Source organism: Buteo buteo, chromosome Z, assembly GCF_964188355.1.
Source record: "Buteo buteo chromosome Z, bButBut1.hap1.1, whole genome shotgun sequence".
NCBI classification, from domain to species: Eukaryota; Metazoa; Chordata; class Aves; order Accipitriformes; family Accipitridae; genus Buteo; species Buteo buteo.
Genome location: NC_134204.1, coordinates 47,129,812 through 47,196,755, shown reverse-complemented (window position 1 = coordinate 47,196,755; position 66,944 = coordinate 47,129,812). Strand labels below are relative to the sequence as shown.

At 40.8% G+C, this 66,944-nt stretch overlaps 3 protein-coding genes across 6 annotated transcripts; all 3 read left to right on the top strand.

The window, feature by feature from the left end:
- The first annotated feature begins 7,150 nt into the window (after positions 1–7,150).
- ZNF367 (zinc finger protein 367) lies at positions 7,151–14,475 on the top strand. The gene is made up of 5 exons (XM_075020530.1): positions 7,151–7,501; positions 8,109–8,259; positions 10,096–10,215; positions 11,192–11,330; positions 11,923–14,475. Exons 1-5 carry the CDS (start codon positions 7,151–7,153, stop codon positions 12,152–12,154), a joined length of 993 nt encoding a protein of 330 aa, XP_074876631.1. The 3' UTR covers positions 12,155–14,475.
- Positions 14,476–15,322: 847 nt separating this feature from the next.
- Positions 15,323–37,338, top strand: SLC35D2 (solute carrier family 35 member D2). 4 transcript variants are annotated; one of them, XM_075021327.1, is made up of 13 exons: positions 15,323–15,566; positions 17,974–18,007; positions 19,609–19,695; positions 22,516–22,583; positions 24,662–24,733; positions 25,535–25,618; positions 26,667–26,735; positions 27,760–27,862; positions 29,261–29,353; positions 31,766–31,833; positions 32,614–32,692; positions 34,476–34,558; positions 35,180–37,338. In XM_075021327.1, exons 1-13 carry the CDS (start codon positions 15,427–15,429, stop codon positions 35,280–35,282), a joined length of 1,083 nt encoding a protein of 360 aa, XP_074877428.1. In that variant the 5' UTR covers positions 15,323–15,426; the 3' UTR covers positions 35,283–37,338. The 4 variants fall into 4 exon arrangements, with proteins under 4 accessions (XP_074877428.1, XP_074877429.1, XP_074877430.1 ...); XM_075021328.1 differs by lacking the exon at positions 25,535–25,618 and having other exon boundaries at positions 15,324–15,566; XM_075021329.1 differs by lacking the exons at positions 25,535–25,618; positions 26,667–26,735 and having other exon boundaries at positions 15,324–15,566.
- Positions 37,339–37,464: 126 nt separating this feature from the next.
- On the top strand, positions 37,465–64,965 carry HSD17B3 (hydroxysteroid 17-beta dehydrogenase 3). Its single transcript, XM_075021332.1, has 11 exons — positions 37,465–40,215; positions 42,294–42,340; positions 48,463–48,538; positions 56,174–56,281; positions 57,028–57,095; positions 58,319–58,354; positions 60,508–60,542; positions 61,593–61,674; positions 63,314–63,379; positions 63,687–63,836; positions 64,526–64,965. The coding sequence occupies exons 1-11, from the start codon at positions 40,062–40,064 to the stop codon at positions 64,634–64,636; spliced, it is 933 nt and encodes a 310-aa protein (XP_074877433.1). The 5' UTR covers positions 37,465–40,061; the 3' UTR covers positions 64,637–64,965.
- Positions 64,966–66,944: the final 1,979 nt, after the last annotated feature.

Below are 66,944 nucleotides of genomic sequence, written 5' to 3'. Positions count from 1 at the left end.
TGTACCCTGGAAAGTCTGCCGCAACAACTTCCCAAACTGAAGAAATTATTAATTAGGTATATCCAGGAGTATGGGCCGCAGGGATTCCTGAAGGGCGAAAAATGCCATTCCTATAGTCATAGAGCTCAAGAAAGGAACCAGTCGGGTATGACAAAAGCAATATCCCTTGAAGTTAGAGGATTGAAAAGGGATAGAAGGATCAATTAATATTTTTTTACAGTATGAACTATTAGTAGAATGTGAATCAGAGTATAATACCCCCATATTACTGGTGAAAAAGCTGGATGGAACTTATCAGGTAGTACAAGATTTAAGAGAGGTAAATAAAATTGTTAAGGACCTACAACCTGTGGTAGCTAATCCTTATACTTTACTTGCTAAGCTATGAGATAATCAGGTATGGTTTACAGTATTAGATTTGAAAGATGCATTCTTCCATTTGCCTTTAGCAAAAGAAAGTCAAAGTTTATTTGCATTTGAATGGGAAAGCCCTACCTCTAGTAGGAAAACACAGCTTACTTGGACAGTGTTACCCCAAGGTTTTAAGAATAGTCCAACAATCTTTGGAAATCAACTAACACGAGAACTTGAAACATGGGATCTTCCTTCCAGAGACAGAATCCTTTTACAGTATGTAGACGACTTATTAACAGCAACTAAAACAAAACCTGACTGCATATGATAAACTATCAGCTTGTTAATTTTTTGGGGACTAAATGGGTATCGAGTCTCTCAACAGAAAGCTCAGATGATACAACAACAGATAACCTACCTTCGATACAAACTTTCTGGAAGACAAAGAGAATTAGGAACAGAATGAAAAGAAGCCATCTGCAGGATTCCCCTCCCTCAGATGGTAAAAGAACTCAGGACCTTTTGGGGAATGACAGGTTGGTGCCGGTTATGGATTTATAATTATGGAATAATAGTTAAATCTTTCCATGAACTTTTGAAAAACAATCCTACTTGATTGATTTGGTCTAAAGAAGCTCAAAATGCATTTAAGACACTTAAGAAAGAACTAATGAAGGCCCCGGCCTTGGGCCTACCTAATGTGACTAAACCTTTCTGGCTCTTTTCTCATGAGAGGCAAGGTATAGCTCTGGGAGTCCTAGCTCAATGGCTAGGACCTTATATAAAAGAGCAGTGGCCTATTTTTCCAAACAGCTTGACAAAGTAAGCAAAGGATGGCCAGGATGTCTATGAGCTGTAGTTGACTGTGGTCTTGAATATTCAAGAAGCCCGGAAATTTACCTTGGGCCAAAAGATCACGGTGCTGGTTTCACATACAGTATCAGCTGTACTGGAACAAAAAGGGAATCACTGGCTTTCCCCATCCCAATTTCTACAATACCAGGCCATTCTTATTGAATCAGATGATGTTAGTATTGAAGTAACTACTGTTATGAACCCAGCTTCTTTCCTCAGTGAGATGACTTCTGAACCGTTGACACATGATTGCTTAGAAATCACAGAGACTGTGTATTCCAGAAAACTGGATCTGAAAAAAGAACCTCTGGGGGATGCACAGGATTCCTCGTTCACGGATGGAAGCAGCTTCATCCGACAAGGTATTCAAAGAGCTGGATACGTGGTGACAATGATAAACAAGGTAATTGAATCTCAGTCACTACCTGCTGGAACATCAGCTCAAAAAACTGAAATCATTATCCTGACTAGAGGCCTGGAATTGGCAAAAGGAAAAGGGATAAATATATGGACAGATTCCAAATACGCCTGTGGAGTTGTCCACACTCACGAAGCAAGTCAGAAGGAATGAGGACTACTAACTGCACAAGGGAAGCAGATTAAGTATACCGAAGAAATTCTTCGCCTATTAGAAGCAGTCCAACTGCCAACCAAAGTTGCCATCATGCACTGTCAAGGACACCTGAAAGGTAACACAGACCAGGAAAAAGGTAATAGATCGGCTGACTATAAAGCTAAACAGGCAGTGGAGAGAATGCAAAAAGTTTTAGCCTTAATTCCAGACAATAGAAGTAAGAGCCTAGATGATCAAGAACATATTGAATATTCTAAGGCTGATAAAGAACTGATAGAAGAAATAGGAAGACAGATTCCCTCCAGAGGATGGGCCCACTCAAAAGATAGTAGAATTATAATTCCTGCTAAACAGATATTGGGACTTGTTAAAGAAGAACACAGTAAGACACACTAAGGAGCAGACTCCCTGTATAAATTTTAAAGTTAGTAGTTAATTCGGAAAAATTTGTATACTACAATCCGACAGGTGACCCACCAGTGTGAGGTATGTTTGAGAAATAACCCCAACACAAGTAACAGGGTGCAATTAGGGAACACTGAGAAAGGAAACATACCAGGAGACCACTGGCAAATTGATTTTTCTGAACTTCCAAGAAAAGGGGGATACAGATACTTATTGGTACTTACAGACACCTATTCTAGATAGCCAGAAGCATTTCCTTGCAGAACAAACAAAGCAAGAGAAGTAACTAAGGTATTATTAAACAAGAGAATACCCCGATTTGGAGTACCTATAGTCATCTCATCAAATAAGGGTACTCATTTTTGTACGAAAGTAGTGCAACACGTCAGCAAACTATTGGGAATTGATTGGCAGTTACATACACCCTACAGGCCACAAGCCAGTGGGCAGGTGGAAAAAATGAATTATATGATAAAACAACAGATAGCCAAAATATGTCAAGAAACAAACCTATAGTGGTATCAGACACTACCTGTTACACTGCTTAGGATACGTGTGAAGCCTAGAACCAGAGAAAATCTGAGCCCTTTTGAAATATTATATGGGAGACCATACCAGGCTAAATATCAAGGGAACGATTTAAGTCAATTGGGAAATTCTTATTTACAGAATTATGTTATCTCTTTGAGAAAGCAATTAGAGAAAATTAATAGGAATGTTTTGGGAACCAGAGCTAAGGGGTTGGATCATCTGATTCACCCATTTATCCCTGGAGATTGGATTTATGTTGAGAATTTTTCAGGTGATCCATTAGGAAAGAAGTGGAATGGACCCTACCAGGTGTTACTGACCACTTTTACTACAATCAAGCTTTGAGAACAACCGACTTGGATCCACTATTCAAGAATTAAGAAAGCAATTCCTGAATAGAAAGTAGAACAAAAAGCCCCACTAAAATTGAAGTTAACTAACGAGGTTTGATCCATGGTTAGTATTTGTTGTGTAAAGAGAAATGTAGGAATTCTACCTACTTGTGTATCTAAGTCAGGTGACAAAGAGAAGTCTAGGTTCCCGGGATGTAAATTTACACTTAAGATTGATTGGAGGAATTATAAGAACAACTAATCAATCAGATTGTTGGGTATGTATTCAGTTCCCTGAACACACTGATAAAGGTTTACCTTTAGTAGGAATACCCACCCCTTTCAATACTTCTTAGAATAACTAACGGTGAAGCCAAAGTTTACCAAGGAAAATGAGACAAATCTCCAGATTCGAGATGTGTCAGACCCAAACACCTCCAAAGTCAAGTGTGTAACTACAGATAAGACCAATAGAATCGGCAACGTTACAGTGGGACACTACCCTCGTTGTAATTGGAATACACAGATACAGAGGATTAGTCAATTCAGTAGATATTAGAATGTTCCAAAAGGGAGTGGTTGGTATTGGCTATGTGAAAAGAAGGCCCGGAAGACCTGACCTCCTAATTAGTCAGAAACATGTACCTTGGGGGTGATAGTTCCTAATATCACTGTAACCAGGAGCTTAAGAAATCAGAATGAGTGGGTGAGAACCTTTCTGAAGCGATTTAAGAGAACATGGAATACTATTGCTGACCATCCTACAGGATTTCACAGTTTTGTTCGGTGGTTCTTACCTTGGTTAGGGGTAAGTAAATTAGAGAAAACACTAGCGAACATTTCAGCAGTCATAGAACAAATAGAGCACTACACTGTGGATGCCATTCAGGCCTTACAACTTGAGATTACTAGTTTATCTAAAAAGGTTCTCCAAAATAGGATGGCATTGGATATACTTCTAGCAGCACAAGGAGAGGTTTGTACAGTCATAAATGTTAGTTGTTGTGTATATATAAATCAGGAGAGGAAAATTGCCACAGATCTGAATGACATTTAGAAACAAACCCAACAGATACATAAAGTAACTATGGATGATACATCTTGGAGATTTAGGGAAATTTAGAATAAATTGACTTCTTGACTTCCCAATTTAGGACGGTTAAAACAACTATTTGTCAGGTTAATTACTTTAACGATTCTAGAGATATTTGTTAGTATATTTCTCAAATGTTTTCTTTGGTGTTACCAGAGTTCAGCTGAAATGTATAGTGACTGAAAAAGAAATGAGATTAGACATCAAGTAGAAACAAGAAAATATTTTACTTGAACCCTTGAAAGGAATAGACTATAAATTACATAAAAATAAGTTCTAGTGAATTTATATGTATTGAGGACTGTAGCAGATAAACTACAAGTCCTCAAAAGAAAAGGAGGGATTGATGCAAAGATGTTTTTCTGAATACAACGGCCTTGCTATTTCTTTACCCAATTATTTGCTAACAGGTGGTAGATAAAAGTTCTGTATGTTGCAAAAGGTAGGAGAAATTGCTTTTGGACGGCCCTGCAGTTTCTGAAGAAGATTAGGACTTTAGCCCTCTCCGATAACTGAGCTTAGAAGTATCCATGTGGATTACGTCAAACTATAAGCATAGATAACAAATGGAAGCACTAACGAGCACTCTTTAGGATAAGGTGTATCAAACATGCAAAAGATTGCACTGCGCAGAATCATCCGAGAAGGGTCAAGCAGCGGACAAGTGAGGAAGACTCCTGAAGACCACCAGAGGACTCCTGAAGACCACCAGAGACCTCGAGTACACCTGCACGAAGGACATTTACATATGGTAACAAGTTCCTGGAAAACTAACGAATATGTAAAACTTTTCTCAGAAATCTGATGAATATGTATCTAGACCCTGCATATAAACTATGCAATTAGCCTGACCAGGTGCACACAATAGGAGAAATCCCTTGTGTTCCCAGCGCTGCAATAAAGGATACCTGCTTAATGGTCTTCTGACTATTGAGTCCTGATTTCGGCTTTTCGCAGCATCAGCAGTGATGGTTGCTAACGGTCTTACAAGGCAGCAGTCTATAGCATACAAACTGCAGTGAACAAAGCAGAATGGGGAAAAAAAACCTCACTGTTTTTACAGCTTCATGGCTTCTCTGTGCTCTTGGTATTTGTCTCAAAACGTAGCTCCTAACGTAAGAAGTGTGAGTTACTTATTTTGCAACCTACAACTAGTCGGTAAAATTCACCGTGATGGTAAGACAGCAAGGCAAAAGTAGGATGTTAATGTAGCGCTACTAGTTAGCTTCGGATAAACGGCCCGCACCTAGTGCCAAGGAATGTGCTCCGGTTTTAGAACAGTGAGATCCAGTGCTTAAAAACGCAGCAAACCAGCATAAAATAAATGAAGTACTGCTGGATCCGATAAAACTGAAGCCTTTTTAGTTTCAAGTAGCCAGATTTCCAAGGGATTTGGTAAACAAGGCACAGTGGTTACTTGAAGATTTTAAAAACTGAACATGTAACCTGTTTCGTGGCCTTACCAGCTGAAGCCAGATCAGTGTATGTCACGGCGTTGCCAAACCATTCCTCGCCACCCCCAAACCTTTCGCAGATCAGCCACACGCTCGCACAGACGAGCCGAGGCTCCCGCGGCCGTGGGAGCTTCGTGCCCACGCCGACCTGCGGGCTCCCGGCCTGCAGCAGCCTGTGCCGACGGGCTGCAGAACTAGACCGGACCTCGGGTTCAGAGGATGTCCAAAGGCTAGAAATCCACATTTTCAGACACCGTTCTAGCGACCGCAGTATAAATGCCTGAACGACGACATTAGGCTGGGGGGGGGGGGGGGGGGGAAGCCCAGCCCTCAAACAGTAATAGACTAAAATCTGAAGCTTGCACAGACTTTGAACGCCACGCGCCTGAAAATCCTCCCGGAATTCCCCACTCGCGGCCCGGGGCTGCCCCCGCAGCCATTTGGCACATCCCCTACCCGCTCCTTACGCTCCCGGGGCCGGTGCCTGTTGCTCTACAGCAAGGCGGCGGCGACGGCACCGGTGGGGCCGCCCGGACGGCCCCGCGAGCTTGCAGGATCCCCGCCAGGCCGGGCTGCCGGTGGCCAGCCGCCGGCTGACCGCAGGGGGCCGCTGCTGAAGAAGCGGTGGGTGGTGGTGGTGGTGGGGCGGGGGTGTCTCTCCGCACGCCAGCGCCCGGCGACCGCCAAAACGGCCGCGCCGCGAGGCGGCCCCTTTAAACCGCGCACACGACGCGCCAAGACTGCCGCGCCGATTGGCCCGTGCCGCCCGACCGCCGTCGGCGCGCGCCAAGCCCGCCCGGGCGCCCCAGCCTCTTCCCCCCACCCCCCTTCGCCCCGCCCCGCCCCGCCGCGGCGGGCCAATCAGCGTCTCCTCCGAGACAGGGAGCCGCGGCGGGGCGGGGTGGCCGCAGCGGCCCGCGAGCCCACTCAGTTTCGAATTCCGCCGGTGAGCCGAGCGGCTGTCCAATAGAGCGGCAGAAGCGAAGCCGCGTCCTGCTCGGGCCCCGCTCCCGGGGGCGGGGCCGTTAGCTTCCCCGCCTAGCGGTTGGTCGGCGGGAACGGCCGCTCCGTGACGCCCGCGCCCGTTTAGTTGATTGGTTACGCTCAGGCGCGAAATGTAACGCGGGAAAATCTGGGGCTTGGCCTGGGCTGTGGGCGCGGAGGGGTCGCGGCGGCGGCTGCGGCTCCGGCTCCTCCTCGGGCATCGCCGGGACCGGGGCTGCCAGCGGGGCCGGCGCCGCTTCGGAAAGGTGCGGGGAGGCTGCGGCTGCTTCACCCCGGTCGTTGCTATGGCCGGGGTCCGCCGCTGACTTTGCGGATCCGCTCGGGGCTGGCCGCGGAGGTGGGGGGGGGGAAGGCACCGAGACCCCGCCGGGAGCCGCCGTCCCCGGCGATGAGCGGCTGAGGCGGGCCCGGGCGGCGACAGGTGGCGGCGACCGCGGGACCTCCGTGCCGCTCCGCAACCCCCCCCGCCCCGGGACGCGGGCTCGGACAGCGGGGCTGAGCCGCCTCGCTCCCCGCTAACCGCGCCGCTGCCCGCCAGGGGTCGGCGATGGCGGAGCGGCTGCCGCCGGCTCCCCCGGTGATTTTTTGCCAGGGCTCCCCGAAGCGCGTCCTGGTTTCCGTTATCAAAACCACCCCGATCAAGCCCTCCTTGGGGGGGGGCGGTGAGGAGCCGGTGGCCGCCCCGCCCGTCCCCACCAGCCCCGGCTTCAGCGACTTCATGGTCTACCCCTGGCGCTGGGGCGAGAACGCCCACAACGTGACCCTCAGCCCCGGCGGCACCGCCGCCCCCTCAGCCCTCCCGCCGCCCCGCGGGGGAGCGGGCAGAGCCCCCGCCGGGGACGAAGAGAAGGCGGGGAGCCCGGGCGGCAGCGGCGGCGGCAGGCACCGGCACCTGAAGGTGAGTGCGGGGCTGGCGGGCGGGCGGGACGGGCGGCGGAGTTAAAGGGTGGCTCCGCGCAGCGCGCGCCTCCCCCCGCCGGCAGGGTGGTGTGTGGGTTTTTTTTTTTTTTTTTTTTTTTCCCTTTTCGGGGGGGTGACGTCACGTCCGCCGGCGGCGCGCGCCCCCCGGTGCCATCCGGCGGGAGCGGGAGGGCGGCGGCACCGGCAGCCGGGAGCCGCCCGCAGGCGGAGAGGCGCCGCGCCGGTGGGGCTGCTGCCCCGCCTCCCCCTCCGTTCAAAATTAAATTATAAAAAAAAAAAAGAAAGAGAAAAGGGTGTCTTCTCCGCCGCCGGTTCGCTGCCCGTTTCCCCGCGCGCGCGCCTGAGCGCCGGCGGCGGCCGGCGTCTCCCCAGCTGCACCTGCCGGGCGCAGGCTGGCGGCTGGCAGCGGGCGAGGTGAGGGCGTGGCGCGCGGCCCTTCGGTTAACGGCCGAGCCGCCGGGCACCGGCCGCCTGCGGTCACAGCCGCGGCTTCAGAGTCACTTCAGCGGGAGGGTTGGGGGTTCGGGCTGGACTGCAGGGGCGGGAGCGTGCGGGGTGTCAGTTCCGTGATTCTTCCGATGCAGGATGGGATAAGGCGCGGCCGGCCGAGGGCAGACACCGTCCGTGACCTGATCCATGAAGGAGAGCACTCTTCCAGCAGAATACGTTGCAATATCTGCAACAGGGTCTTTCCACGGGAGAAGTCGCTGCAGGCCCACAAACGAACTCACACCGGTGAGTAAAGGGAAGGTGTGAATAGCTGGCGTGAGCAGCTTGGGGAGCAGCAGCAAAGGAATTAAAAAAAAAAAACCCAACAAAAAAACCCCCACCAAACCCGCAATTAAAAAAAACACAAAAAAAACCCCAAACCTGCAGAAAAAACCAACAAATTCGACCTGTTAATATTTTGCTGTAACTGTTAAATTAATCAGGCTCTTCTTCCAGTGCTTGTTAGTGCAATCAAAGTCTTTGTAACTGTGTTCGTCATGGAGACGTGTAGCAGCAGTTTGGGCTGTAATAGAGTAGGCAAACGCTGTAGATATTTTATCTGCTGCCATCACAGGCTTACTTTGCTAGAGGAAGAACTTTTCTAGAGCGTGGTGCTCTGTACGTGGTAGCACTGTTTATTCTGGCTGCCTCTTCTCTGTGATTTGCTTCCTTTTTGCTGGTGTATTTTTCACACAGCAATTGAAGTTTAACTGTACGAGGAGACAGTAGCTTAAAAGGTGGATGATAACTTGGGCAGTGTAACACCCTACAAGTGTAGCTTAAATATTGGGAAAAGAGTTCAAATGCTTAACGTCACCATCCAGTTGTCTCTCCCACCACCTAGAATTTGTGTTCTGGGGTGAAGGTGGTTGCACTGATTTACTGAGCTGTATGTAGAAGGCAACTCGCAGTTAAGTTAAAATGTGGGATCAACTCACTCAATACCTAGCTGAGCTTGAACTGAACAGGAGATGATGCTGGTTTTTTAAACTAAGCAAATAGTGTTGGTGGGTTTTTTTTAGTCATGTTCCAACAGGACTCTGTATTTGCAATAAAGTGTGAACTAATGTAGCTTGCAATAAGGACACGACCACCGATACTCCCCTCCCCTCCCCCCCCAAACACCCAAACCAACCAAACGAAACCCCAGAAAAACCTTGGCTCCCACAGTCTCTTGTTCTGATTCAAGTCGCTAAGTCTAATCTAGATATTAATATTAAACAGCAGTTATTTCACTTGGTTGTATTGGGTGTTGAAGTTGTATGAACTGCTTAACTGAGCAGAGCTTTCCCTGGTGTTATTCCTCTGACTTAGTAAGTCATCATCACCCCCGTTTTGTCGTCCCTCCTGAGGAGCAGTGGCATGGCATGCCTTTGCAGAGTTGAACACAGTCAGATCCTCTTGAGGGAGGAGACACCTGCTGTCTCTGTTCTTCTCGTTGTGGTTTGCATGGGGGAAGTCTTCCTTGATGACTGGCCTCAGAAAACTTTATTGGCTTAAGTCTGGAATAAGTTTCTCTTGGGACCTCCATGTACCTGATACAACTTTTCTCAAATAGTCTTCCCTAATGAGATGTTTCTACAATTTTGTATGTTTTTATACTGTTGACCTCAGTTATTTTACCTTAGTTCAGGCTATGTTAAGCATAAAATTTATCTAGTTACAATGTGAATTTCATTACTTGTCCATTTACTCATTTCACTTCATATATTTCTTGCTCTGTAGGTGCATAGCTTCATGGGACAAAGCTTACGTAGTGCTGTGCAAGAGTCTTGAGTCAGAAAATATGAAAAGGAATAATACAATTTTGGTCATGTCATCCCCACCCCACCCCCTGCCCCCGGAAGTAATTGTGTTACCCAGTAGCATTGAGGCATTGAGCATGTGCTCCAAAGTAAAGATCTGTTTGGGGTAAAAGTGGATCTCTGCTATTTGGTACGCCAGGGCTTTTTAGGTAGGTGCAAGCATCCAAGTGAGTAAAAGGAGAGCTTGCTTGCTTAAGTCTCAAGCCAGGGACCACCACTGGATACTATGACTTTTTACATTCATCTTTCATAAATCTGTTCTGTTATTATTTTTAAGGTGAAAGGCCTTATTTGTGTGACTACCCAGATTGTGGGAAAGCCTTTGTTCAGAGTGGGCAGCTCAAAACTCACCAGCGTCTCCACACAGGGGAGAAACCTTTCGTCTGCTCCGAGAATGGTGAGCCATCAGAGAACAATTTGCAGCTTTCAGAACTAGGGTCAGTCTAGTACTAGAAATGTATGCACATTCATGCGACAAAGATCCATAAAAGCTTTGGGTTTTAATTTTGGAGGAGCTTCTAGGGAAGGGAGGAGCCACACAGAATCTGCATAATCATGCAAATATGTATCCAAGGATTGCATATGTTATTATGTGAGTAGGTTATCAGTAATTCTGTGTTGCAATTTAACCCCAGCCAGAAACTAAGCACCATGCAGCCGCTCACTCACTTCCCTCCCGACCCCACCCCAGTGGGATGCGGGAGGGAATCGGAAGAAAAAAAGTAAAACTCATGGGTTGAGATAAGAACAACTTAATAGAACAGAGAAGAAGAAACTAATAATGATAACACTAATACAATGACAATAGTAATAATAAAAGGATTGGAATATACAAGTGATGCCACCTGACGACCGATACCCAGTTAGTCCCTGAGCAGCGATCCCCCTACCCCTACTCGCCCCATGGCATCCCATGGTATGGAATACCCCTTTGGTCAGTTTGGGTCAGCTGCCCTGGCTGTGTCCCCTCCCATCTTCTTGTGTCCCTCCAGCCTTCTTGCTGGCTGGGCATCAGAAGCTGAAAAATCCTTGGCTTTAGACTAGACATTACTTAACACTGATGTTTTCAGTTGTTGCTATCAACATTCTTCTCACACCAAACTCAAAAACACAGCACTGTACCAGCTACTAGGAAGACAATTAACTCTATCCCAGCTGAAACCAGGACATTCTGTCAGTTGATAGTAGTGTATAAAATGATGGGCCTTGTTATGAACCTTGCAACTAGAACTTGCCGTTTTCAACCAAACCTAGGGTTTTGTGAGTAAGGAAGGTTGGATTCAGCAGCATCTTCATCCCACAGACATTATGCTTACTCGTTGGTTGTCTGCTTTCTGTAATGTGTTTTTCATTGTCACTTCATGTTTTTTAAGGCTGTTTAAGCAGATTCACGCATGCAAACCGTCATTGTCCCAAACATCCATATGCCCGACTGAAGAGGGAAGAGCTCACAGACAGGCTGACTAAGAAGCAGACAGCTGACAATAAAGCTGTGGCTGAGTGGCTAGCAAAGTAAGTTCTCTCATGGTGTCATCTTTCTCTAAATACTTGTAAGGCTGGTCTGAGAGAGCATTTTATTCTTAGAGCAAAAAAAAAACCCCAACAAACCAAAACCAGATGTTCCTCCAGTACAAATAAGCCCAGCCTTGCCTTTCCTTAAAGAAGTGTGAACTCCTGGTCAAGACAAAGTTCCTAGTGAGATGTGTTGTTATCTTTTTTTTTTTTTCTTTGCTTAAATGCTTCTCTTTACTTGATGAACACCTGCTCATATCTTGTTAGTTAGTGCTACGGTCTTGCTGAGTTTGCATCTGTATGAGTGGCAACAACTGCATAGGCAAAGGGAGAAGCCCCTGCTGGGAACACCATGTAGAGGAGAAATTTGTCACAGATGTTCACTTGGGCCCTTTACACTTAAAATACTGAATAAAGGGGGTTTCTGACGCCTTTAAATTCTGCCATATAAGGGCTGAAAGATAAAGCCAAATGCAGTGCTTAGTCGGATGCAAGTGAGTGAGTACTTGGGAGGTTTTTGCCAGCTTTGAATTGTTGGTGTGCGAGTCAGTTGTGTATATTTTAAAAGCGTTCCCCACATTTGATTTTGTAGATACTGGGAGACTAGAGAACAGCGTGCTCCTGCTTTGAAAACTAAAACAATCCAGAAAACAGATCAGGAACAGCAGGACCCGATGGAATATCTTCAATCTGATGAAGAGGAGGATGAAGAGAAAAACAGCGCTCATTCAGCTGCCTGCCGCCGCCTCCAGGAACAGCGTGAGCGCATGCATGGTGCGCTGGCTCTCATTGAGCTTGCAAACCTAGCTGTGGCACCCATGTGACAATAGATAGGAACAGAGTCTGCCTATACAAAGCGTACTTCCTGGTGGTACTTAACCAGTTAGATCCTGAGCATAAGCTAAGCACCTTATTTGCTTATCATAGGCTGCTATTCTGTAGAATTTATGAAGAATGTTGTTGCCCCATAACATGGGGTGAGAGAATTGCACTTTTTGTAAGGTAAAAGACAGATGTAAAGTTTCTAAGTATTTTGTAAATACAGGACTGCATAATGCAGGGTTGACAAATTTACATGTTGTGGGGAGCTAGATTTTGCAAGGTTAACTCATTTATTTTGAAGCAGTTTTCACAGGAAGCACTTTCTGAACAAAGTGTTCGCAATTAGCGGAATGGTACACATGGCCAAAGAAGGCTGGCAAAAAGAAAAGTATTTATCTGACAGTTTAAGCAAATTTATATTACATGATAGGGCTGAAGATATGGTGAAGCAGTAGTGAAACTGTTTTTCTAATGTCAGTATCACTGAGGCGGAAGGCAAAGCTTAGTTATCTCAACCTGTAGAGGGGAAGAAACTGCTTCATGCAGGAAACTAAGATCTGACTGCTCAAGGTATGAGGCTTGACTTTGCTGTTTTAAGTTTTCTGATTTGATTTCAGCAGAATTTCTTGGTAGCACTTGTTGTTCCGAACATGTGATGTTAGGAACTTTTGCACATTTTTGGGTTTATCTGAAAATGATTAGTCTTGCAAAGTCTAGACGAAGGTAAACAATTGGTAATATTTTTTTCAGATATTTTTGGACCCTGTAGTGATTTGGCACTTGATTTTCTTATTAAAGGGGATATTTACAGGGTGGTATGGATTTGTAGTAAACTATTCTAGATTTCCTATTAGCAAACACTAAGTTTTGAAGTATTGCTTTTATATGATTATTAGCAAGTAGAAGCCTCCGTACTTTCTGTGCATAAAGCCACCTTATTGCTTTACTTCAGGATAACATGCCAATTTTGTCTTCACTAACTGTAGCACAGCTATCAATTAAACACTGCATAAAAGTATTCACTATACAACTAGAAAATAGGCTTCCAAAGATAGCTACAAGCGTGTTAACAGTGTGATTTCATGTATTTCCCAAATAAATGAAGTTACAGAATGCTGCGTAGTACTCAGATGCTGATATAAAATGTTTAGCAGTATATCTTGTCACTTCGTGAATGTTGTATACTTTCAAATAGCATTGTCTCATGGTGATATTTTTCTGTATTTTGCTTTGAAGGCAACCAGAGAGTCCTAATATGCTAATGAAACTTTGTTTTCAGATAGAACTTTTTGGTGTGGTTGGTTTGGTTTTTTTTTGGGGGGGGGTTGTTGGTTTTTTGTTTGTTTGTTAAGCTACTGCTATAGGGGATATTAATGATTTGTATTTACTGACCTGCTTGCTTTAACTCCTTCCTCTCGTTGAAGGTTAAGAAGTACAGATAAGAAGGGAAGCCACTTTCCCTCTTGCTTAAACAAGAGGAAGAAATCATTTTATCAATCACTTGTTATAGACTGACCAGATGCATACAGCTGTTCCAGAAAAGTAGTGTTATTTTATACCAGCAACTGCAACTGTTGGATTATGTTCTCTGATAATTGATAAACTGTTATGGTTGACAAGCTCATTAACCCAGTTTGTTTAAATTGAGTATTGATGCACTTAACTAAAGAGTAATTGAATAACTAAAAAAAAATAAATAAAAAAAATCACTTTTATGGAATGTAAATAGTTTTGCATGAGTGATATAGTTTTTTGCTTTCAGCTCCTAAACCGAGCTGCTATCAGTCTCATTTGTTTCTGGTTTAAGTCTTTTAGGCTTAAAAGTATGAAACACTGTAGTCATTCTAGGCTTCCTAGCCTATGTAAAACTGGTAATTTGCCTGTGTTGGTTTGGAGTTTCTCAAATAGGTTGCATGCTTTTCACTGTTCAGTTCGCCTCATGCAAGTAAGTGTCATTCCAGAATGAGCCCAGAGCTCACTGTTGTACTTCTGAGTCATCAGTCAGAATTGGTTCTGAGTAGTATTTCACAGGGCACAAGACTGTGTAATTACCAGCCAGTTGCAGGCTGGAGTCATAATCTTACTTCATTAGGATTGATTTTTATTTTTTTAATTTTTTTTTTTCCCAGTCAGCTGTAATGCTTCGGGCAATTTGCAGCGTATTTCTTCAAGTATGATGAGTACACTGAATTGTACTTGGCTGTAGACAGAATTCAGACAGCTGAAGCAGTTTTGTGTTGCGACAAGTTTTGGGTAAAATACCAAGTTAAAAAAAAAAAAAGGTGTGGAAGACTGCTTTCTGTTTTATGAAGAAGTGATTACATACAAGAAATGTTGAAGTATTCAGTGCTTCAAATGACTGAAGTTGTAGTTTGGCATGATTTAACAGCAGAAGAGTGGATATGCTGTCATTTTAATAGATGCTTGGAATAAAAACATGGTCCAGTTTTCAAGTTTAGTATGTGCCATTTGGTAATTTTTAAGTACCTGGGGCTCTTCCTCGTTTCCGTCATCCTGTCGGCCCGACTTGCCGCAGAGCGCGAAGGTGTTCATTTTCCCCGCCTGTTGAAATCTGACACGAGTTAAACACCCAAAGCAGATTAATTTTTTAGAGCTCTTCCGCAGTCCTGACAGACTTGTGGGAGTTCCTCTGAAGCCAGGCCCAGGCCCGGTGCGCTGCGGCGGCCCTCGGCCCCCTGGGGAGGGGGCCAGGGTCCGCGGCAGCCGCCGGCCTCCGGGAGCTTCGAAGCTCTCCCTTTCCCCGGGGGCGAGCGCTCGGAGACGCTGAGCTCCTTTCCCACGAGGCCGGTTTAGGAAGCAGCAAGCCGGTGGCGGGGGGCGGCCGGTGAACCCGGGGCAGCTGCGCTGCGGGCCTGGCCTCCCCCGGAGGCGGCGGCACGTCGCGGTGCATTTTTGTCCCCAGTACTTTCGGCCGAGCCCCGAAAGGCCGCGGTGGCGCTGAGCTGCCGCTGCGGGAGACCCCGGGGGCCGCCCGGGCCGGGGGGGGAGGCGCGGCGCGGCGCGGCCGCCCGGCGGCAGGGCCCCCACGCCCGGGCTCGGCACAGCGGCCCGCCCCGCCAGGGGGCGCCCCGCGGCCGCCGCCCGCCCCGCCGCTCGGGGCCGAGGCGAGGCGGGCCGGGCCGGGCCGGGCCGGGCCCAGCCGGGCGGGGGAGGAGGGAGGGAAGGACGGGGGGGAGCGGCCCGGCCGGGCGGCCGCACGCCCGCCCTGGTGCAGCCCGCCGCGGGGCCCTGCCCGCCGCCGCTCCTCGCCGCCATGAGCGCCGGGCAGGCCGCGGGGGAGGCGGCGGGCGCCGCCGCAGCCCCGGTGCTGCCCAGGGTGCTCTCAGCCCTCTTCTACGGGACGTGCTCCTTCCTCATCGTGCTGGTCAACAAGGCCCTGCTCAGCGCCTACAGGTGAGGGCCGGCGGCGCGGGCCGGGCCGGGCCGCAGGCCGCGGCGGAGCGGGCGGCGGGGCCTGCGGCGGCTCGCCTCGCCTCGCGTCGCCTCCGGCCCAGCCCTCCCGAGGGCCGGCGGCGGTGCGGCTCTCCTCCCGGCGAGGGCAGGTTGTACCCCGCTCCGCGGGGCCGCGCCGCAGCGCCGGCCGGGGAAGCGTTTTCATCACCGTTAGCCTAACCCAGGGGCGTTGGTGCAGCTCGGGTCCCGGGGCACGGGCGCCCTAGCAGCGGAGATGCTGGGGAACGCGCTGGGGCCCGGGTCGGTTTCTGCCATTTCAGACCCCGTTTATGCCCAGTACGTGCCCCGTCTGCAACACCGCCCGAGCGCTGAGCCGGTGGCAGGCGTGTTGTTGAAGCGTGCCAGTCTTTTCCTCGAAGGCCTTCCGTTATTCGCAGCGCCGAGGCTGGCGTTTTGCAGGTCGTGCCAGCTCGGACCACCCTTCAGGGGAACAAACAGCGTTTCCCGTCACTGTTCCTGCCGAACGATCTCGTTGCCCTTCCTGCAAGCACCTTTGTTTTCTGCAGTGGCCAGAAACGAAAGGTGAACTTTAGAAAATCTCTTAACCATAAAAACACTGAAGAACTATGTGATTTGATGCGGCGTCCCATATGGAATCGTTGTCCTGTAGCTGTGGTCTTCTCACCGTTAATATTCTTTACTTAAAAGGTTTACTCTGGTTTTGCTGTGTTTAAGTCATTATGAACTAAAAACAGGAAAGGAAAAAAGCCAACAAAACAAAAGGAAAAAAGTTAAAAACCAAAACTTGCCATTATTTTCTAACGTTGAGTGCTATTTGAACACATAACAGCTGTATATAACGACTCCCAGAAATGGTACATGAGGCACGTTGAGGTTTTGCTTTATAGTGGTTTTCATAATACAATCTGCAGCTCCCTATAAGTCCCTGGCATATGTCTAGCACATCTGTGAAAGATAGTCGAGGACAGCATGTCCTTCAGTAAGCCCAAGTTTTGTATCAAGAGTGTACAGCATTGCTGGGAATGTTTAGGGCTATCTGCAAATCAAAAATGGCTGGAGAAATCTGTGTAGTACAGATGAGTGAAGTCTCCATATTTATATGGTGTAGCTAAAGTACAAACCACAGTTTAGGTGTCACATGATTATAAATGGAAGTCCCGTTTCTTTGGGGTTTTTTCCCTTTTTCCCCCTAATACCCCTATGTGCGGGATTCTCTTTTGCTGCTGGCTGCTCCTAACTCTTTATCTGTGTTATGATTCCAGTGTCCTTATGGCCTTCCTTCTGCAATTCAGGGCACTTGTTTCTTTTGCTAATACTGTGTTCCTGTCCCAGTGGTGCTTATTTGAGATGTACGTTTCTCAGCATACCATGCAGTAGTATAGCGTATATTCCTGGTGGCTTCTGCGATACAGAGCCGCAACCTCAAGGAGCCTTGATAATGGAAAATTACAAAGCTTGTTGGGAATGTGGACCCTCCTTAGGCGTTTGTTAGTGCAGATGTGCACAGAGAATGAAATCGGGTTTATTTAGATTCCTTGAATGCAGGTTTGTGTGTGACCATCCCTGATGGTGCAGTCCAGCAAAATGCTGCATGACTCCTGGGAAGCAGCAGGAGCTGTCACATTTAGGGAGTTCCTTGACACCTGAGGCTTCTGAGCAAAGAGGCTCCAGACACTGCTGGTTATGGCATAAAGCAGCCATCCATTGTAAATAACTTCTTCACTTTTGTTTCAGTATGCGTACAGAGAATTAGCAGTTACTGCCACACCTTTATTGGTTTTACCTTTATGTAGAATTAGAGGAAAAAATGGAGCCACTTAGGGTCTTCAGGTGTCCTGCTAAAGTTTCTGCTTTCTTAACATTCAAGTACCCATGCTTTCAGCTAAAGCTAACTGAAGGGGTGTCATAGGAATTTAGCTGTTTTAGCAGACAATAGTTGTTTCTACAGCATTTACCTAGGTACTTTCTTTTCACAAAAACATATTTTTAGTGTGTTTGGGCTGTGGAGATAAGCTTCCAAGTTAGGGCAAGTGCAAGAGGTTTAACTTACTATACCATCTCAGGATGCATACTGTCTGTGTGAGGCCACTCAAAAAATTACGAATTGTTAGACTTCTGCAAGTGTGTTACCTTCACTTACAAATATCCCCAAAACAATGAGCAATTTAGAATTGATCAGCTCTGCCTATGCTAAATTAGTTGGATGCAGCTTGCATTTTGCTACAGAAATAAAATACTAGGACTCCAATAAGTGTAGCAGTTCCTGAGCTCTTCTGAAAGACAGGCCAGTCATCCACATATCCAGTTGTTGACTTTGGTGCTAAAATTAAACTTTTTCTCTTTTTTTTTCCCTTCTTAGTATTAAATCTCTGTTTATGCTTTTCAGCTTCCCATCACCAATGTTTCTTGGAATTGGACAGGTATGTTCACAAGTAAATCATACTAAATGTACTCATTATTTTGTACGTTAAACTAATGTTTGCACAGAGATATATTTTAGGGGGGGAAATCTCTGTTATACTGCACTGCTTGTCTTCTGGATTAGATACGCTGTGAGGAAGAGTGATTTGTTTTAGTGAGATCAAGGAAGTTTCAGCTCAAGTCAAAACTATTGCCTGGGAAGGGTAATGTAAAGGACTGGAAATGCCATTTATTTCTGTAGAGATCAGTAGTTAAGAGACCTGGCCTTCAAAACTGTCAAGATTTGTTCTACCAAATGCATAGATCCTATGAGGATTCTGGAGCATTTGTGGATTATATGCAGAGATATTACCCCTATCTGTAAAAAACCTGTATATTTCCTTATAAATATCTCCCCCCTTTCCCAGCAGTTTTACAGTAGGACTACCACACAGTTTTGGTTCTTTGTTGCCTTACTTGCCTGTGGGCAACTTGGACTACTGCAGCAGAAATAGTTTTTTGTTATTTTTGTTGTCAGTAGGCATCATAGTAAAAACAAACCTCAAACGTCTGTGTACATGGTCCATAAAGAAGAATGTGTGACTCTGCAGAGGGATAGCTGGGAAAGATAGAGCCTTGAAGCAAGTGTTGTTTTGGCAAATTTAAAAGAGAGAATATACTTTCTGCCAAGGTTGCAAGCTAAGAGTTAGTAAGGAGGAGGTGAAAACAGGGTACTGCAAGTCTGACATCTCTGCTGTTTGGTGCTGAAGAGAGTAAAATGTCTTGTAAACTCTGCTATGTGAGAGGGGGAAAGAGAGTTTCACACATCCAGACTGCTCAAGGAACCACACATTATGTTTCAGTGGAAGCCAAAGACTAGAAAATGTGGCAGTAATTCATGTTAAGGGCAATGATATGGCTTTGTTTCTTTGCAGAACTTAAGACTTAATGGCATTTCCATTTTTTGTTGACTGATCCTTCCAAGACTTCCCTGAACACTTTGTGAAGTGCATATAATACGGTATAATGCTTTAGTCTGCAGAACATGACTCCACCCCATTCTCTAGATAGCCAATTATTGTATTTTTGTATAAAGGAAATTTTAACTTTTTTTTTCCCTCTCTGGGGCCATCTTTAACTCTTAAGATGTGGGATTGCTCAGATATTCTCCTTCATTCTGTCTGTATCTTTATAATTTCTTCCTCATGTTGTCAACAGACTGATCAATGCACAACTCCTGTCTTGCAGTACCGAAAAAGCTGTAGGAATGATTCTGCAAACTAAAGAGCACTCTGAGTGAAAATAACATGATTATTCTGGGATTCTGTCCTGTTTTTTTCCCAGCTTCTTCTCAGCATGCATTGTTTCACAGGTTGCCACTAATTTTCTGAAGCTAGTAAAACATATGTCTATATTGTAGTTTTAAATAAATAGCTGGCAAAATTGATAAGAATAAAGTTATTCCAGTTTATTAATTGCATGCTGTGGTGTTCTTTGAAAGAAATATGTCATACCTAGCATTTGTCAAATGCTTATAAAGATTTTTCTTTGAAGGGGGTCTTTCATTCATACATTACAGTTTTACTCTTGCATGACTTCTTTTTTCTTTTTGTTTTTTTAGATGGCAGCCACTATACTTATCTTGTATGTGTCAAAATTAAATAAGATTGTTCACTTCCCTGATTTTGACAAAAGTATACCTGTTAAGGTAAGGATTGTGTAGGTCCTGATATTAATAAGAAAATGTTACCTCTTATAGTGGCATTCTTTCTATGGAGACAAGATATAAAAGAAGAACAGAAAAAATTTTGCATTTGTTTGTGATTGTATCTTTGTTTCATTTAATATTGGATTTGATCATTTTAATTTCACTGTAGTATTCTGGCCTTTTTTTTTTTGTAGAGAAATCTGGTGCCATTTTGTTATGCAGTAAATGGGAAAGGGTGCTGTACCTTCATACAGCTGGACTAACTCTTTCAGATGCCTGAAGTATTTTTCTGGATGTATACAGCTCCCCATGGGATCAATGGGACATCTGTATTTAAGAAAGAATTTTGATCACAGCATAAAGGGAGAAAGGCTCCTTGGAAATTTGAGTGGGACCTGCGATAAAACAATAGATAAAGGATATGCAGTAGACCAAAAACCTAAACAACAGTTGTCTCCAAATGTAAGATTTATGTTCCATAGGAAGGGCTAAAGTAGTGCCCACTGAAAACACTGTAGGTAGGGACTAGCTGCATCATACAGACCTTAAGTGTGTATGGTCTAAAGAGGCAGGACAGAGAAGATATGAGAGGATCTTTTATTATCTCAGGTTGGGAACTAGGATCTGAAATGACTACAGCAATGATCCGTGTAGATTTTTGCATCCGTATGCAGTGTTGCTGGAGCTTTACTTTGATGCATAAGCCTCTGGATTTATATCTTGTTGCAGGGTATTGGTCAGTGTTTGGTCAGAGATGCAGGGAGTGTTAGCTCCCACCTCTGCTGCAGGGCTCAGATATCATAGCTTTTCAGGCCAGCATCTTCATTGCAGAATCTTGTCTTGCTATTGGTTATGAGGTTTACTATGAACGTCTCGCAGGCATTGGTGAATGCTGTTTATTCTTAATGCATGTTGAAATCATTGGCATTTCTGCATGTGAAAATCTTGTAGGAATATCTATAGCATCGATTATAAAGTGGACAATCCTTGTTTTTTCCAGAATGTGAAAGAAGAAGGTTTCCCAGTAGGTAGTTTTGAGTTCTGCGTATAAACAACTTGTTGAGACCTTGAGGAGTTTCTTCCCTCCACCTCCCCCAGTCCCACTACTCTCCCTCTCTGCTGTTGCCTTCACTTTAACATCAGTACAAAGGCATTAAAAAAATATAGCACCCATTTTCTTTGTCCTAATAATATCTATCCCTTGGAAGACTTTCCTGGATATGCTGGGAGCAGTCAGCGCTGCAGCATCCAGGACTTGCATGTTGCTTGTAGTGCTGGATTTGACTAGTCAGAGTGAATCAGCTGGATTGCTCATTTTTGATTTCTTTACTTTTTAAAGCACCGTTTGACTGAGACTTTATCCTTTTGACAACATTTGCTTTCATTGACACTAATATTGTGATTGCTTTTCACTCCCAGACTGGTTTATGTCCTCAGTGCTTTCAGCTAGAGTCTTAAGTACTTCAGTGACGAAGCTTTGGAGTTCTTGACCCTTTTTAAGTAAATGTTTCATTGATCTCTGATGTTGTGCTGGGTGTTGTAATTTTGTCTTTTCAGTAGACAAATTTCAGAGGAAAGAGAAGGTAATGTCAGCTCTGTTTTCATCCTATGAATGAAATAAACCAAATTTTTCTAAGTAAAAATTTGCAGGAGAGATAGTGCATAGCAAATTTTTTGCAAACTTACGTTGACAGGCTGAACATTTATTGTTACTTATACTCCTGCTTACTTTATAGTCCTATTTACTTTTACTGTTACTTTCACTTAAAAGTTAACTTTATTTAACTATCATTAACTTCTATGACACTTTTCTCCTCTCTCCTCTTTGCTGTAAAAGAAATGCAGAATTTTTAACGTAGATAAAATGCAGCCTACTCCTCCGTGTGCTTTTCCAGCACACAGTGCTTTGAGAGGGCATAGCCTCCAACGAACAATGTCTCCCGAAACAAGTATAGGCACAAAAGCAGCAGCTATTACATGTGTTAGGATAGAGGATTTGTTTTGTCTTTCTGCCATTTCAGCTCCAGTTGACTGATAGTGAATGGGACTAGATGTACACACCACCTTTGTCCCCTTTGATTACTTTGGTTGGTTTTAATCTTTTGCAACTTCTCTGTAGTGGGAGAATTAACAGCTTTGAGCTGCAGCTGAATATTGTGTAGGGATCTCTGACTTCTTGTGCATTTTCTTAAGGCTCTGAAGTTGTGTTACTGTTTCTCTGTATTGTGTTAGGACCTGTATGTTTCTGTGTGAGTCAGTCTCATTATACTAGAAGCTGGAAAAGGTAAAGTTTAATTTACCACTAAATACTTACCTTTCCTTTCTAGTGTCTCGCATAGCATGATTTGTTGGGTAGATCTAAAATGGGGTATCTTTCAGGAATACTAATATATGTGGAGTACCTATAGAAACACAGCATACTTGAAGTTTATTCATTCTTTTATTCCACCTGTTCTGTTGCTTATTTAGCTACTGTTATTAATATTACTTTTATACCTAAAATTCAAATATTAGGATGGGTATTAATCTGAGGGTTACAGTAATTAAAACTGATTAACATTTACTCTAAATGGAGTCTGAGTCTCATTAGAGGTAGATTGTGACTCTTCTAATGAAATCAGTGAAGCTGTAGTGGTGAATGGTCACATGAACAAGAGCTGCAGATCAGTTTGCAGCATAGTTACATTTTTTTCCTTAAAAAAAACCTCTTTCTTGCTAAAAGTACATCTGATATTACAGGTATCAAATTCTATCAAGTAAAGTTTCTTAACAGTGCTTCAAAACATAATAATCTGAGTTGTGCTTTTAATTTTATCACAGTTGTTTCCTCTGCCTCTGATTTATGTTGGAAACCACATAAGTGGATTATCAAGTACCAGCAAACTCAGGTACAGTAAATGGAAGTTATAAGTAGACTGTTTGGATTTTACCCTTTTCTTTGTGGGGGTAAAATATAAACACTAACGAAGAGCATTGCATAGGGACTGAAACGCATATTAAGTCTGTCTGTCTGTCTAAACTCCTGGTATTATTACAAAATTCTTAACCAAACATTTGATCTGTTTATGAGTTATATGCTTCTTTTAAGTGGAGCTTAGCCAGGCCTGTACTGACAGAAAATCACGGTACTCCTCTGTGTCAATGAAAGTGCTTTAGCTTTCCTGTCACACCAAAGCATCCAGCTTTTCCTGGGTGTCCTAACCAGAGAGTTTGAAAGCTATAAAAAAGACATTTTTGAAGGAAGGAGAATAAGGGAAAGATTTGTACCATGATGTCAGTGCAGGTTATTTAGAAATCATGAAGAGATGGAAAAACTACTGTGCAGTGGGGTGGTGACGGTGGTGTAGCCCTGCTGAGCACCAAAAGCAGGTTTGGGGGAGATTGCTGAAGGGTTCCCAGGCACCTGTATGCCCATAAGCATAGATCCATGAGAGTTGCTTCCATGCTAGTGCTAAAAAGGTGTAAGTTATGTAGAGGACCTACTGAAACAGGTGGAACGACCACATTTTCTGTGGCAGAGGAGTGCAGAAGCATGATGACTGCACCAGGACTGCAGGATACAGCACTACCATTGTGGTGGTTTCTTGTATGTTATTACAGGCTCCTGAGGATTTGGTAGTAAGCTAAACCAAAACAGAGGTTTTTTGCAGGTTTTCAGCATTTCAAAACTTTAAGACAGGTGCTGGGAGAGAAAATGTATTACTTTTAATTTGTTTACATTTCTTTTTATTTATAGAATTAATTTTCTCTGACTAGCAACATTAGACACCTGATTATGCAAATCTTCGTTGTACAAATTCAGAAGTTGTTCCACTGAAGTGACTGTTCAGGCAGACATAAGGACTTTGGCAGTACTGTCCTTAGTAGCACTTCAGCCATTGTGAATATGGAAGTAGTTTCAATTCTGTAAAAGTTTGATTCATGGGTTCATCTTTCCCATTGCCCTGACTGTAACTTTAAAAAGTTTAGTAGGTTATTTTAAACATTAAGAGCACCATGTCCTCCTCCTATGGCTGATATACCTCTTCTACATATACTATTGGTAACTAATTTTTATAACAGAAAAGTAAGAATGGCTGCAGTGTTTCTACAATTAACATTTTGTTACATTGTTTTTTGTTATATGTGAGGTTTGCATTATGGAATTTTCCACTTTATATGGGTTGTCTGTAAGGTGTAGATGATCTTATGCATAACTTCAAAATGTCTGTTGTAAAGTGATTAAACTCTGTGTTAGGATTTGTGTAATCCATTAATGCAGTTGCTAATAGTTATCTAAACAGAGTATTAATTGGTCCATGTGGCCATACTGTCAGATTTCCAAAGTGTCAGATGCAAATGTTTTCTCAAATCAATAAGGTTTCCAACTGTATTACTTTCTGTGGACCAACAATATGTTTTTCAAAAGTAGCTGTTTGTTTGGTAGTTGCAGCTGGTCCCACCTTTCATTTTTTCTTGTACTTTCTCTGATTTTTTCTTACAGATTTATTTTATTTTTTTCAAAGTACAGCTTGTCTACTAAGCATGTTTGCTTTGTATTTTATTTCTGTTATATGTTTTCAGAGACAGGTTTATTGCGTATCCTCTAAGTTTACAATAGAAGTCTTTTTTACTTACCCTGCCCATGAATTCTACAGGAAGAGTTATTTCATAGGGTCTATGCTAGGTAGAAAATAGCTTCTATATTCCATTTTGCTGATGCAGCAGGACCTTTTAGAAGGTAGTCAATTGCATTGTTTTACAAACTGGCAAATCTTATTATTTTTCAGTGAGTTGATTATCTAATCTGGCCCTAGTGTCAGACTGACATTTTTTAATATATGCTACGTGACTGGGAATTTGTTTTGGTTGCTTACTGTTGGACTAATGGTTTCATCTTCTGGTTAGTAAAATCAGATAAGAATTACAACATAAAAATGCTGTTAATCTGATGCTATGCTTGGATTTTTATTTTTTTTTTTGACAGTTTGCCGATGTTTACAGTGCTCAGGAAGTTTACCATTCCACTTACTTTACTGCTGGAAATCATCATACTTGGGTGATCCTTTTTTTTTTTTTTTTTCATTTAAGATACCTTTATCTTAGTTCATATCAAATGAATTACTTGTGGCATCTCATCAGAATATTGAATGAGTGATTTTTACTGACAAATAGAGAAAAGCAAAGAAAGTGGCTTTATGTAGTTTTTTTTGAAGACATAGATACGTATTGGTGAATACAGGAGGAAAAAAATTCAGCTTGCTCTAATTTACACAGCTTATTCTCTTGACTATTGCAGAAGAATCAGGTAAGCAGAGCACAGCTCAGACACTTTTAGTGGTTATGGTTTGTGTGTCACCTCAGAGGCCCCTAAGCTGCAAACTGCTTCAAACAGACAGATCCTTATGTCTCAGAACAGTGATGATAGTATGGCAGTCTGCTTATGTAGCTTTCTGGTTCAAGTCTAAAAATGTACCCATTTAATGAAGCAAAGTGGTATCTACCAGTGTGCTGTTAGATCAGAAAACTCCTTAATTATGGATACCTCCTTTATTTTTAATGAGAAATCAAGAAGTGTATGCTATTGCAGCTTGGGATCACTAGTTTCAGTTGTACTGACTTGGAAGAACAGGAATATAAATACATCTTACTATGTCACCGTCATAGTTCTATCTATTAGTTAAGGTGAGGTCACAAGGGGAAAAGCAGCTTGCTGAAGCTGAACCTAGGCAACATGAGAGTGATGGTCAGGGGAAGGGCTTTTCAAAAAGCCCCCAAGTAGACTGTCATCTCCTTTTGGCTGAAGCATCAGTTGATCAATGTGATTCATATTTGGGGATGCTCTGGGATTCTTTTCTAGTTGTAAGTTCTCACATGGAAAGCAGAACTTGCTGTCTTCTCCTGTTGGCCTGAGGACTCCCACAATCGAGGAAAATGCGAGTCGGTGAGGTTGTCATCAGTTCTCAGCTGGAATACAGCAATGTGATGTATAAGTGCAAGCAACATCCTAACCTAAGGGAAGCTTAAGAGCAGAACATTGTATTCATACAGACTGCTGCAGTGTATTTCCTCAGGGCTGAAAATGAGAGGACTCCAGAGAGTCTATGCTGGCTTAACTCAGGATTTAAAAAGCAGTCAAAGTTTGGGTTGTTACTGTCTAGAGTCATTATGATAAAAGCCTAATATATCTAGAGACTGCGTACAGCTTTGTTGTTGGAACAGTGGTCCACAGCTGTGCTTCTTTGACACACAGATTTCTGCAAGAGCATTGTATGTTTTGTTTTGATGGATCTTTTCTCACAGGCCAGCTTAGAGATGGGGCCTGGCCTGAGAGAATGACTAGCAGAATGTCTGTAAGGCACATTGCAGTATGGTGCAAAAATAAGTACTTAAGACAGTTATAAATAAAGTAATACAAGTATAAGAAGCAGAATAGTTTTATGGTATGTTTTTCCCTACTCTGTGGCAGTGCTGATGTAGACATAGTGAAGAATATCATAAGCTTCTGTGCTTTCCCCTTCAAGTACAAGGTTTAAGTTTGACTTCAGAGTAAGTATCTATTTGAAAAATAGCTGAGCTAGTGTGCTGTACAGCATCTTCCCCAAGAAAGGTGGGATGAAAAACTCCATGAGATATGTGTAGTGATTTTCCTATATCGGATTACTGGAAGACACTGAAAGATGTCCATTATGAATATTAATACACAGTAAATTACAGTTTGTTTCAGCACTGTTACTTTAAACCTTTAATCTTTACTTTTAAAATTATCTAGTAGGAGAATGGTCACAATGCTTTTTCAGTCTCTGTTGTCAGGGTCAAGGTCTGACAGTGTGGCACATGGTCAATCACATTGCTTCTGTAAGGTTATCAAGACCTTGCCCTCCTGTTAAATGTTCTGTGATTACTAATCACTTTGAAACTTTTCAGACAGACAGCCATTTAATCTCCTCTTCAAATAATGAAAATGTGAACTGTCTAATTTTTGCCTACAGGAAACGATACCCACTGAGTATTATAGTCAGCGTATTTGCCATCATTCTTGGGGCTTTCATAGCAGCTGGGTAAGGTTTTCATTTGTTATACAAGTCATGTTATGAGAGGAGGGACCACAGGAGGACTTTTTCCTTGTTAAGTGCCAAGTAAACCTAAGTTGAGATCAGTTACTCTCGATTAAGTTGATTTGGAAAATCTCTCTAGTGACATCATTGGGAGGTGCAGGAATGCAAAGGGAAAAATTAAACTCCAGCTGGAAGTATTTGGGTGCTTCTTTCCCCCTTCTAGGTAGGATCATAAATGAAGCAAGTTAAAATTGTGAGGAGTGCTGCTTTTATTTCATAGTAGCAGTGTATTTTAATAATCTTAGAAAAATATATTCTTGTTCTGGATAGAAAGACTGCTTTTTTTGTTGTCGAATATTGTTTTGAGTTAGGCAGTGTGTATTTTTTTAAATCACTTTGAACAAGTTCAAGTGTGCAATTAAGTTCACAAAGCACTGATCTGCTAGTCCCCTCTGTTTTCTCTCTGTTTGAATATTCCTTTACTTAACTGGAACTGTAATGTTATTTTTTGTCTCTTGGATTTGCTATGTACCAAGGTAAATAATTTCCATGTGATGTGACTCAGATAGAGCCATGTCCTACTCAATGAATTACCGTATATCCATGAGGTTACTAGTCAAAACAGAAAGGATGACAATATGTCTGGTCTGACTGTAAAAAACAAGTAGTTAGACTTTATTCCATAGTTACTTTTTGTGTTAAAAGAAATAGATAAGTAATGCTTAGTAATAATTGGACAGGTTGTCAGGATTGAGGCAGATGGAATTTTTCAAAGAATGAAAACTGAACATTTCCTGCCACTTCCGCACTAAATACTGGGAACTCTCTGATGACTCATTTATGATGGTCCTGTGACTGGAGAGGTGTAAAGTACTTTGATTTACAAAGAAGGCTTAAAGCAAAACCTATGACTTGCTGGAATTCTCAGGATTTGTATTTCCTCATTTATGATATTTCTCTAGGTAAACAAGATAATGCAATGCTTGTATACTGTTTGCTTATTTACAATATACTATTTTTTTCCCAGGTCTGATCTGTCTTTTAATCTGGAGGGCTATACCTTCGTATTGCTAAATGATATCTTCACAGCGGCCAATGGAGTTTACACAAAGCAGAAAATCGATCCAAAGGTAACTGTGGGTTGGTTAGGTTGAATTTAACATTAGGACAATATGATAACAGTGGGTTACTTATTGTATGACTTTATGAACACCCAGTTATGAACTAATAGTTTAATTTGCTTTCATATTTTAGTTGATATAAACATCCTTAATACAGAACAGCTGGAGAAGAACTTGTTACTAATATCTCAGGCCAGGCTTAGATAAACAGTGTTTTTGTTTTCTCCCAAGTCTTTTACGCAGAGTTTGTAGTGGCTTTAAAACATTGCTTTTGGCTAATAAAATAAAATCAAGCCAGGCCAAAAGCAAATTGTTTACCTGTAAACTTGATATATATATATATCTAAGGAAGGTGACTTTTTGACTAGAAACATGCTTTAAGTGAGGTTACACACTTTAAGTGAGGTTTTTATGTTACATGAACTTGTGGGTAGGAACAGACACCTGTCCAGTTTGAGTCAATAACCACAACAACTGATATCTTTTTTGGCTGTCTAAAAGCAAGTCTACACCAAACCCAGGTATGCAAAAGAATTAGGTGATACCTTGATACATTATACTTTATGTAAACATTGAGCAGGCTGCTCTTCAAATACAGTGCCATGAAAACACACCAAGCTATAACAAAGAGCAGTCTTGGAGATGCTGGATGGAGGTTTTGTCACTGATTTTTGTGGTTTAGTCTGTACAGTGGAAATATATATCTTTTAATAATCTCATGAGTCACATCAAATCCAGACTCTGTATTTTTCTTAATGAGCAGCACTTAACAGCCTCACAGTTTTCTACAAAATACAGGATTTAATTTTAAAGCAAGAGATAAGCTGGAGAGATTTGCTAAGTAACATGGCCAAATCTGGAGGAAGGGAAGGGTCCTTTTTCATTCCCCTAATCTTCTGCTTTTGTGTCAGGCAAGTTAACCAACAGGATATATATCCCTCAAATTGCTTGAAGTTACATCAGTTACCAGTGATTACAGATGCTCCATCTAGGAGTCAGACTTCATTAATTTTCCTGTTATGCTGGCCCCAGGGATCCACTCTGCCCTGTGCTTTCGTGGTTGAATTGCAGTAGATGGAATGGGTAATCCCTTGGCTAGGCAGAGACTTACATGGAGTCTAACATAAAGCAGTTCTGGGCCAGTGCCTTGGGAAGTTTCTGACTAGCTGGTGTTGTACAGAAACTGTTCAGGGTATAGCAGAGTAGTAATATTCTGCTGAGCATACAAAGTGACTGAAGTGAAAACTCAGCTCAGTACCCAACTATCACAAGCTTGTATTTTAAGTTGGAATGTATTATGTTTTGTCTGTTCATTGACGATAATGTCAGAAGGATTGCCAGAGTAGTATTTAGTATTTTGCTCCCAAATGGCTTGTAATTCCAAACACCATGTTTCATTTTTCACAGGAGTTGGGAAAATACGGTGTCCTTTTCTACAATGCTTGTTTCATGGTGGTTCCAACAGTTATTATTAGCTTTTCTACTGGAGACTTTCAGCAGGTAAGGAGCAATATTATATATCTCAGACTGATAATGGTATTTTGTTCATTTTTTTCAGTTGGGGGGTGGGTGGGGTTTTTTGTTTGTTTGTTTTTTAAAGAGGTAATCCTACCTCCATGTTAGTGACTATTATTTGAAATATGTGACTTGGACTTGCCCTTGACAGGTAAGAACTTGTAATTATTCACTCTAAGGAGAAGCTGAATTTGTGTGATAGCCCTTGTATGAGTCTTTGTTTAAGAACTAATGTATGACTGGGGACTCTCAGCTAGAGCAATTGCATGGGAATCCAGCTGCACTGTGTGATTGCCACATGCTCTAAAATGAGATTGCAAATACCAGAACCAGACAATATCCAGTCCTTCTCTCATTCTGATGCACAGAACAGATTCCTGTTTAGTCTCAGTCTAGTTTAGTAACCTACATTTTACATTCTTATAGAACGACAGCATGACTCTCCATAGCTAATCATAATACAGTATAATACTGTAGGCAGTATGTCCTGGCATGTAAAGTATCAGACCAGGAGGTTTGTCTTTTTCTGGCTCCCTCATGGACTTGCTGAGTTGCCTTTTTACTACCAGTAAAATGAGTCTAGACATTCGTATTCCTTTTTGGAAATCTTTGAGATTTGCCACTGAAAACTGTTACAGAGCTTGGGGGTGTCATAAATCATTCCAGTGTCCATGATTTTATCATGGTGTTCTTAGAAGGCTGCTTTAAGTGGAAAAATTGTCATTCACTGAAAATGATGGATTTAGGTCTGCTCTGAGTGTGAAATCTCTTCTTGTGACATCAGTCCAGCATGACCTTGTGCCAGTTTAGGAAAATGCAGCTAATGCCCTTCTTGGCAGATGTAGTGGGGACCAAGTTTGTATGGCTGTAAGGTTTCAACTACTTTCCCAGCAGATGGGCCTGGAGGCATTTTGGGAGAACTGGACAGGGAAGTCTACCTTGTTGCTAGGTTTATTCCGTGGGAAAAATAAAGAGTGTGTTGTGCCCACATGTTGAATTGGCACAAACAATTTAATGTGTAATTGCCTGAAAAGAATAAATATCAGAGAAATGCATAGTGCCTATTTTGCATACGCATTGGCTTGATTACTTAATATTAAAAGTCCCATTAAATGTTGTGCATAACTAGTGTCAATGTGATGCACAGAGATTAAATCACAGAAAAAAGAGAGAAAATGGAAAAATACTGATGAAAAGTCAACAAATCATTGTAGATAACACCTGTATTTAGCAGATTTTCAGGCAATAGAAGTTGGCTTGCTTTTACCCTAGCAGAGCTTTTTGCCTTGGTCCATCACAGACAATGCACAGCATGTATCTTTTGCCAGTCAAAGTATCAGTGCTGTGTCTATGTGACAGGGAGATTGCTTCTGCTCCTCTAGCTACTTCTGGAATGGTAGTTCCCACATCTTATAGAGGCTGCAGTTTGGGAGTGTCCCAGTTATTCACTTGTCCTTCACCAGCTGGCTGACTAGGAGGACAGGAAAGCACGGTACAATGGAAGAGAAAGGAAGCCCCAGAATGTCTCTCAGTAATACTTCGCAGTTTGTTGTTGCACACCAGCACAATTCTAGCAGGCCAGAGGTGCCTGAGATCCCTCTAATCTGTAACCTCAGGTGGTGGAGGCTCAGCTAGCCACAGCTCAGCATGGACCAACAGCCTTTATCCTGTTTCTCAGGGATGTGTTCAGCCTTTGCTGAGTTTTGTGCTGATAAGGGTGACTTTAAACTAACCAAATTAAAATGAGGCATATCCTGGAGTTACTAAGAATGGAAAAGAACCTGTGACATGTTTTCTTAGTGACTGTTGTGTTGCACTTGTTTGTTTGTTTGCTGCATGTCACTAAGGAGCAGACTTCAAAGTGATGATTTAGCCTTTTCATTGACCTTCATTGATGAGAGACCTCTGTAATGCTTATAGAATATACTTTTGAGCTTAAAAATGCAGGCTTAGACCTTGAAAGCTGTTCATGAATGAATATATGATATGAAATAGATTTCAAGGAGATTACTTATTTGCTTTTTCTCTTTGTCTCAAATCAACACTATTTATTATATAATATTAATCACAGTGTTTGTATCTGTATCAATAAATATAAACCCACAAATTCTCTGTATTGTATTTATATTTATGGCTTGCAGTGTGCGGTTTTTTATCTGCACTGCTATACATGTTACAAGAATGTGTCTAGGTATCACGGGTGCTGTCATCCTGTTGTCTCTGAAGTTAAATGCATCAAAATGTTTCTAGTAGTAATATAAAAGTTTCATAATTACAATGTGAATCAAGTGTATTTTGTGATTTTGCACATTTTCATATTACCTACATTTTATATGTGTTTACAGTTGATGATATAGCACATAATTCTTGCTTTCTCTTTTTTTTCTGTTTTAATAGGCAACACATTTCCAGCACTGGACAAATTTTTTATTTGTCTTTCAATTTGTTCTTTCCTGCTTGTTGGGGTAAGGACACAGGGCAATCAAGTAAGGTGTTTTAATGACAGTGTTTCAAATTGCAAATCTCAAATGTAGGACTCACTAATAAGTTATGTTAAACTTCAAAGAAAATATATTTTCCCCCCAGGCTTCTGTCTTGTCTTTTTATTATTTCTAATAGTGTAAATAACTGTTTTAGTACTATCTGTGTTGTTGACCTCACAGGACAGTGGTCAGCAACATGACGTTTAGCTTTTTACTTACTGTACTCAGTGTCTCTCTGCTGGCCTTCTCTTCTGATTATCTGACTACTTCTTTGCAGTTAATAGAACCTAAGCCCTTTAGTATAGGAACTGTTTCAGTTGTTTGTTCTTTAAAGTACCTGGAAAGGTGTGGGAGACTCAAAAGTAATGAAACAATGCTTTGTTCCTGTTGGAACTGCAGTCAAAGGAAGAACAGAAAAATGTGTTGGATCCTGTTCTGCTCTTTCACATGTCACCACCCAAGGGGTCAAAGTAACTTCAAATACTGACATTTAAGAAGCACTGCTTCTTAATGAATGACTCTGCTAGTTGACTCTGCCAGAGCTCAAGCAGCACATTTGAACGTGTATTTTGAGTAGGCTGTATATGTATATCATTAACTTAAAATACAGATCCACAGAATCTTATTTTAGCATTTGGAAAAGGTGGGATTGAACATCCTAGCAAAATACTGATCCAGAAAATGTTGAAGTTTTCAAACTGTTCGTAAACTTCTGAGCTTCCTGGGAGGAATTCATAAAATTTTCTCCTTTACTTTATCTAGGTTTCTCTTGATGTATTCTACTGTCCTGTGCAGTCATTACAATTCTGCGCTCACAACAACAGTAGTTGGTGCCATCAAGGTGAGTTATGGAGCAGAAGAGGGAGACGAGAACGCTCAAATAGGCAGGGAAGAGGATTGACTTAGCAGTGATCCTGATAGTGCTTTGAGCTGGAAACTCAAAATGAGGGCTAATATTGAGACAATGCTTGCGCCACTGCTTCTTTGATTGAAGCTCAGGTATTTCCTACAAGAGAATCTTGAACCACTTTAATTAAAAGATGTACATTTAACTATATTTCATCAGGTACTGTCACCTGCTTCAGTTCTTTATCAGGTTACTGTGAGTTAGTCAAGGTGGCCTGGTGCAAATCCACTGCAAACTAATACAGACTAACCCACTTTCACTTTGGGCTGAACTAATTTCCATTGCAGCTAATACATAGGGCATTCACAGATAGAGAGTAATGGCTAAGCTGTAATAAGGAGTGTATTGCTTGGTTAACTGCTTCAGCCTCTGTGTCAGAATTTGTGTTCTAGCTGAATGGACTATTTAATTTTGGTTTGTATAAATTCTGGTCAATTTGATCAACACCAAAACATGCATGTCTTAAAAACTGAACTTCATGTCCTTACAGTCTGTTTTCTCTAACCCAGTTTAATTTAAAACCAGTGCAACTTCCTCTGTGTTGATGAGGCCAGTATGTATGAGCTGGGAACATCACTGACTGCCCAAGCACCTTTTTGTAGGCCAGTTTGCAGGGAAGCACAGAGCTGTATGTTGGAAGAGTTTTAGCAAAAGATTAAACTTGTGCAGTTGTGGGCCAAACAACTATTTGAATCCTTACTAGCTTAGGCACAGGAATAACAGTCCTCAGGGTGTTCCCTTGCATGGATGACTAAGGAAAACAATACCTCTACCATAGCAAAATCCACAAAAGGAAGATGGTACTTCTCTTTCTACAGTTGGTTGTTTTTTTTTTTGAAAGCTAGCAAGATTAATCTAGTATTTTTCATTCTGTGGCCCTGAAAGTTCTCTTTTAAATTTTATGTGTCTGCATTGAACCATTAAGATAGAGCAATAGTATTTCTATTTTCTGAGCAATAATAGTCTTTGAGACATTTTGAACAGCTTCAAAAATTGAGAAGCGCTTTATGATGCAGTAGTCCCCAGTAAAAACAGGTAGAAATTATGTCACTGTCCAGACTAGCTGCTAAAACATTTGAAGCCAACAAAGTGTTGGTAAAATGGTCACACAGTTCTATAGCTTTAATTCTGCCTATACGGGACAGTTTTCCCAAAAATTGATGGGAGCGGGTTGAGAGGTAGCATCTTTAACTTTAAACTGTGCCTGCCTTGAACTTGAGCCAAGTGTTTTCAATGCACATTTAGTTGGCAAAGGAAAGAGGTAACCCTTTTAAAGCAATAATAAAGAGCTTTTATTGTAACTTTAAAGCATACTTTTTATGCTTGACAACCCAAAACCTGCTTTTAAGAAATGGGATTTGGAAGGAGCCTTCTAAAGATTAAAAAGAAGTACATTTTCAGAAGGTGGCCATAGCTCCATTTTGTCTAATATCAAATTGCTGATTTTCTTTTTTTTATTTTCTATCTTTTTTTTCCCCCAGAAAGTCACTCTCAGTGCATTGCATGCATTTAGAAAACATACTGATTTTATTATTTTATTTTGCTGTTACATTACCCATAAGGCTGACATCCTGTGAAACTAATTTAAATGCTGATTTTAGAGTGGCCAGCAACAGACTATAGCTATTTCCTTAGAAAAGTAAATTAATTAATATTGGTTTTATTCTTGGAGATGAAAACTGACTTCAATAAACGCCTGGCTTTTGTTTCCTTTCAGAATATATCCATCGCTTACATTGGGATGTTGATTGGTGGAGATTACATATTCTCTATATTAAACTTTATAGGGCTAAATATTTGGTGAGTGGAACTTGAATAGCCTTTATTTGTTAAAGCTGAAAATTTCTCAGTGAGATATAGTTTTATGTTTTGTTTGATTTGGCCTGCTTGGGTCATGCAGTTTTGCAACTACTGGCCTGAGGAAGCACTGCCTCAGGATGTAAAGTTCATTACAATTAGTTATGTCTTTTCATGTCTGTTTTCAGATATTGAATCTTACTGTGGTAGGATCTTAACTATGGAAACATACCTGCAGTTTTACTGTGTGGGATTGAGTTCATTCTTTTTTTATGAGCAGCGGTTCTGAGCTGTGAGGCTTTCAAGTAAAAGCCAAGTGGTGTGGGAAGTGAGTACACTGACTGAATGAGTTGTGCCCGTTGAATATGAGTTATAACTTGTGAGTTGTTACTCTTTGTGTTTGGATGAACTGTTACATCTGTTTGTATGAATCTGTTGGAGCGACTGATAATTGATCTTTGTCTCCTTGGGTCTACTTTCTCAGATGGCTTACACGCTCTGAGGCACTCCTAATTTATGCTAGCTGGCATTCTTTGATCCTTTGGAAGGAAGGGTACATACCTGTAAAATGGTATGTACAACATCAGGTATCTCTGACACCTCTGTTTGTTCTCTTTTCTTTAGTATGGTGGGAGGACTGAGATACTCGTTTTTAACCTTAAGAGGAAACAGCAAGCCTACGCAATCTGGGGATGAAGATAATGCACTTCCTGAGTCAAAGTGTTAGCCAAAATGCCTGCCTTGAAAGACACTGAAGATACAAGTTTGTTTAGCATTGTTGAGAACTTACATGCTGGAACATATTTGGAACAAGAAAAAAAAATCTACCTCAGTTGCCACAGATGTGCACATAATTCATTGGTTCAGAAATATTCTCGTACACCATGTTTTTTACATGTGGACAAGTTTAATTTTAGCTTTTCTTAACACCACAAGCTAATTTATAGGAAGGAATGCCATGAGCAGATCTCAAGTTCTAAATTTCTTCATTTACCTGTACTTTGGTGCTATTTGTACTCAAAAAGATCTGCGAGTTCTGTTTCAGTGTCTGCCAGTACTCTTTGAGGCAAAACTCCCTGTAAAGATCACGAGGGTTGATTCACCATTGCCTTATACCATATCCAATCTTTGATATCAGTGAAGAGATGAAAGATGCTAGTGATTCAGAATGATTTCACATATGCATTTGTTCACATGTAAGTCATGTAGAACATATGGGGCAAAGAGGAGATGTGGCCGCAGATTGTTCCCTGTGTAAGTGTTGAGTAAAGAATTCAGGATATGGCTTAGTGTGTTCAGTATACATGGAGTAGACGTTCTCTCTCAATCTTTTCCTCATTCTCAATAACATCACAGTGTTCTGCTGCAGTTGTCACTGTTGTTATAAATGAACCTTCATAACTTTGCTGCAGGATCAAGGAGAGAAGGAAATTGAGAGAGGATTTTTTAATATTTAAAAAGATTTTTTTGTGTGTGAGCCAGTACCAAACAGGTGATTAGGAGAGATAACAAAGGTAAATCTATTTTTGTTTAGGTACGTTCATCTTTTTATATCACGGTCCTCTTGTCTGATGTTTTGTCTATAACTACCTTTTAATGCTGCAGAGAAGTGATGCTACAGTGTACAAACTACAAGAGAGGAAACTGAATGGTATATGGAAGGCTAACTTGTGTTTAAATGAGGAGAAAGGATCAGTGTCCTGTTGTGTCTTCATTATACAGTGAAAGCTTATCTGGTACTAGTTTATGCTTAAAATTCAGAGCAAGGAATCATAAAAAGCCCAGGGGGTTGCTACAGTGGGCAGGGCTGGTCCAGTGGTTAAAAAAAAAAGGTCCAGAATGTGGCGATCTGGGTTGTCATCTAGGACAATGATGGCACAGCTCTGTATCTCTATTTCCTTCTCTGAAAATACAGTTGATAATGCTTACCTGTGTCTCTGAGGTTGTAGCATTAATCTTTGAAAACATGGTAGAAGCATTGCAGCGCTGGAAGACAGCAGAGTAATTAATCTTGTTGAAGTTCTCAATTCCCTGCAAGCGTGAGCCAAGATTTTTTAAAATAATCAAATCAAAAAGATTTTGGAAGACCTTGACGTGTAACCAGGGTGGTCTAATGACTTGTTTGATCCCCGCTTGAATTAAAATACAGCTAAATCTGAAAAGCGTTACTCTGTGTGTAACAAGTGAACGACCAGACTGGGTTAGATCTAAGAAACATGTGAGCAGCTCACAGCAGAAGCTTCAGGAAATGGCTGGGCTGCCCACTGCCTGCATGGATTTGAATGGCAAGAGGAGCAGTGACTGCAGATACTAGAAGTGGAATTTAAGGGCAACAGTCAAAGTGGAAACAGAAGTCTGAGTTATCCCATTTCTCACAGCTGGCTAAGAGATGTGACTTTCATTTTCTACCTATTAAAGAGCCAGAGAGGGAAAGGGTTGCCGCAGATATTTTAGAGAGATCTTCTGGTTTTAAAGATTTCCTTTATACTTAAAAAGCCTTCAATATTTTTTAGTCTATTCTTTTGTAGGACTCCTCTTTCTCCAGATCATCTCTACCTCCAGAATCCTAAATATCGAACCTCAACTCTCTACAGTGGGACAAGGCATTGGAAGGTTTTCATTAATTACAAAATTATTATGAGAGCCATTTGATTGCAATAGTGATGGACACACAATGGCACCTGCTAAATAAGATGTAGTTCCCACAGAGGAACAGCTGCTGTATGCATTTAATTCATTAATATTTTGCTGCACCTTTTATAAATAAAGAAATACAGATTACAGTTTTAACGAGTTTTTCGGTTTTTGTGTGGATGGACACGTACGTAAAATGCTTTCAAGCATGCATGCATAGCATGAATATTTGCCTTCTATGCAATCAACTGATACAGTATACTTGAAGTAGTTTCATTAGTTCATTCTGTACTATAGTGGAAGTTATTTAATTCATTGTTCATGTCATGTTTTGAAAGTGCTTCAGACTTAGACTTCTCACCTAAAATACAGGCCTGATTCTCACAGTCTTTGTGATAGTATTACTCAGAATAATTTAAAAAATAAATTTAGGAATAATGAAGAGTAGGTACTATCTAGAAGAACTTGCAAGTGATTGCATCCTTTCACAAAGCAACTCAGCTTCAGTCACTTACTGTTTCCTTCTGTATCTGTGGAGATAATGTTGATTCCAGTAAATTTGCTGGTTGAAACTCTGGGAATATGGGCTCAACCAGGCACAACTCTCATGTTGGAATTTAAGCAATTACGGAAATGGCTATTTCATTCAGAACCTCAGTAATTGTGTCTTTTCAATAAGGTAGTAACTTAAAACTCATTTCTCTTAGGATACATCTGTAGACAGTCCTTACTTTTCTACGGATTTCATATTAGCTTAATATTAGAACAGTTGTAAAACTAGATGACTTATGCTGTGTGAAGCTTCATTTTCTTTCTTTTGGAAAAATAGTAAAAATGGTTAGAGAAAACATTAGTCTTCAGAATACATATTTTAAAGGATCAGTAAGTGAGTTAGTTTTAAGAAATACTGGATTGATTTCTGAAAGTCACATTCCCTCACAGAAGTGTCTTGCGGTTACATGTTGCTAGCTACAAAACTCGATTTTCAGAAGCCAGTCCGATATTTTTAAAACTTTTAAGTTCTACAGGTGGCAAGGTGTATTAACAAGGGAACATACAAAGAAACTTAAAAATGGTAACTGGACTGGAAAGGAATATTGTACTGTGCATCAATCTGTTCATACTCTTAATTTTGTAGGGATTGCTTAGCAGTGGGTTAGCTGTAATGGAGTGAGATTAAAAGTACAGTGGTCACCCAAAGAAGCTTTCTACCCGTGCAATGTGATTCCTGTGAAAGTCAGAGAAGCAATAGCTCAGGAAAAAAAACTTGGACTGGGCTGGATGAACAATGCTTCACATTCATATTTTACCTCTCAGTATCTTGGCCTGATTTACAAATACTAGGCCCATCAAGTACTGTAGGCATATCTCAGGCTTGCTACCAGCCTCTGGAAAAGAAAATGGCAAGGGAGCATGGGCAGAGATGGAAGTGCAAAAAAGAAGACTGGCAGCTATGGAAGTTTGTGTTTTGACTCCCATCACCAAATAGAAGTGATTTTTTTTTTTTTTTTTTTTTTGCATTTAAAGGAGGTATTCAGCATCAGCATATGAAAAACACAGTGCAACTTGTTAAAATTTAAAGTATTCCTTGAATAGTGAGTGATTCTTTGGGGAATTTGTGATTGCTTGTAAATATTTTTGAAAATGTAATATTCAGACCTTTTTTGATTTGAGTGGCCTTACTTATGGGGTAAAACAAAGTGAAATTTTAAGAGAGCTTATGCGTGAGGAAACTGGGTTGTTAAGCTAAGATGGTAATGATTTTTATATCTTCTTGTTACAGATAAGTTAGTGTTACATTTCTTGTGATTTCAGACATCAACTTTCTCTGTAATGCATCTGCATATTTAGGGGTGACTTGTGTTAAAAGTGGAAGAATATCATTAAAGTATATAGACAAATTTTATTTTACCTTATCCTAAGTGCATGTGTAAGCATCAGTGTTTCTCTCCTCCAGTTTAAACTGATCTTTGAAAAACGGATAATGTTTCAAATTGCCAGTGCAAAGAAGAGTAAAGGTTGTTTCTGTGATTTCCCTGAGAAATTCTATATGTTAACTTTAAAAAATTTTTTTAATCACTTGAAATCTGAATTTCATTGATTTCATCTCTGTCTTGCAGTGAGATACTGTTCTTGTAAGTATTTTTTTCCCTTAAGGTTTTGATACATGTCCTCAACTTTAATAGTAGTTTTTGTTCAGAAAAGCTGAAAGTCCTATTCTCTTGTTAATAGACTACTGTACTGCTGTAGTTGCACCATTTGTAAAATGGGTGCAATATACTAACCTTTTTTCAGAAACCTCTGAAAAGTTATATATAATATTGCTTTCTCTGTCTAGAATGAATTGGTGACTTTAGTAACCTTTTATTATTTTGTCTTCAAATTGGTAAATAAATTTGTTTTTCTGGTTTCAGTGCGAACTTGCCCTGGAAGTGTCTGGGCTAGAGTTTAACTCTTCTCCGTACGACGTAGTGCTGATATGTGTTATCCCCAAGCTTTGGATTATTCTTATCCAGGGTTTTGGTTTAGACCCATCTTTAGTCTCTATCAATCCTAAACAATGACAATAATAATTTTTTTTCTTCTTTTTGTTCTTGGGTAATTTCCAGAAATGGAGTGAAACCTTTCCTCTAAAGCACGCACTAGAAATCATTATTTAGTTTGGATTTTTTCAGCAGTTTACAAATCTGGGAGTAATGCAGAGATGTTATTCTAATCTAAACCCTGGACATTCCTTGGAAAAAGAAAACCACGTGATTTGATTAGACTTCTCACTTCTCTGCCAGTTCACAGAGACTAGCAGTGTGCTGGAAAGAGGCATTTCCCAGGGTGAAAGCAACTGATTTTCACTAGCTCACTGCCTTCATTCACCATGGAAGTGTTCCAGCATCAGCTACTCACTCTTATTGGCGGTGTTATCTGTTTCTGTACTCTGGTAAAATGCATCAGATTTATGAAATATATTTTCCCACATATCTGGAATGCTTTGCCTCAGACTTTCTTTCGATCGCTGGGAGAATGGGCAGGTAAAGGAAACTTACCTTCTTCTTGTAACTGAGTGGTGAATTGTTATGTTACAAATGTTTTCTTGCATTTTCTTACACTGTCCCTTCAGAACAAAATACAATTTCCTCTAGGTATGGTTTGCTTAATTTTTTTTTTGTTTTCTCCTACTAACTTCAGGTTTATGAGCCTGAAGGTTTTGTGTACTTGGAGAGAATGGAAAAATAGACAAACTGGTAACAGTTCACACACCTGCTGTGTAGATGTTAATTCTCTCCCCTTTCCTACTTTGATGTTTGTTCTCTGCTGCAAATGCATTAGTTTTAATAGCACTGGCTATATCCTCAGTTTTCTGATGTGAAGCAACTAGTTTATGTCTAGCACATGGTCTCTACTTTTCAAAGGAACTTTTCTTTATTCCCAGTGATGTTGCTGCAGTGTGTTTTTTTCTGAATGGGTTGCCTATCCTTGACTGTATCATTAACAAGCCAAATCTACTCTAGCCTAAAAACTTCAAAGGCTGCGACTTGGCAGTACTTTAAAAAAAAAATTTACACATTCTTAGAAAATAACAGAAATGTTTAATAAACTCTTCTTCCTAGTGATCATTGATGTTTTTCTTAAGCTTGTTAGGTTATCGGTAGGAAGCAAGAATGAGCAGGTACTACAGTTTCTGAGTTCCTGGGCTACAGATGTCACTGACAGTGGCATCTTGTTAATAGGTGACCCAGTATGCTTGTGCTTTGTTCCCTTCCCCCGCATTAGACACTTGATGTGACTGGATTGGATAGATGTTTAAGAAGTACATCTCACAGTGGATTAACAAGAAATAAAATCCACCCCTGTACAGAAGACCTGCCTGAATACCAGCTGCTTCTGAAGCAATACATAGGTCTTGTTTTGATTTAAGTGAGGCAAGGACCTCCATTCTGTGCATGAGGTGAGGAGCAGCGTGTGGAACTTTCTGTGTAAAATCCTTGTTTCCACTGAAGGTTGGGAGACTTATTTCCTTTAGTGGACATTTTATGCTCTGTCCTTTTTATAAACATGAAGTCTCCTGGGCCCAGTAAAATTCGTAAGGCTTGGATGATTTGCTGTATCACGTGGCAAATGAGATCCTGAAAATTATGAAAATTAAAGTTGGCAGGTGGAAGCTTGTTTCCCAACAGACTCTTGCTTTTCACCTGCAGGTCTGCTAGAAGGCTAAAGATCCACTGCTGCTTCACTGAGGGGTCTCTTTTCTCTGTGAAATGAGAGAGTAATTACCCTTCTGTTGGCAAAACCCTAACCATTCAAAATCACCTTGTTTCCCCAGTGTTTCTTGCAGTTTAGAAGTCCTTAATCCACTTTTTTTTTAATATTGACTCATTTTCCATTTGCTCTGAAAACTTAGCATGTTTACCTTGGAATTGCTTTAGTGCTTTCCCACTTCATTTATTTCTTCTTCATTTCTAAGGTGATAAGGATTTTATTTCTGTAGTTCCTTTTTGGTATTTGTTTGTGTAACACTAAAGGTTCAGGATGCTTTACAAATGCCAAAGCTTGTTTACTTTCCCAGTAATACTAAATCCAAAGGTAAACTAAGTAGGACAGCTCTGAAGCAAGAGTGTTTTATAGATGATGGTAAGTTTGCTGTGATGTTTCCTTACAGACAGATTTCACGTGTGAGAAAGTGTTATATCAGCTTTGGTGATCAGTTAGACCTTATCTCTGACCATTCTTCCACCAGCATATAAGTGAAAAACATGCAATGCAGAACTTGTAAAGTATGTATATAGAAGAAAATTCTGCCACCTCTTAGGCAATTGACTTGTTGCTTGTTGTTGACTCCAATGAAAATGAGAGTAAAGAGTACCTACTGCATCAGATAGGTTACTGTGGGGAGGGATTTGCTTTGAAGACAAAAAGTGCTAAATGAAGTAACAAAAAGATGAAAAGGTTACAAGGAAAAAAATTTTTAAAAAGATTGATTCTGTGCTTCAGTAGAAACATTTAGGTTGCAGTGTTCAAGAAACGCAGACGGTGAAGATTAAAGAATTCAAGAAAGAACAAGCTAAAGAGCTCCAAATGTGATCCTTGTTCTTCTTTTTACTTTCTCCAGTGGTCACAGGAGCAGGAGATGGGCTTGGAAAAGCATATTCCTTTGAGGTAAGATAGATTACTTACCCTTAAGTTTATGTTAACAAAATGGCAATTGCTACCCCTTCATCAGTCTCTGCAAGTTAGTAAAATCATTCTAGGATTCAAAGCCACTGTGACAAACATGGTGCTAATCCTTTGCCCCTGTATGTGCAGAATAGCATTAATCAAGTTCTGAAAGGGAACTGGTGCTGGATTTCAGAGGGAAGTCATTCATGCCTCAATGGTCTTATCAGACCAAGGAAATAAAATGAGTAATCCAAAAGATTTCACATTGTCTGTCCAGGGTAGGAAGTCTCCTAAATTGTCCTTTTTTCTCCACTTCTGCAGCTAACCTGCTTTTTTACTTTCAGTGGGGTGATCCAGCATTAACATACAAAATGTAGTTTTCTAGCCTTTATACTTTCAAACACATTTTGAAAGATGTATCTGAAACAACAAATAACAGAGAAATCTGTATAAATTAATATAAACTACAAGTTATGGAAATTATCAGGAAACCTAATGGTTTAATTAAGAATCGGTAGTTCTAGGAGGCTGCAGGAGGAGAGAGGAGCTCTGTGCTGTCCCTGTAGCTGCTACTGTGCAGTCCCTTTCTATTCACCTGTGCTAATCAACACTGAAGGCAGGGTGGCCTTGTACTGTCTTGCGCCAGCCTTGCTATTAGTGATAGTGACTGAATGGTAGATTTTCTCTTTGGTGCCTTCATCCAAAACTGGCACCCTTTCTAGAAGCTGAACAGCAATGAAATATGAGTTGTTGCCGTCAGAGCTCAGGTGATCACATGAAAACTAGCAGCCTGTAATGTGCAAGAGTTTAGATGTGATGCCTTCTGCTCGTAAATTATAAAATCTGTCTCACAGGAAAGGAAAATGAGTTGGCTTTTGAATTAATTTACAGGATTTTTAAACTAGTCTTTTCAAGTGTATGCATTGTTTAAGCACTTACTGCATCATTTTCAGTACTGGGAATGGCAACACAGTAATTACTTTTGAAAGTGCATTGAATGTAGGAAGCACAAACATGAATACCAGGTATTACAGTTTAACATTTGGCATAGTTCTGATAAAGTTCACAAGCCTTCCCATGGGAGAGAAGGGAGAATGTTGCCTTCTCTCTGCTCAATGAGTTGCTGCAGTGATGAGCAAACGGGAAGGGTCTGATGACTACATAGGTCAGGGGAGAATGCGATGGCGTCAAGACAGGGAGAGGAATCATCAGAAATTAAACATTTATTTAACACCACGCCTCTGGGTGTAGTCACCTGTACACGCAGCTTGCTGAACTAACTTTGTGTGTGAGCATCTGGTGGTATTTTATCCATATGAAGGCTGCAGGAACCTGTGAATATCTAGATCAGAGCCTTTGTCATTGTTCTGCTTCCTTTGTGCTATATGGGTTATGCAAGACTAAAGCCCATTTAAAAGACCAGCTATAGCATGTGAATGGTTGCTTTATACCATGAGAAAAAATAAAACTACTGTATTTTTTTTTAAAAAACTTGGCTGAAACTGGCTAGATTTTGTGGAACATTTATTCATTATTTTTGGCTTTTGTGGGATGACTGAGAGCCATCTTTATCCACGCTGAGATGTACCTTCCTCCTCAGGTGGTCCCTTTGATTGAAGCTGTGCTCAGCTACTGCTCTGTGGGGCAGATCCCAAGGCCACACCACATGAGCTCAAAGCTTGGCACGTTATCTCTCTGGCTGAGGTCAAAACACACACTTGTGTGTGGCTTGTGGATAAATAAATCTGACCCTGCTGTTTTAATATCTGTGTGCCTTTGGAGTTTCTGGCTCAGCACTGCTGTCTTGCTGGTCTGGTGTCAGGATACAAAATTCTCTGATGTTCTTCTGGCATAGGTTGCTCTGGTGTTATGGGCTGATGTGAAGGCAAGCCTTGTTTGATGGCCACAGCATCTGTTCTTCTAGAGTTTGAGCTCTGACACCAAGTGATGAACTTCTTTCTGACATCCTGAGCTCAGGCATGGGCTGATAATAATTCACAACTAATGTAAAGGCTTCACATTTGTTGATAGTATATGGTACAGGGGACTAAGGAGAGCAGTTCTTGTGTTTTGGAAGGCTAGTGTGATGTGCCTTTCTCTGTTTGGTGTTCTATGTGGAAATCCCAGTAGGTGGTTCATTGGGTCAAACCCAGCAGACTGAGGTCCAGGCGAAGATTATAATATTTACTGGTTCAGTACCCTTATTGCCAAGGTTTATGGCTAGATACAGGTCTCTGCAAAGTCTGTAATCTCAAGAGCTTGCTGGGGCTATGTAAGGAGCCCAGCAGCTGTGAGGTTTCAGAACACTACTTTATTGATGCCAGGACACAGACTTTTCAGAGCAAATTATTGTCCCTACAGTTTCCCGAGCTTGTATTGAGAGGCAAGCATACAAAGAACTTGAGCTTATTCTCTTCTGCATGGAAGTCCAGGCTTCCACGAAGGCTCTGTCTCTATTTCTAGCACGTCAGGGTGATTTTGAAGGACTGGCATTCTTGAGCATAAAGACCCGAACCATTTAAATGACTGCTGTGATGTCAGACTACTGGCATTTTGGATCGTGTTTTCTATACTTATTCCAAAAGCCAGGTTTCTGTTAGATCTTGTCCATTAGGTCTTGGGCTGATGGGGTTTAGACTCACCAGACTTGTAATAAGGAAAAAAACCAAGTTAGCTGCGATGGTGCTGCTAGGCTGTCACGTCTCTGCTCAACTGTTAGCGTTTCAGGCACTGGTGCAGTCTTGTTTGTTCTGTTTTCTGATGTAATAACTACAGATGTGCTTTGACATCTGTTACTGACTTAGCACCTCAGACATACTGGGTTTGTGGACGAGGTCATGCTGTACTCAGAGATTTGTGGTTTAGCCTCTGCACACTTCTCATCTGAAGTCAGGGCACAAGGAGTATGTTGGTGGCTTACATGGTCACCATTTTTGTTAGTAGTTTATAACCTTCTTACAAGTCAGGCCAGTGCTTGTATTTAATCAATGTTTTAGCAGACCATTTTGAGGCAGGCACTGCAGTCATTTGTTAATACAACAGTTTCTCAAATCTTAAACCTTTGTTTCATTTCCTGAAATCGTGCATAGTATTACCAGCAGTATAATATAAGCTAAATATGATCTGAGTCTTCCTGCTCCAGTTGCAAACCTATTCTAATTTCTCCACTTGTTCTTGGATTTATTCCTGGAAATACTGCTCTTCTACTTGCATTACACAGGTGCAAAGCTAGCAGAAAGATTGCAGAATCCTTCTGCCCTGTCATCTCAGTCCTGGTCTGCTGCACCAAAAAGGGTTGAAAGATTTGAATCATAGAGACCCTACTGGTCTGGACACCAGGCAAGGAAAGAAAAGGGCTGAACCGCTGAGGACATATCAGCACAATCCTGGAGAAGAGAGAAAAATCTGTTTTGTAATACGTAGAAATATACAGTAGGCAGCTACAGATTCCATAAAGCATTATTAGGGATTTTAAATTATTACATCTAACGATCCATGTAGAGTATAACCAATTTGTCAGGGTAACTGTAGTAGCTACATGCATGGTTTGAATCTAAAACCTGTGGTTTGCCTTTTGTGAAGCTTTATTGTTTAAAAACTCACCCCAGACTGAGCTGCAAAAACAGGCTAGAAAATGCAGAGTGACTTTGTACTAATTTAATGTAGGTTTAAACTTTTTAATGATGAGTTTGCAAGATTCCAGAGTGCAGATCCTGCTTGATCTTTCTTCATTATTAGCCCCATTTCTAAATGCTAAATTGTCATAATTCTTTATGACGGGAGTCAGTAATCTTACATTTTGGCAGACTGAGGTTCAGGAGCAATTTAGTCCTTTGCCACTGGGAGTCAGGATTTCCTAACCCAAGCAGGTTCACGTTACACAGTGCTGGGAGCCAGTGCTTATTCTTAACTGTGAGGGGAAATACCATCCTCTAACGTCAAAGCCTTTGCATGTTCAGAAAATGCTTTGTGCTAAAGTCGTCTACCCAAAAAGTTACCTTTATCTGAAATGTGGTAGTGTTAAACCTGATTTAACCTTTCCTGTGCATAGCCAGGAAATTCTTTTCTAAATGAGGTTCTTTTTGTTTGAGAGTGCATTTAAATCTCACGGTAGTTGCAGTGTCCTACAAAACCTATTTCTGAAAAGGATGCACATTTTCTATGTGGGTGAGGAAGCAAAAGAAGTGCTTAGGTGTGTAGCCTCTTTTGCCTTGAGAAATAGTTGCTGCAGCCTTATGCTTCTGATTAGTCTGGTGTACAGCAGCAAGGGAGAGTCCTCTCACCCAATGGTTAATCATTTTATTGGGTTGCCACAAACATGTGCTTTTAGCTGAAATCCAATGCAATCTTAGCAACATGAATAATTTTTTACGTAGGTTTTATGAGGGATTTTTTACCAAGTGAAATACAGAGACATAGCTGAGATGATATTGAGAAGCCCAGTGAAGCAGAACTTTGTTTTTATCTTGTATATGACATGGTTGATATTTGGTCTTGGGTCTGAAGGCACAAAAGTTAAAATAATTCCCATCCAAACACCCCCAAATGGCAGAAAGGAGCATGTGACCATGGAAACAGAGACCATGTCTCCGACTGGAAACAGCTTGAGTCAAGCTCATTGTGGACAAAAGGAAATCTGCCAGTATGTATGCAATTAGAGTTCTCTTCCTGAGAACTTCAAATGGAGCCTTTAAAACAAGCTTTCAGAATGCCTGAGCATCTGAGTCTGTGCAGCTGGTTTTGGAGCACTGGTCAATTACATTAGACGGTCTCCAAAAGCACAAAATTGTGACCGTGGTCTTTGTGCTGAAAATGCAAGTAGTTGCAGCTGATGCATTTAATAGGTGGTCTGCCCCTCGTACTCTCGATGTAGCAAATTTTTGAACAAAGGTCCTTATTCCTTAACATTCTATGCATTGTTTCAGAAGAGCCCAACAGGACAAACTGTTTCCCTTAGATAGGTTTAAGGAGAAAGCATTGCGAGGAGTCAGCTATGGAAATGAACGGGTCTTTGCTGGTTAGTTTCTTCTTCTAAGCAAACCTGGTACTTTCAGGTGACATCAGCTTCATCTTTTGTGCTGACTAATTTAGCTCCCTTTCTCCTTGCTCTCACAGGCATTTTTCTAGTTTCAGCTTTATCTTTCTTTATGCACACAACTCTGTTCAGCTTCCACTTGTTAATAACTTAGTTTCAAAAGCTGGAGCCATGTTTCTCTCTCAGGCTTTGCCTAAAACTCTTTAACTGATGGGAATGGGAGGCCTCAGGAAAACAGGAGAAAACCATTCTCTGTTTGTTCTGCATTTGTTCTGCATATGGTAATACCAAACTGACTATAAATGGAGTGTTGTGTTAAATAGTGTTCACAGCTATAAACTTCAACTATTGCCAGCATCTTTGTGAATGTACATTTCTGTACATTCTGTATGTACATACTGTATACATACATACTGTATTTTGAGTTTTGATGCAGGGACTTCACATTTTTTCCTTGGTTTCTTTCCTTTTTTTTTTGTTGCTTTTTTTTGTTTTAGTTTGCATCTAATGGAAAAAAGTTAAAGTTTATACATCTGACCTGTGTCAGATTTTATTTCTATTTAAAAAATATGAATAAAGTCCAAGGTCCAAATCCTTTCAAACTCTTGAGCCTTCAATTCAATATGCTTAATCTACTTCCTCCGGATAAAAAATGTGAGGGTGGATGGTGATGTTGTAAAATGGCTGGGAAGTCATCAACATATTCAGTCTCCCAAATCCAAGTAGAAATAAAAATGTGTTTCTGGGAACTTTCATGTTGCTTTCACTCCCTGCAGACTTTCATTCATTTGAAATTGGCTCAGATTGTTTGTTTTTCTTCATATTATTGGGATTTGATTGTTGTCCAGCATATTTTTCTTGTAAGGGTCCAAGATTATACAGTGAAGTAGATGTTTTGGAAGACTGTTAGAAGACTGATTATTGTTTGGCCTAGTTTTAATATCTGTTGTTTACCCATTAGGCAGGTGACAGGTGAACAAAAGCAACTTAAAAAATCCATGATTGCTTTAATTGCAAAACTGGAAAAAATTGAAAGATTCTTGTCACCTTACTCTTTCCTAACAACTTTTATATTCCTCTCCTGTAGCTGGCAAAACGTGGATTAAATATAGTTATGATAAGCAGAACTCTTGAAAAACTGCAGAGAGTAGCCTCTGAAGTTGGTAAGTGTTTGCCTCAAATTTATCCTCCTGTTTAGCAGGCTGGCTTTACATGGATCTGATGGTCTCTTCCCTTGGTACAGTACCTAGTACAGTAGGGCTCCAGATATTGCTACAGATATAGCCCTAGGTATTGCTCCAATTTTTGCTATTACTGTGTTGCTTGAACCCTTCTAGTTACGGATTGCTTTAAAAATATAAGCTATCATTCAAAAAGCATAGTGGATTTAATAAAAAAAAAGTGAATGTGGGTACTTTACTCTCTTCATCTGCCCTTAAAATCTGTAAATACAGGCAAAGAAGATGTAATACTAGAGTTGTTGGAGGGATCTATGAAACAGTTTATGCTTGGAAAAATAAGGTTACCTTTAGGCTAGTTGTTGGAACATGGCAAAGGAGGAGTAAAAATGATATCAAGGTACCTGGTTTGGATTTGGTTTGTTTGTTTGTTTAAGGTTTTCAAGTTACATTTGGCTTTTGGTAAAGCAGTTAAAAATAATGTGTCTTTAGAATCAATGTTCCCTTTCTTTTCTTTAAAGGAAATTAGCCATTTACTCTGGGGAATGGCTTGTTGCAATACATTAAGATTGATGGTTAGGATTTATTTAGGAGTCAAATTAGTTTATACCCTCCGTTAACTTTAAAGATTGATGTAATCAAGGTTATTCTTCCCACTGTCTCTTTTTCTATACATGGCTTCTATCCACCAGATTCCTTGATTCACAGATTCTTGTGTTAAGCACGTGTCACTCCAAGAGTACACCTGTGTCAGAAAGACTTGCCTTTAAGCAGGCTTAGCAGCTGACTCCAACAGAGTATCAGGTCCAGGATACTTACCTGCAGAGAGAGGAGTGCGTCTCTCTGCAGATATGTGGCAGACTTGAAATAGGTGAAAAAGTCTGTAACTTCTGAACCTGCAGCCACCAAAATCAAAGATTGGGCCCTGAAATTTTCTGTCCAATTTCCCTCCCTTTTTTTCCAGGGATAGATTTATTTTCCCTTGGGAAGCAAGGGGTATCAGAGGAGGAAAGCACCAACTCCCTAAATAGTTCCTATAAGCAGTCGTATCTATGAGACCAATGTGACTGTGGCCCACACTAGCCTCTCAAGTAAACAGCCATAAAAAAATTATTTCTGTGGGACTTAGGTCAGCTCTGGTGTCTTTGTTGCATTTCTTTGCAGCTAAATGTTAAAGAATTACAATAATAGAAACCCGAAGAAAAAGAATTACAATAATAGAAACCTGAAGAAAAAAAGGCTAAAGAGTTTTTATAGTTTCTTTGCATTGTAAGTTATAATCAGAAGCAAAGAATGAAAACAGTAAGATTCCTGAAACTAACATAGCTAAGTAGAAAAAAAGTGGTGGAGGGCTGGAAAGATGACATACTGTCAATTCCTCTGCACTGTAATTTATTATAAGGCCATCCACTGGCCACCTTCCTAATTGAGGACATACTGTGCTGAACTGCACAGCAGCATGTAATGAAGGACTTCCACGTCCTGAAAGGTACTGCTGAGATAGCCTACCTTGCAATCACTCCTACACCTTGTGCAAAAGTGACCCGTGACTTTTTTTGGCATGTGAGGAAGCTTCCCTGACTGCAGCAGTGTTATCTATGTGATCCAAGGTGCTGAGAGGTGGATGGTGTGACCCAGGAGCAAAGGCTACACTGATCAGGTTCAGCTGGGTTGTGGGCATAGAGTCTTCCCTAGAGTTTTCTGAAACTGGTGGCAAATCCCAGTGAGATTTTTCCATTGTTTTCAGTGGGTTTTGGCTGAAGCCCAGAGTGACTCTTCTGTTATCTATTGTGTCAGGTTGGAAATGAGTACATAAGAACAAGTAGATGGCACAAACAAAAGTAAGGAGAGGAAGATACAGTGATGAAGAGCATAGAGTATCTGACTGGAATCAGCAGGGAGCTCTGGATGTGGGCTTACCTTAAAGCTTTGGAAATGTTCCACTGATTCCAATTTTCAGACTCAGGCTTTACTGTAATTAAGCTAAGCAGTCATTGGGAAGGAAGAAAAGTTAAACTTACTGTGCTATTATGTGAGTAAATAAACAACAGAAACCAAAAATGAAGCAGAAACTTAACCTAAATGATTGCACTGTTTTCTAAATTTTCTAACCCTCACTGACTTTTCTTTCTAAACTGCTTAAACAAGCAGTATCTCACTCCAAGCAGCTATCATTACTGTGAATTAACAGGCGAGGAGATTAAGGCATAGAGAGGGAGAGAAAAAAAGTTTCTTGTAGGCTTTGTAACTTTGTTGCAGGACTGGACACATTGCTCTTGTTTCCTTTTTCTTAAGAGCTACACCATGTATCTTTTTGCAGTTACTTGGACACCATAATGAAAAGACTTGCCTCCCTTTTCAAACTGATAATATTGTTTGCCTAATCATACTGTCACATTCAGTTTGGATACTGAAAAAGTAGAAATTAAAAGAGTCTAAGCTGTGGGTAATTTCAGAGACCTCAGTGTTTAGCTTTCCAAGTCCTGTGGGGCACAGGTGTGCGTGAGAACAGCTTTCAGAGCTGGAGCAGGCAGAAATCCACAGTAAGGAAAACATTTCTCTAAAGCAGCACTGGAATTGAAAACCAGATTTCCATCCACTCAGACTGCAAAGCTCTTTTAGAATGAGATAAAAGATAACAAAGTAAGTCCTGTGGAGGGCAGACACAAGATCATTCATCCTGGTTTCGGCTGGGATAGAGTTACTTTTCTTCTGAGTAGCTGTGTACAGTGTGTTTTGGATTTAGTGTGAGAATAATGTTGGTAATATGCTGATGTTTTAGTTGTTGCTAAGTAATGCTTATCCTAAGTTAAGGGTTTTTCAGTTTCCCATGCTCTGCCAGCAAGCAGGTGCACAAGAAGTTGGGAGGGGACACAGCCAGGGCAGCTGACCCAAAGTGGCCAAAGGGGTATTCCATACCATAGAATGTCATGGCCAGTATGTAAACTGGGGGGAGTTGGCTGCAAGGGGTGGATCGCTGCTTGGGAACTGACTGGGCATTGGTTAGCGAGTGGTGAGCAATTGTGTTGTGCATCACTTGTTTTGTATATTCCAATCCTTTTATTATTATTATTGTTGTTATTATTGTTATTATCATTATTACTTTCTTCCTTTCTGTCCTATTAAACTGTCCGTATCTCAACCCACAAGTTCTACATTTTTTCCTCGATTCTCTCCCTCATCCCACTGGGTGGGGGGGAAATGAGTGATTGGCTGTGTCCCCTCCTAACTTTTTGTGCCCTTCCAGCCTTCTTGCTGGCTGGGTATGAGAAGCTGAAAAATCCTTGACTTTATATAAACACTATTTAGCAACAATTGAAAACATCAGTGTATTATCAACATTATTCTCATACTGAGCCCAAAACATAGTACTATACCAGCTACTAGAACGAAAATTAACTCGATCCCAGCCCAAACCAGGACAATTGTATTTTATTATTATTATTGTTAGGATGACATTTTATTTTACTTTAGTTATTAAATTGTTCTTATCTCAACCCATGACTTTTACTTTTTTTTTTTCTGATTCTCCTCCCCATGCCACTGTGAGCAAACATCTCTGTGATGCCTAGTTGCTGGCTGGGCTTAAACCATGACACCATTACACCATCTGTACTGCTCATTTAACACATTTAGTACTGTGGTTGTGAAACATTGATCAAACCATAATACCAGGAGATTAGAAATGATGGAATGTTATTAAATGCACTTCTTTTTTATTTCTTTTGCCTACATTTCCTGACAAGCTGTACAAGCATAGCTATGTCCTAATTGAAAAGTTATACCTTAGAGTCTACTTATATGACTAGCGTCTGTACTGTTTGGCTGTTAATGTGAAACAAACAAAAAAAGCCACTTCTGTAGGACATAAAAATTATTCACAACAAGGGTGGTTGGGGTTTTTAGGGTTTGGTTGGTTTGGGGGGGGGTTAGTGTTGGATTTGGGGGGTTGGTTTTTTGTTGGTGGTGTTTGGTTTTGGTTTTTTGTTGTTGGGGTTTTGGGTTTTTTTGTTTTTTTTTTTTTTTCCTATTGAGAAGAAATAAATTTGTATTTTGGGAAAGACAAGGTGTGTGATCCTCAGAAAGCAGTGGAAAATAAGTTGTACCAGTTAAACTAGCTGAGCATGCTAATGAGTTTGGGTTAGGTGATGCAGGAAGTAGCTTATCCACCTCTCCCTCCTGAAATTACGCCTGTTAACATGAAACAAAGCAGTGAATAAAAAAATCATCCCACACGGTTGAGAACAAATTGTACCTTGCTCCCACTAAGACCTGTGAAGGTCCTAATTCATTTAGCTGTCCCACCTGCTACAGGTTCAGTTTCCAATCTGCTCTACTGGGCCCTCTACCTCTTGCCCTTCCTGCTCCAAGAGCAAAGCAGATAACAAGCTGAGATCACTGACTAGCATAAAACAACCCACTTGGCACATCCTTCCTTCATTCTCAAGGCTGTTAAAAATGCCTGTTGTGTCTTGCTGATCCCCTGGGGTAAAGCATTATTGCTCAGGACTGTTTTCCCAATATGCACTACTACATAACAGAGCACTTGAGGGCCTTGACCAATTTTATGAGTGCTCTAGTAACTACTAGCAATTCCCATGGGGTTTTTTTTGTTTGGTTTTGTTGTGTTTCACTGAGTTTATGTTCTCTGGTATCTTCTGTCATCTTCTGCAGTTCTGCTTTTACCCTCATTCTTTTTGTTTCTTCTCTATTTTCCTGTTATTTCTGAAACTGAGTTATCTTGTATTTCTGAGGAGATACATTTCTCCAAGAGACTTTCAAAATGTAGCCAGTACTTGTGTTTTATAATCTAACAGAACTTTTTCCATTTCTCCCCAGCCTTAAATCTTTTTTTTTAACGTTTTTCTGTTGTTAAAATAACTTCTCATTCGACTCTCCTCTCTGCAAATTTCCACTGAATATGAATGCCATCTTAGCCTGAGTGCTTCTCTCTTCATATTCAAATTTTGATGTAGTACTTCAGAAGGGTAACCTCTTTCCACAAAGATCAGTTCTTGTGTCATCAGGCATTCAGTTTGCTACCTCAGGTGTTCAGAATATATTCATAACTGTCTAGATAGAAAAGGAGAGTTTCTGGCAGACTGCATGTCCTAACGAACTTCATGCTTCATCCTGATTTATTCTCTTCTTGGTAAATTTCAAAAGGCAGCACATTATCCTATCTGACATGTGGGATTCCCAAGTGGTCTGAGCTCAGAAGGAGTTAGGTGTATCATTCTTAATGATATATTTTGTAACACATCAGTTTAAACAACTCAGTTTGAGTTTTTAATTTTCCTTAAATTATTTTTCTCTCCATTTTTAAAAAAGACAATAACATGTCCTGGTGTTTGAAAACCTAGGCTTTTTGCTTCTGGCACACTTAGGACTTTTTAAAAGAGTTGGAATAGCTTGTGCCTTCAAAGACTCTCATAAATCTTTGTCACAGAGAGGGAGAGACATAAGAAACATTGAAAATTATTTTTTGGCTCTCTTCTTTCCAGAACTGTTATAATTTTCTGAAGTGCTATCCCTGGATAATTCATTTATCAGCACGATAGTTTTATTGTTTTTTAATACATTGTTTTATTATCAAATGAGAGAGGAAAGCCACCAGTACTTGTTTGTTGGCTGACAGTGCTGGTTGCAGCAGTACAGTTCTGTACAGTCAAGGGGTTGCGGAGAAAGACCAAATGGTTTGTTTGATCCCCATTTTTACATTGCTCTAGTTTTGGTTGCCCTTCTGATTGCCCACAAGAAAGATGGCCATGACATCACTACACTTTTTAAGACCATCTCCTTTTGTTTGTAGAGCTCTTCAGTCAGAAGATCACTGTAGGTGTCTGCTCCAGCTGTTGCTCTGTTCTTTCCCACTCACTGCATTTATACTCACAATGTCCTTTTCTTTATAGTTGTACCATTCCCCCCGCCTGGGACCACGAGGGGGTCATTTGCCACTAGAGTTGCTTTTATAGGTTGAAGGTTCAAAGGGTGTTTCATCCCTTTCATACACACAAACGCAGCTTGGAAAGAGGGCAAGAAAAAGGGCACCCCTTCCTCCTTTCTTCTGTCATGGAGACAGATGTCCTTTAAAATTGCACATAAGACACAGCCTGCATTTCAGATCTGGAGTCAGAGTGTTTGCTGTTTCCTCAGACTGCTTGCATTACTGGAATGGCGTAAGGTGGTTGAGACTTGCAGTGTATCGAGGGACAAGGAGGAACAACAGGGAGGGAAAAACTTTCTCTCATCCTCCAACTCAGGCACTGTTCTGTTGGAAACTGGCCTGCTGGACCCAAAGCCAGCTTTCTGCTAGCCTTGCTCTCCTGTGAGAGCTGGTGCAAGGCTTCTTCCTAAGCTCTGATGCACACCAAGGGATGAGGCAAGATTTCTGGGTAGAAATGAGTGAGTCTGATTCCTATTCAAGGCAATGCTCTCTGTCGCCTGTATGATAAAATCAGGCTCTGAACAAGCAGAGGTGGTTTCCCAAACAGGACCCAAAGCAGGGTTTCTGCCATCCGCATGCATCTAAATTCCTGCCACTTGCAGTGAGTTTGCAACTCAATTGTCTACTGACATTTCCAAGCTTCACCTATCACTTTTCCAGCAAACTTCATCTGGATTTCAGGTTGCCCATAAAACTTGAAAGCAGGTTTAGTAGCAAGAATTTACAATGTGAACATCTAGTTAGAAGAGATCTTACTGGGCCCCTTTAATGGAGAATCTTGCTTTTAAAAATGAGTAAATAAGAGCCTTTACCTCTTTTCCTCATGAAAGTTCATTGAAAATATGAACAGCAATAAATCAACTGCTGAGAAAAATGGTAATGTACAGCTGGGCTCCACTCCTGCATAGCAATGAGACTGGAAAAATCACACACATTTCCTTTTCCCTTCTGTGTAAATTGACCTTGTAAAATTTAAGCTATACCCTCCCCTCCCACCCACCCCCCCCGCCCCCCTCCCCAAAAAAAGCCTTTTAGTCCTGCAAAATCCTGGGGAAGGTTCAGTCTATGGGAGTGCAAGTATCAAAACAGGAGAGGAATTATTTGAAAATAATACAGAAAATACTTCATCACATCCAGCCTTGTTTTCCACTCCTCCTATGTAAAAAGAAAAGTTCTGCTTATTAAAATGGTCACCTTATACATGAAAACACTTTTAAACCATTCTGCAAAACTGTGCTTATGTAGAGGATCTGGCACCCACATTCACTTGTCTAATGTATGCTGACAGTGTTCATTTATAAATATTATGATAACCAGGGAAGAAGTCCTGTGTTATTTATTTCTGTTTGTTTGTTTGGGGGTGTGTGTTGGGAGGGGGGGTTCTTACTGAATGACCAAATGGTGTTTAGATTTTGTGAGGGAACTTCATTTGATTTCAGGGCATAAATTCATCCTATATTTGCCAGGTCATTTCCCTGAAAACAACTGGGTACAGTGAGCATGTTTTGCTTGTGTTGTAATATTTCTTAAAGTAAGAAAGTTGAAACAGTTGCTTACTGTACAGCCAGCATTACTAAATGAGACATCTGATTGTCTCTCTCATTACTTAATTACAGCTCCCCTTCTCTCTGGGTACATGCAAAGGGGTTTTCTAATTTTTTTCTTAATTACAGAGCAGGCCACAGGTCAAAAAGTGAAGGTTATCCAAGCTGATTTCACTAAAAATTCAGTATATGAGAATATTGAAAAAAGTCTGCAAGGCTTGGATATTGGTGTTCTGGGTGAGTCATTAAGGTCTGTTAATTGAAGAGTGTTTTATGGCTGCAGTGTATTAAACAGAGAATTGTATGAATGATGTGTCGTAACAACTTGTTAGCCAACAGTTAAAATCAAGCATATAGCTGCATAATGCATTTGAGCATTACTTATCATGAACAAGTTTTAAAAGTGAATTAGGATTCTCCAAAAGCTTCCTGTTTCTCTGTACAGTGGCTTCTGTACTGTGAAACCTCTTCTGCTACTTTATAAGCAGCATCCAGCTTGTGGGGTGACTTCTTCCCTATTTGGCCTCAAGGAATTAATTTTCACTATTGTTTTTTTTTTACAGCTATGTGCAATTCTTACATTCAGTCTGAAAAGAGCCTGTGGCTAACACTAATTGGCACAATCCATGCAGCAACAATGAAAACATGGGGGTTTTGGAAGTTTTGGTTGGGTTGGGGTTTTTTTTGGGGGGGTGGGGGTGAAGAAAATAATCCTTTTAATAGTGAAACAAAGGAAACAACAACAAAGCACAAATAAACAAACAAAACTCCAAACTGTAGCAACAGACTATTTTTCTGTTCCCTGAAGTCAGCACTGATCAGTGTCAGTGACTTCAGTGAGAACAAGACTCGATGCTAAACAGCATTTCTCTTCAAATACAACTCTAAAGCTCCTGGTTCTCAAGGAGAAGCCATTTGTTTAACTGATTGAACTATGTGCTTTGTCTAGATTTGGTTCTTATCATTATATTTCCTTTGATTAGTTAACAATGTTGGAATGCTTCATAATCCTCTTCCATGCCGTTTCCTTAATGGACCAGACATAGATGAGGTAGGATTACTCTATGGGTTTCTACTTCCAATACAACAATGAGGAATTGTAATTCCATTTAACAAGGGACAGATTCTGCCTCTGCTACAATCAGTGTGTATTTAACTATTCAGTTGAGTGGGAAAAAAACTGGGCCTGAAGAAGCGCATTTTGATTTGTTTTTAATGCTCAGAGGAGCTTGCAAGAGAAAAAAGAACGGTGGATTTCAGCCCAGTGGCAGGAAGCACCCAGCGATAGAGGGGAGAGCGCAGCTGGCCTGGTTGTACCAGGGATCAGCAGCCACTCTGGCTCACTGCTCACCTGTAATGTAATGGGGTCCAGCCTGGTCACAGCCACAGCTGAAGTGCTGGGTTCTTGTTAGTATTATTAAAACTTACTTCCTTTGGAACACGATTGCTTAACTATGGGGGGGGGGGGGGGGGCGGGGAGAAGAAAAAAAAGAAAAAATAAACCTCATTTAAACACAGTTTATTTGGGGGGGAGGCGAGGGTTAATTTATACATGTATAATAATTTGACAGGATGGAGGATGTGATCACGTTTTTTACTGCCTTGTTGTTATTTACCTCTATAGTATTAGCCATGACCCCCCCCCCCCCCGAATTTCTAAATGAGAGTTTCCTGCAAAATTTCTCAGGACCCATTCAGTCTATATATCATCGCCTATCACAAATCAGAGATCCCTAAGCAGGCTGCTCGCTTGAGAGCTGCCGCCGTATGATGGCATCTCTGCTGCCGCTGCTACCACTTGTGTTTGGTCGCTGGTGTTGGGAGCCTATCTATCTCTGCATGACAGTGCTTTCACTGCACGGAGGGGCTACCTCTGTCACCGAGAGCCACTCAGTCTCTGCCTGGCACCTCTGTACTCTGTTGCCTGTGTGCAGCCAGCTTGGTTTGCTCGTGCCATCACCGCCTGGACACCCGGCTTCCAGCTCTCCCCGCGTGCAACGGCGCGGCTGGGCAAAACGGAGGGCACGGAATCAAAGGGATGCAATGCAGATTTGAACAGCGTGTTTAAAATAAAATTCGTCGGGACTTACTTGCCTTTGAGCGCCCCACATCATAGGCACAGTCAGTGACAACTTGGGGCAACCTAAGCAGCTCTAAAAGCAACTGCCTTGCTAGAAAGCTTTCCAGTTGGAATTGCTAGCTTTGTTTCCTAGATAAGCTACAAATTCTCTGAGTGTGTTGACTGTGAACTTACTGTTTTCTTGGTTCCTGCAGAACCTCATCAACTGCAACATTATTTCTACTACCAAGGTATGTGAAACACTAGCATCTATGTTACATCTGCAATGCATTTTACTGGAAAAAAAATTAGTCCCTCACGAGAGTGACCAGCTAGCTTTCCTGTGTATTTTCATTTAATTTATCAGCAGATAGTAATTTTCAGCAGGATTGTCAGCATTATTTTAAGGACCCCATCTGTTTCTACTGCCTATGAAATATTTTTATTAGAGCTGACTGAAAACATTTTAACACAGTTGCTTGGTTGAGACACATTGTTACACTGCAGCTGAAACATTTTGCAAAAACATGTTAGTTTTGGTAAACGGGGATTTGTTTCAGAATTAAAATCTTCAAGACAGGAGGATATGCAGTTTGACTTTTTGCACTGTACTTGCATTTTTTTGTCACAGTTCTGTTCTGCAAAAATATTTTTGTACCAGGGCAGGACAGAAACTGAAGGAGCTGACTCCTAATTCTGTATTGTTACCTCTCGGTGCTGGTTGGCTACTTCCCTTACAAGAACAGTTATGTTCATGGTTTCCACCTCTGATTAAGATTTGTATTGCTCTGCTGTTTGCAAGCAGCATGGTAACATGAATAAGAGCAGAACAAGAGCTTTTTAGTTCATCTCAACCTTGGCTAATATCTTTCTAAACATGACATGAAAATTATCAACAGATGTTCATCTTTCTTTGGCTAGCAAACTTCACATCCAAAATTTGTCCTGCTGCTTAATGACTTCAGGTAGTAAATCATGTAATATCAGTCATTTGAAACAAATTCTTCCATAAAGTAGTTTGGTGAACTTCCTACTCCTAGGTTTTGTTCTATTTATACGTCAAAAGAACAGAAATACCTGCAATATCTGAATGCTACATATATATGCCTCACAAAAAAACAGGCGAACATTTTGTACCCTCTCAGTCTGGATACAAAAGGTTTCTCCCTTTATCATTTCCCAGCTTACGCATACCTAAGACTCAACCTCTTCTGCTTCACCAGGGCATGGGAATTCCTATCCCCCGCTGCTGCAGCCATGTCCTTTTCAGTCTTTCATGAACATTCATTCACCTTCCTCCAAAATACAAAGAATAAATCATGCTCCTAACTAGAATTCCTCATGGTTAGGTCCAATGCATCTTTATATCTGTTTGGGTATTTTTTCTCCCCTCTCTGCCTTGATTTCTGTAGGATCCTGCTCACCACTTCTTGCAGTGGGATGCCCGAGCTCCAGGTATTCCCGGCTATACAGACGTTAGCAGGATTTTCAGCACTGCAAAAGCAGGACCTTTTCCCATGCTTTCCACTTTATTTGGAAATTCCCCTTCACCCAAGCTGATGTGACCTTCCTGCATTGTTAACCTTTCTGAAAATGAAGCTTGTGAACCCCACCCTGCTCCTACTATGCTGTTGTGCACAATGACACTACTGCAAAAATAGGGAATTATCAAGGATTGAATTAAGCTGCATCATTCATTTGCACTATTTTTCATTACTGCCCTTTACAAGTTAGGTCACACTCTTATCCTGAGAAGATTCATACATTATATGTGTTTTTATAAAGAGTCAATAGTGTGAGTATGAATTCCCTAGGGACTTGGGCTAACTATCAATAATACTCTTCAAATACAACAAAGAGAAGCAGATTTCTTACCTAAAAATGGATTTAATTTCACTTTAAAAATCATAATTGTGATTAAGTCTATTACTAAAATAAAAATAGATGATTAAACAATGAGCATCAAAAAGATCCTAAAGCTCTTTTTGGTTGCAGAAAAAACCGTTGTCTTTTCATGATTTTCTGCTATTTCTGGTCCAGGTAGAGCCAGAAGTGAAAATACAAAAATGCTGTGAAGTTGAATTTCCCTTACAGTTATGATTCAGTATTGAAGAATGAAGAAATTCAGATGCTGTTGAAAATCTTTGGATAAGCATAAGACTTTCACTGCTTAGAAGACTAACCTTTGGAATTTTTTGAAAATTCAGATGATTTGCAGACCATTAGCATTTCAAAAATGTTTTCCAAAACTTTGAATGTGCCACATTTTAGCTATTTGAACATATGTATACATGTGTCGGGGGCTTGAGCAAGTGGAAAATCTTGTGAATAAAACAAGATCAGTTGAAAAATGCAATCAGAAAGAGGGAGAATAGATATAATTCTTAATATACTTGTCTTACAGATGACAAAAATCATTTTGAAACAAATGGAGACAAGGTAAAAATAATTTTTTCTAGAACTTTCAATAGCTTTTAGCTGCTAAGGCCAGTTTATTTGGTGGTAGCTATGCTTTTTCATGATTAACTTCTGCATTTTACACTATGTCAATCAGTAAGGTTTCTTCTGTTGCTGTTAGTGCTGTGTGAATGAATGGTAGGAACTACCACAAATTGTCAGTCAACTGTAGAACAAGACAGAAAATATAAAATATACATCTGTGCGCAGTAAAAAACATGCAGGTGCTGCAGAAATAAAATAGCATCTGATGGGTCTGATTAGGCAAGAAACAGCATTTGAATATACTGTCATATTCTTCTAAGAGTGGTAGCTATGCTTGGAATAATACTTTTCAAGCTCTGGAAATACCTGTACTACACCAGACAGATTAATTCAGCTATGCAATTAAGGATCCTTTTTCTCCTTTTAATACAATGTGTATTTTAGACATGGGGGTCCTCAAAACAGAAGTTAAGGTCTTCAGATGGATTTTCTAGAAAACATTGTTAACTACTGCATTTTAGAGGCCAGTGCATGCTTTTTGTTTTGGCAACAAAATAAGCTCTTACTCTTTAATTGTTTTGTGGTTGTTTTTTTTTTTTTTTTTCCTGGTTGTTGCTAAATGGATTGTTTTTAGTGATTTGTACAGGGAGTTGTGAATAGGGAAGCTAAAATAACAGATGCATGGAGCAGGAGAAAGAATGTGCTGGCTAATGAGCAAAGGGGACCTACCAATTACTTAGAAGCATAAAATCTTTCCTCTGATGGCATTTTTTCTCTGTAAGATGTACAATAGCATGTGCAATGTTCCCATGGTTCTGATTGCACTAGGCATTTAAATTTCACTTATGACATTATTCCTAGCTGGTTTAGACTTAATTGCACCTAACTAAACTGTAAAAATTGGATCCTTTGAAAGTGTAGTGTACAGTAAAATAGGAGAGGTATGCCTTCGGCGGGAAGGGGGGGAAGTTGTTTTCCACTTGTGCAGACTTTAACTATAATACTGTCAAATGTAAACTGAATGTAACTGTTCAAATTAAATTTCAGACAGAAGGGTCTTATTCTGAATCTGTCCTCTGGTCTGGGTACTTTCCCTTGCCCATTATACACAATGTACTCAGCTTCTAAGGTAAGTCTTTCACATTGCTTTATAAAGAAATCCCCATCAAATTGTTTACCAAAGTGTTTGTATCAGCAATACAGGTCCAGGTTTTCAGGACATAAATCAGTGTTGCTCCACTGAAATAATGAAGTAATGTAAATTAGCACTAGCCGAGAACTAAGAATCGGTGAAGCTATGTAAATGAAATCTGGCTGAAGGTATGTCTGATGATTGGAACATTTCTGCCTTTAATTAAATAGTATTATACCAGTGCTCACAACCTATCCTCATTCTGGGAAATGATTACTTTTACCAGGCTGGCTTAGCTAGTTTACTCAAAACTGTAGATGCACAAAAGTGCTAGATTTTGCTTATGGAACCAAGAATAAAATTCCTGGTAGGTGGGTGGTGAGTTGCCTGAATTCATAGATTTCCCTTTGAAATTTTGCTCTGGATTAAAACCCCAGAGCTTATAAAAATGAGGAGTGAATGATTTTTACTGAAACTCCAGAAGCAATTTGCTCAGCTCAGGTTTGCTTCCGATGAAAAATTCTAACAATATTTGCCTGAACATGGCTAAAGTTCAGCTTGGTAAGAAAAAGCTAGTTATTCTTGGTAAGAAAGTCTAGTTTTCCATTTCCTTCTTCTCTTTTTAACATAAGTTTCTCATTACTCAGAACTTGAACTACATTCAAATCAGACAATTTTAGCTCCTTTAAAAAAGTTTAGGCAATGTTTTTTCAAAGTCATATGGTACATTTGTTGGACTTCTTTCATTCTTGGCTATTTTTTACCTTTGTTTCTTTTTAATGGACTTTTTTTGCAATACCCTGAAAGGAAACTATTTTACATGTCAGCAGATTGATGTTTGATGCAATATCACAACACTATTGGTATGTAAATTGTAAGACGTGTCAAGTGATGGCTTCAAAACTGTCATTTTTTTCTCCTTAGTAGGAGTTTTATATTTCTAATTACAGAGGAATGATCCAACGTTGTCAAGTTTCTGAATATTTCTCAAAGTTCTAACTGCTAAAACCAGTCTTAGAAGAAACTCAACTTTCACACAAAGAAGTTAGTATATGCATACTCTTCATGGTGTGGAGAAAAACTTAGAAAGATAAACCTTAAAGGTTGAAGCTACAACCCCCCTCCAAATTCCCAAATACCTGGCTTTGAAAATCATATTTGTAGGCTATGCTAGTAGGTATACAGTGAAGGCAAGAGTTGTATTTTGCTCTTCTTTTTATTGCAAGAGAAACAGCAGTGTAAGTGTTGAACTGGGAGAGTAGGTGTCAGCCAGAGATGAGAGCCACATGAAACAATAGCTAAAATAAATGGGACTCAGGTATTTATATCTCTGCATTTTCATAAGCGTGACAAAGCTTTCAGTCCAGTCTGCAGTAGTACTTGGTTTATGTCTGGCTTGGGCCAATGCCAGGCTCCATCTTTTCTGGTGCAGATAAAGAATCAATCTTGCCATTGCTTATGTGCACCAGCAGAAAATGTGTCTTGAAAAGTTCATTTCTATGTTTTTCACCACTGCACTGTGCCTTAGGTTGTATGATGTCCATTTTTATTAAGGGCCTGCTTACACATATTTGTGAGCATATGTGAAAGTACATAGTTTCCTATGCTAATGTTATTTTGTTTTATCTTATCCTAGGCTTTTATAAGCACTTTCTCCAAAGCACTACAAGCAGAGTATAAGGCAAAGGGAATTATCATACAGGTGATGGTATATCTTGCTGTATTTGCCTTCATTTTAACAAATTCTTCAAGAACATCTGAGATGCCTAAATCTGTATAGTGTAGACAACCTTGGGGAAGTGCTGGGTGATACTGTCAAAGCTCTGTCTCCTCCCTGTGTGCAGCTTTTTTCCTTAGTCTACTATAGTACCGTTACTTATCCCACATAGTGCCTTAATCCATTGCAAAGATCTGTTATAATTTGTCAGATACTGTGGGATTCTGCAGAGTGAATGGCCTTATGTAAAAGTTAGATGACATTACACCATTATTATGATTTCTTATTTTAGGTAGTGGCTCCTTACAGTGTTTCTACTCCGATGACAATGTACCAAAAACCCGGGCTTATTACAAAGACAGCAGAAAAGTTTGTTAGTGAATCACTGGATTATGTCACCTTTGGAGATGAGATATTTGGATGTTTAGCTCATGAAATGCTGGTAATTGAATTTGATACTGTGTAAATGGGTCCCAAAGGCTGAACCAAGGCTGTCTGGGCTCAGCAGCTGCTTTTCACTGATTTCAGAGACCTTAAGGTTGGACATCAAATAAGAAACAGTGACTAGGTTGTTAAGGCTAGTATGGCACCAGTAAACTATGAAGGGAGGAATACACAAGTAAAGCATAGTGGTATCAGCACAGTGTGGCTTTCTCCACTTTTGTGTCTTGAGCTGAGCTCAGTTTGATATCTGGTTAGTCTTTATCCTTTTTCTAGCTGCTTGCTTTCATGACCCTATTAGGAACATTTCTGAGACCCCTACTCCTTTATAAAAATGGGCCAGCAGATTCAAAAGTTATTAGTGGGGAAGGGGAAGGACATAAAACTAGACTGTGCTATCATATAAGCATCATTTCCTTAGGATATCAAGCTAACAAAATACAATAAATATTTATACATGGCAGCTGTTAATGATGAACATTAAATGAAAGTATAGGGAAGAGAACAGATTTGCTGAAAACTGAGAGGAATTAACATTTCCCTCTAAGAGAAATGCATATACTGAAAGTATAAAGTAAAAGTTTTTGCATTTGCTGTTTTCTATGACCTTTCTGAATACTCAGTTAATTTCTTTCAAGACGTTTCTATAACCTTTTGCCTTTGTATTGTTTTTGCTTGATTATTCCAAAGGCGTGCATCCTGCAGTTCGTCCCTTTATGGGTGTTCCACAGTGACAGAATTCAAGAAGCAGTCCTGCATGCATTTACCAGTTATCTGAAGAAGAGGTGGAGGAACCCCTAACAGAGTAATTTTTTTTTCAGAAGACATGCAATGTGAAACCCCAGCAGGATGCATTTTACTATGTCTGTGTGTGTATGAATGTGGAAGGAATCAAATGAGTTTGAGCCATAGCTCCATCCAAATCACCTATCAAGTGATAAATGATTTGATCCAATGAATCTATTAAGTAAATTCCTTTCTGTCCCTTTCCAAAGACCATAAAATTTGCTAGAGCTGTTCCAGTAACTTCTGTAGGCTTCAGATAGGTTCTAGGAGATTTATGTTACTATTTTAACATAAGCTTGGAGGCCACAAATATTTACGCTTATTTGATGTTCACAAATAAAATAATTTACTTTAATTCCAAACTTGTTCACAGTGTATTTTGATGCTTTCAGTGAGTGTTTTGTGTCTTTGGTTTCTTCTGGAAAGGCAAGGAAACTTGCAAGAAGAAAAAAAGAAAGCTTTCAGAGTGTAAAGTACACATGGGACCTTTGGAATACTGCAACTTTAAAAAACGTACTTCTGTCCAGAGCCTGTGAATGACTTCATCCTCTGCAATATCTGATATGGGCTGGAGGAGGCAGGAGCACAAGCAAATATATGCAGTAATTCTACCTTCCTGGATGAATCCAGAAGGCAAAACTTTCATTGTAGATACCTGTGAAGATCATACTGGGTGCTATTAAAAAGCATTTCAAGTCCAATGCAATCGTCATGCACAGTCAACATGGGTTCACAAAGGGAAAGTCCTGTTTAACTAATTTGATATCCTTCCATGATAAGGTCATTCACCTAGTGGATGAAGGGAGGCTGTGGATGTAGTTTTTCTTGATTTTAGTAAGGCTTTTGATACTGTCCCTCACAGCATCCTTCTGGACATATTGTCCAACAGTGAGATGAGCAGGTACATGGTGTGTTGGGTGAAGGGCAGAGCTCAAAGGGTTGTCATGAATGGGGCTGGTGGCCGGTCACCAGTGGTGTTCCTCACAGGTCAATTCTTGGGTCAGTTCTGTTCAACATGTATATCAATGATCGGGATGCAGGAGTTGACTGCACCATTAGCAAGCTTGCTGACGACACCAAACTGGGAGGTGCTGTTGAGTGTCTTGAGGGACAAGAAGCCTTGCAGAAGGATCTAGATAGGTTGGAGCATTGGACAGTCATCAGTGGGATGAAATTTAACAAGTCCAAATGCCGGATTCTGCACCTGGGATTCAGTAATACCAGACCCAAGTATAAACTGGGGGAGGAGTGGCTGGAGAGCAGCCCTGCAGAAAGGGATCTGGGGCTGCTGGTGGACAGCAGGCTCGATGTGAGTCAGCAGTGTGCCCTGGCAGCCAGGGGGGCAAACCGCATCCTGGGGTGCATCAAACACAGCTTAGCCAGCCAGTCAAGAGAGATGATTATCCCGCTGTATTTAGTGATGGTGCAGCCTCACCTTGAGTATTGTGTGCAGTTCTGGGTCCCACAGTTTAAGAAGGATGTTAACATCCTTGATTGCATCCAGAGGAATGTGATGGTTTTTTTCACCACAAAGCTGGTGAAAGGGCTGGAATGTTCTGTGAGGAGCAGCTGAGGACTCTGGGTTGTCTAGCTTGGAGAGAAGGTGGCTGAGGGGCGACCTCGTTGCTCTCTGCAGCTTCCTGAGGAGGGGAAGTCCAGAGGGAGCTGCTGAGCTCTTCTCCCTGGGATCCAGCAACAGCATCCATGGGAATGGCTCACAGCTGCGCCAGGGGAGGCTTAGACTGGACATTAGGAAGCATTTCTTTACCGAGAGCGTGGTCAAACACTGGAACAGGCTTCCTAGAGAGGTGGTTGACACCCCATGCCTGTCAGTGCCTTAAAAAGGGGCTTTTGGACAGTGCCCTTAATACCACGCTTTAACTTTTCATCAGCTCTGAAGTGGTCAGGCAGTTGGACTAGGTGATGGTTGCAGGTCCCTTTCAACTGAACCACTCCTGTTCTATTCTATTCTATTTAATCAGATGTAATTCTGTTTGTTAAAAATCAGGAATTTTAATGCATCTTCTCATTTTGCAGGTTTATTTTACTTCTGCATTTCAAAAAGCTTTTTTTAAAGCTGCATTAAGATATCAAAGACCTTATTAACAGAAGTAAGTATATGTTGGTGGGTTTTGGTCAAAAGTGAGGAAGAGTGTCTGTAATCTTTGCTACACAGGATGGAGAGGAATCACAAAATGTATCCTACTGGCTCCAGAGATTCCTGTCTGCTGCATTCAAGCTAGTGACATATATGGGCAGCAACACATAGACTTATAATACAGCACCATGGGAGTCCAGCTTTCCACACATGCCTCCTATACTT

Bases quoted from the DNA above. Each gene is read 5' to 3' on its own strand.
- HSD17B3 (XM_075021332.1), top strand. From the start codon at position 40,062: ATGGAAGTGTTCCAGCATCAGCTACTCACTCTTATTGGCGGTGTTATC. The intron at 42,341-48,462 runs GTAAGATAGATT...CCTCTCCTGTAG, and splicing joins GAAAAGCATATTCCTTTGAG to CTGGCAAAACGTGGATTAAA. The intron at 58,355-60,507 runs GTATGTGAAACA...CTTGTCTTACAG, and splicing joins ACATTATTTCTACTACCAAG to ATGACAAAAATCATTTTGAA.
- SLC35D2 (XM_075021327.1), top strand. From the start codon at position 15,427: ATGAGCGCCGGGCAGGCCGCGGGGGAGGCGGCGGGCGCCGCCGCAGCC. The intron at 15,567-17,973 runs GTGAGGGCCGGC...TATGCTTTTCAG, and splicing joins GCCCTGCTCAGCGCCTACAG to CTTCCCATCACCAATGTTTC. The intron at 25,619-26,666 runs GTGAGGTTGTCA...TTTTGCCTACAG, and splicing joins ATCGAGGAAAATGCGAGTCG to GAAACGATACCCACTGAGTA.
- ZNF367 (XM_075020530.1), top strand. From the start codon at position 7,151: ATGGCGGAGCGGCTGCCGCCGGCTCCCCCGGTGATTTTTTGCCAGGGC. The intron at 7,502-8,108 runs GTGAGTGCGGGG...CTTCCGATGCAG, and splicing joins GCAGGCACCGGCACCTGAAG to GATGGGATAAGGCGCGGCCG. The intron at 10,216-11,191 runs GTGAGCCATCAG...ATGTTTTTTAAG, and splicing joins TTTCGTCTGCTCCGAGAATG to GCTGTTTAAGCAGATTCACG.